Below are 71,002 nucleotides of genomic sequence, written 5' to 3' on the forward strand. Positions count from 1 at the left end.
GTCACATTGTGTTCACACCAGAAGGTATGCAGTTAAAAAAATAAAATAGCCAAAAGCGTTTAGAGGAATTTGAGAATGTCACCCAGTTGGCGGCTTCATTGCTGGACCGTCAGCGTAGTAGATGCAGAACCAGAATACATTACAGACCGGTGGTCAGACTCGGACCACTCTCTACACTTTTGCTGGTAGGCACGATTTTTGTGCTTATTCTATTTGCCAGACACTTTGTCTGCTCCTTACTGTTCAGGACGTCACTCACCGGCCTCCACCATGATCTCTGTCACCTGCATCTTCACTTCATCTCTCAGCTCTTAGGAGAAGGAGGTCTGCTCCCCCTCCGACACCTGAGGAGACATATTGACGGGCACCCAGTGGCTCTCTGGTCCTTGACCCCTTACCTGGCTGCTCTGTCACATAGGACACACGGCTTTAAAGGGAACCAATCATCAGGATTTTCGTGTATAAGCTGCAGCCAGTGCAGCACTGGCACTATCATGCACAGTGTGTACATACCATTGGGGTGCAGCTCGGGTGTTTAGGCAGTGAAATCCAACTTTATAAAGTTTGAAATTTCGTGCACTTTTTGATTGACGTGTGCACCTCTCTGTTAATGTCCGGGCGGGTTATGCAGGAGTTCCCCGCCCCCCCACCAGCCTGTTCCTCCCTCTCTCCTGATGTCCGGGCGGGTTATGGACGTGTTCCCCGCCCCCCCGCGCCGCCTGTTCCTCCCTCCCTCCCTCTGGCTGTATGTAAATATCTAATCTTCAGAAACATGGCGCCGGAGTGGGCCTCTGCGCATAGCGCTTATCTCCGGCGCCATGTTTCTGAAGCCCGCATTACAGCTTGGTGTCTGCAGACTGCAGAACAGCTGATCGGAGGACGCGATCAGCTGTAGCTATGATGACGTGCCGCCTGAGGACACCGGGCCAGGACAGCAGCCTGCCAGCGACATCGGGGGTCAGGTGAGGTAAGTTCACAATGGACTCACATGACCCCGTGACGACAGTGCTGCGAGACCCGGTCACGGTAGTGATATCGCGTCCTCCGATCAGCTGTTCTGCAGTCTGCAGACACCAAGCTGTGTAATGCGGGGGCTTCAGAAACATGGCGCCGGAGATAAGCGCTGTGCGCAGAGGCCCACTCCGGCGCCATGTTTCTGAAGATTAGATATTTACATACAGCCAGAGGGAGGGAGGGAGGAACAGGCAGCGCGGGGGGGGGGCGGGGAACACGTGCATAACCCGCCCGGACATCAGGAGAGAGGGAGGAACAGGCTGGTGGGGGGGCGGGGAACTCCTGCATAACCCGCCCGGACATCAGGAGGGAGGGAGGGACAGGCTGGTGGGGGGGCGGGGAACTCCTGCATAACCCGCCCGGACATTATCTGCAGAGGTGCACACGTCAATCAAAAAGTGCACGAAATTTCAAACTTTATAAAGTTGTATTTCACTGACTAAACACCCGAGCTGCACCCCAATGGTATGTACACACTGTGCATGATAGTGCCAGCACTGCACTGGCTGCACCTTATACACAAAAATCCTGATGATTGGTTCCCTTTAAGGAGGGAGGATTGAAATGATACAGCGTCATTGATTCACCCCTGGATTCAGTAACTTCTGTTTAAAGTCTCAAAAATTCAATGTTGAAAAACGTCTAAAAGCTCTTCAACAATTATTCCTAAAAACCATTGGCATGAGTGTGTGTGCGGACGCCTTTCAGGGTGGGTACACGTTAATAAAGCTCTGCAAAAGTTACTTGCAGATTTGGGTACCAGAGGTAACTGATTGCTATAAAGACTTGGTTCTGGGAGATTTGGATGGTGTACAACCCAAACCAAGAAGTAAGGTTATTGGTATAGCTTCACTGCGAAAAATAAAATTCACACTTTTTTTCCCCCAAAACTGGGGGGGAAAACGGGGGTGCATCTAACAAACCACATATGGTTTACCGGGGCGGCGGTGGTGGGGCAGGGTTGGCGATACGGAGGGCTCGAAGGGGGTGTCACTGCATAGGAGCAGCTCAGGAGGGTCAATGTACGACAGCGGAGGGTCGGAGATACTGTGGGCTCGTGGGGTGTCCCGGCGGCGGGCACTATTGATCTGCCGGCGGGCTCGGAGGACGGGGTGTCGCGTCTCAACAGGGTTAGTGTGCGTCAGCAGAGGGTTGGCGATACTTCGGGACTGTGGGGTGTCCTCTGAGCCAGCAGCATCGTCAACACTTCTGAGCCGAGACACCCCCTTCTCTGAGCCCGCAGCATTGCCTACCCTGCCTATTGTGACCTTTGTGAGCCGCTCCCCCACCGCTGCTCCCCCTGGTGAGAGGGAGCACTAGGATTATAAGATGGACCCTCATTTTAACAGTAAAAATTATTTTTCTTCTATTTCCCTCCTTCAAATTTGGGGTGTGTCTTATAATCCAGTGCGTCTTATAAAACGAAAAATATGGTGCTAAAGTCTGCGAACAAGCAGGGTTAAAAAAATGGACTCAAGCTTTGCGTTTGGCATTGATGTCTCTGCGGCCCACGCCCCGGTTACTTGTCCCCGGCTAAGATATCCTTTGGAAAAGTTTCTAAAACTGGATTGTATCTTCCTCGTTACTCTGAACTGACTTTCGCACATGAGACGGTAACTGATTAACGGTAACTGAGGTCCTGTGCAGGCGCACTTTGATCTGCCCTGCTCGGGGCAGATCAAAGTATTGTAGTGCGCCTGTGCAGGACCTCAGTGGCAGCGCGTGTGTATGACGTGGACGTGTCATGCACACAGGCTTCAGAAGACGGAGGAGCAAGATGGCCGAGAGAGGAGGCGCCGGTCCCGGGGAACAGCGCCGCCCTCCGGGCCAACCAGCACCGTAACGACCGGTTTAGGTATTATAAAGTGTTTTTTTATGTTCTCACAGTGGCCTGCGCTCTTATATACAGCATGTTAGAATGCTGTATATAAGAGCCCACTAGTGGTGGCCGCAGCTTATAGGCCATAAAACTGGTGACAAGTTCCCTTTAAGAACATTGGCTGGAAGGATATTATATTAAGTGTGTAAAAAAGCTACAAATGCTTTAATCGTAGGGGTCACTACTAGTGTGGCTCCCAATAAATGATGTATAGAGCAATAACGCAGCAATTTAATAACACTGAGGTTTATACCTTTGTGGTAGGGACTGGTTATAATGATTGTTTGTAAAAGCTGCGGCGTACACGTCCCTCCACCCCGATGATCGTTTCGCTCCCAGGATTCTTCCAGTGATTCTGCACATCATATTTGTATTTTATTAACTACTTCCTGCTATTTTTATACATTTGGACTTCTATAACCAATTTAAGTGCAGCATTTATTGGTGTGATATGCCTCTATAGTTAAATACAATGATTATATGTTTTTTTTGTATATATAACCAAAAATTTAGATTTTTTTCAAAACATCAGCATAACAATTTAATACGGTGAGCTATTTTTTATGCATATTAACACCTCATTTGTAATTGCTCGCTGTAGGAATTGAAATCTTATACATCTTTTAAATCTCGTCTAGTTGACCCTTATGATTGAACTCTATATAATTGAGCATTAATATGGGCTAAATTATACTAATAATATGTTTGTATAGTTTGCTGCATGCCTCCGTCCCTCATAGGAATGTCTCTGTCTGATGTATCTTTATGATTCTTTTTTTTAATATTATAATAAAAATATTTATTGCATGAACCTCTTGTATCCATTGTTTTATTAGAATAATGGAATTGTTGAATAAATGGTTGTCAAAGTGTCATGCTTCTGTGGCGCCCTGGACAAGCCAGGGGCCACAGGTAACTACACCAACACACCCTACACTCCCGGTCAGGCACACCGAAGTCAGACAAAAACCCTTGTTGCCTCCCTCCAGGGGCTGATGTCCACACCAGGGGGTGGGCCAGGCAGTTGGCCCCACCCACCGAGGAGTTCACAGTCCTGGAGGCGGGAAAAGTAAGGCAGATTAGTGTTGGAAGTGAAAGTGGAAGGAGGGAAGTGGCAGTGGAGAAGCCTGAAGTTGGTCCGGGTGTGTGGCCCGGACGGATCAGCAAGGTTGGCAGACGGTGGTGACCGTCTGCAGGAGTGGCCTATTGGAGCTAACCGTAAGGACCGTGGATGGGCGGTGGCCCGGCGGTACCGGACCGTTACGCAAAGAGAAGCCAGCACCATCCGGCAGGGGCTTACGGACCCCGGCAAGGCTAGGAGTCGCCGTGTATTTTCCAAATTCGTTAGCGAAGGGAACCTCCTGGGTTTCCCAGCAGCCGAGTCCCGTCAGAAGGCAACAGTCCAACCGAGAGAGGGAAACACAATCACCGCCAAGGCTAAAGTTCCCAGGGCCAGAGCCTGCAGGCAAAAGGGGCTCCTTCAGCACCCATCCAAGCTGGAGAGCGGGTTACCGGTGGGAACCCATTGGAACCATACACGTTACACAGGTGCAGGGAAAGGCAGTCACCATCAACCTGCCGGGAGGAGAAACACCGCAGCCGTCTGTGGGACCCGTCCATCCAGCCGTGTGTTTTACCGAGCACTGTGTCCTCATCATTGGCTGAGTGAGTACCACCGTGACCCTGCACCTCACCAGGCCCCGCAACCCGCCTGCCATCCATCCCTACCCCCATCACCAGGGCCCCGGGACAGCCAACCCGCCCCCCTACCCACGGAGGGGAGAACTAAGATCCAGGCTGCTCCCTGTCATCGCTCCCGGGTTCCCCGTCCAGAGCAGCGGTGATGTGACCAATATCACCACAACCGTGGGTGGCGTCAAGGACAATATCCAATCCCTACAATCAAATCCCCTTTTCACTCACGGGCGAGGAACGCCGCTCGAGTCCCCGGGATCCGGCCCACCGCTCGAGCCACCACCGAGCAGCAGCGGCAGCAGCAGCCGGACCCGAGCAGTTGGTGAGCGCAGCGTCCCCTCCTCCGCCCGCAACACTTCTTATGCTGTCTTGGACTATACTGTGGTATTAACTAAATTATTTGTGTTTGTAGGTTGTTTGCTTCACTCCTGGACTCCATTCTTCTTCCTCCTGGTGATCTTGATGTGGTTTAAAGGCATCTAGGTATCCACAGCTTGCATGGGAAGGCCCTTACCAGACGCCTGATACTCATCCAAAATGCAAAACCACCTGGATCCAAGCCTCCACAAAAAGAACACCCCGTCATCGGATCGGGAAGCTACCAGAAGGAAATCTTTACTTGATTCTGGATCTAATTGGTGTGGAGCTGATGGGGTCATTATAACGTCCCACTTCTCTGCCAGCGTGGGCCCCTCACCCCAAGCCGCATTAAGTGACCATCTACTGTCTCCAACATCATGTCCTCCTTCTGTCTGAAATTGAATCTCTCAAAAACAACTCCTTGTGTTTCCTTCCTTTACTAACTTTCCTAAACTACAAACAGAGAAAATACACAGGACTAAGAGTTGCATGTCGACATTGATTAATTTATACCAACACTACTTAGTTTATAATTGACAACAACTCTGACTACATATTTAACTGGACAAGTCGCAAAAGGTTAATGTAGAACAAAAAAAGAAGAAAACGACCAACCGTCCAATTGATGTGAAAACATATAATAATTATTTATTGATCAGTGCAAAGGTGGACATACAGATGAATGAGTTAAAAGAAGCACAACCAGGAAAAACCAGCAATATGGCAATTACACATATAAATCCCCAGACTGATACAGGCACCATAAATACAATGGCAATCAGCAAAAACTGGACATATATGAGTCCAAAAGAGTTGGAAGACACATGGTTAAATTTAATTAAGGAATTATTTCCATAAAAATTATTGCCTATATAATAATTGACCATACCATGTGACTATCTTAATACACCATATGAAATATAACCTCCATGTAACCTAATATCCAATTCTCACAGAGGACATTCTACTGGTGCCTGCACAATCATATAGAGGCCACGTGGAGAGGTGAGCACGGTCCATCACATAACTGCATGGTCGGATACATCAAAAGACGTGAATGGTCTCAAATACAAGCCAATACCATCTAGCACCGCGCTCACACTTACCACGTGTTTGTCAAGGATTGTGACCAGCCGGAATTTCCGCCTACCCGACGGCCGTTTCGGCAACCGCCCTGACGAAGGCGGTTGCCGAAACGGCCGTCGGGTAGGCGGAAATTCCGGCTGGTCACAATCCTTGACAAACACGTGGTAAGTGTGAGCGCGGTGCTAGATGGTATTGGCTTGTATTTGAGACCATTCACGTCTTTTGATGTATCCGACCATGCAGTTATGTGATGGACCGTGCTCACCTCTCCACGTGGCCTCTATATGATTGTGCAGGCACCAGTATAATGTCCTCTGTGAGAATTGGATATTAGGTTACATGGAGGTTATATTTCATATGGTGTATTAAGATAGTCACATGGTATGGTCAATTATTATATAGGCAATAATTTTTATGGAAATAATTCCTTAATTAAATTTAACCATGTGTCTTCCAACTCTTTTGGACTCATATATGTCCAGTTTTTGCTGATTGCCATTGTATTTATGGTGCCTGTATCAGTCTGGGGATTTATATGTGTAATTGCCATATTGCTGGTTTTTCCTGGTTGTGCTTCTTTTAACTCATTCATCTGTATGTCCACCTTTGCACTGATCAATAAATAATTATTATATGTTTTCACATCAATTGGACGGTTGGTCGTTTTCTTCTTTTTTTGTTCTACATTAACTTTCCTAAACCCAATATTGCCATTTCCGTGTGTGGTTCTACCATTATGCCCCAGCAGCACGCTCGCTCAGATCTTTCCTTCACTCCCTACATCCGATCACTCATGTCACCTCCACCTCAACAACATCTCTAGAATTTTACCTTTTCTTCTCTTTGACTCTGCACAAATTCTTAAGGGTGCTTTACACGCTGCGACATCGCTAACGAAATATCGTCGGGGTCCCGGTGTTTGTGATGCACATCCGGCGTCGTTAGCGACATCACAGCATGTGACAACTAGGAGTGACGATCAACGAGCGCAAAAACGTCAAAAATCGTTGACACGTCGCTCCTTTTCATAATATCATTGGTGGTGCATGCCGCTGGTTGTTCGTCGTTCCTGCGGCATCACATATCTCAATGTGTGACACCACAGGAGCGACGAACATCTCCTTACCTGCGTCCACCGGCAAAGAGGAAGGAAGGAGGTGGGCGGGATGTTCTGGCCGCTCATCTCCGCCCCTCCGCTTCTATTGGACGGCCGTTTTGTGACGTCGCTGTGATGCCAAAGGGACCTCCCCCTTGAAGGAGGGATTGTTCGGCAGCAACAGCGACGTCGCAGAACAGGTATGTGCGTGTGACGCTGCCGTAGCGATAATGTTCGCTACGGCAGCGATCACCACATATCGCACCAACCACGGGGGCGGGTGGTTTCGCTAGCAATCGCTAGCGATGTCGCAGCGTGTAATTACTGTCATTATTATTCATTCTCGCCTGGACTATTGAAACGCTGTACTCATCGGTCTTCTCCATAAACTTTCTCCTCTCCAATCCATCCTGAATGCAGCAGCCAGGATCATATTTATGTCCAGCATCTACACTGATGCCTCCATCCTGTGCCAGCTACTGCACTGGTTCCCCATCCATTATAGAATACAATACAAACTTATCATTCTCACCCACAAAATCTCCACAGTTCTGTACTGCCGTACATCTCCTCATTTCTGTTTACCACTCTATCCGTGCTTTCTATTCTGATAATCATCTAATACTCATATCCTCTATAAGACAAAAAACTCACTCTCATCTCCAAGACTTTCCCCAGTTCTCTGGAATGTACAGTACAGACCAAAAGTTTGGACACACCTTCTCATTCAAAGAGTTTTCTTTATTTTCATGACTCTGAAAATTGTAGATTCACATTGAAGGCATCAAAACTATGAATTACCACATGTGGAATGAAATACTTAACAAAAAAGTGTGAAACAACTGAAAATATGTCTTATATTCTAGGTTCTTCACAATAGCCACCTTTTGCTTTGATTATTGTTTTGCACACTCTTGGCATTCTCTTGATGAGCTTCAAGAGGTAGTCACCGGAAATGGTTTTCACTTCACAGGTGTGCCCTGTCAGGTTTAATAAGTGGGATTTCTCACCTTATAAATGGGGTTGGGACCATCAGTTGTGTTCTGCAGACGTCTGGTGGATACACAGCTGATAGTCCTACTGAATAGACTGTTAGAATTTGTATTATGGCAAGAAAAAAGCAGCTAAGTAAAGAAAAACAAGTGGCCATCATTACTTTAATAAATGAAGGTCAGTCAGTCCGAAAAATTGGGAAAACTTTGAAAGTGTACCCAAGTGCAGTGGCAAAAAACATCAAATGCAACAAAGAAACTGGCTCACATGAGGACCGCCCCAGTAAAGGGATACCAAGAGTCACCTCTGCTGCGGAGGATAAGTTTATCCGAGTCACCAGCTTCAGAAATCGCAGGTTAACAGCAGCTCAGATTAGAGACCAGGTCAATGCCACACAGAGTTCTAGCAGCAGACACATCTCTAGAACAACTGTTAAGAGGAGACTTTGTGCAGCAGCCTTCATGGTAAAATAGCTGCTAGGAAACCACTGCTAAGGACAGGCAACAAGCAGAAAAAGAAAAAAAAAATTTTCAGCTTATCAGGATAGAGAGTCCCCGGAAAAAGAAGAGGTGCACGGATCCTCCAGGGTTGCCCAATCTGGAATCAACGATGAATCAATGGAGGGGGGGAGGGAGAGATGGAATCCAGCACCAACAAAAATGTTTTTTTTATAAAAATCAAAAATTTATTGGAACATATAAGTTAAAAATATGAAAACCGCAAAAGGGGGAGGATAAACATAATTACATCCTTACGCGTTTCGGACAGGGGGTAAAAACATGTCCTTATTCATAGGTCTATGAATAAGGACATGTTTTTAATCCCCTGTCCGAAATGTGTAAGGATGTAATTATGTTTATCCCCCCCTTTTGCGGTTTTCATATTTTTAACTTATATGTTCGAATAAATTTTTGATTTTTATAAAAAACATTTTTGTTGGTGCTGGACTCTATCTCTCCCTCCCCCCTATCCCCCAAAATTGATTAAACAAGCAGAAGAGACTTGTTTGGGCTAAAGAACACAAGGAATGGACATTAGACCAGTGGAAATCTGTGCTTTGGTCTGATGAGTCCAAATTTGAGATCTTTGGATCCAACCACTGTGTCTTTGTAGAAAAGGTGAACGGATGGACTCTGCATGCCTGGTTCCCACCGTGAAGCATGGAGGAGGAGGTGTGATGGTGTGGGGGTGCTTTACGGGATTTACAGAACCAGCATGGCTACCACAGCACCTTGCAGCGGCGTGCTATTCCATCCGGTTTGCGTATAGTTGGACCATCATTTATTTTTGAACAGGACAATGACCCCAAACACACCTCCAGGCTGTGTAAGGGCTATTTGACTAAGAAGGAGAGTGATGGGGTGCTACGCCAGATGACCTGGCCTCCACAGTCACCAGACCTGAACCCAATCGAGATGGTTTGAGATGAGCTGGACCGCAGAGTGAAGGCAAAAGGGCCAACAAGTGCTAAGCATCTCTGGGAACTCCTTCAAGACTGTTGGAAGACCATTTCCGGTGACTACCTCTTGAAGCTCATCAAGAGAATGCCAAGAGTGTGCAAAGCAGTAATCAAAGCAAAAGGCGGCTACTTTGAAGAACCTAGAATATAAGACATATTTTCAGTTGTTTCACACTTTTTTGTTAAGTATTTCATTCCACATGTGTTAATTCATAGTTTTGATGCCTTCAATGTGAATCTACAATTTTCAGAGTCATGAAAATAAAGAAAACTCTTTGAATGATGTGTGTCCAAACTTTTGGTCTGTACTGTACATCAACAATCTGGTTAGCTTCCAGTTTCCACATAAGGGAATTTAGATTGGGAGCCCCAACGGGGACAGTGATTTTTGGATATCCATGGGGCGGAGATAAAGCGGGCTTTAAAAGCTGCGACATCGCTAGCGATGTTGCGAGCGATAGCACCCGCCCACGTCGGTGGCGCGTCACGGGGTGATCGCTGCCATAGCAAACAATATCGCTACGGCAGCGTCACGCGCAATTACCTGTTCACCGACGTCGCTGTGGCCGCTGAACAATCTCTCCTTTAAGAAGAAGGTTCGTTTGGCGTCACTGCGGCGTCACTAAGCGGCCACCCTATAGAAGCGGAGGGGTGGAGATGAGCAGCCGGAACATCCCACCCACCTCCTTCATTCCTCATTGCCGGCGGCCGCAGGTACGATGTTGTTCCTCGTTCCTGCGGTGTCACACATTGCGATATGTGCTGCCGCTGGAACGACGAACAACCAGCGTTCCAAACGAGGAACGATTTTTTAAAAATGAACGACGTGTACACGACGAATGATTTGACACCTTTTTGCGATCGTTACTGATCACAAAAAGGTGTCACACACAACGACATCGCTAACGAGGCCGGATGTGCGTCACCAACACCGCGACCCCGACGATATCTCGTTAGCGATATGGTTGTGTGTAAATGGGCTGTATGTAGCGATATAGTTGTGTGTAATACTCTGGATCAAGTATAAGTGAAATGCAGTAGCACTAACACATACAGTGCCATGCGAAAGTATTCGACCCTCTTGAACCTTTCAACCTTTTCCCACATTTCAGGCTTCAAACATAAAGATAAAAAATTTTAATTTTTTGGTGCAGAATCAACAACAAGTGGACACAATTGTGAAGTTAAACGAAATTAATTGCTTTTGTTAAACATTTGTAAAAAATAAATAACTGAAAACTGTGGCGTGCAATATTATTCATCCCCTGTAAGTTAATACTTTGTAGCCCCCCCTTTTGCTGTGATTACAGCTGCAGTCTCTTGGGGTCTGTGTCTATCAGTTTTGCACATGGAGAGGCTGAAATTCTCGCCCATTCTTTGTAAACAGCTGGAGCTGAGTGAGGTTGGAATGAGGCGTTTGTGAACAGCAGTTTTCAGCTCTTTCCACAGGTTCTCGATTGGGTTCAGGTCTGGACTGTGACTTGGCCATTCTAACACCTGGATACGGTTATTTGTGAACCATTCCATTGTAGATTTTGCTTTATGTTTGGGATCATTGTCTTGTTGGAAGACAAATCTCCGTCCCAGTCTCAGGTCTTTTGCAGACTCCAACAGGTTTTCTTCAAGAATGGTCCTGTATTTGGCTCCATCCATCTTCCCATCAATTTTAACCATCTTCCCTGTCCCTGCTGAAGAAAAGCCGGCCCAAACCATGATGCTGCCACCACCATGTTTGACAGTGGGGATGGTGTGTTCAGGGTGATGAGCTGTGTTGCTTTTACGCCAAACATATTGTTTGGCATTGTGCCCAAATAGTTCAATTTTGGTTTCATCTGAGCAGAGCCCCTTCTTCCACATGTTTAGTGTCTCCAGGTGGCTTGTGCCAAACTTTAAACAACACTTTTTTAGATATCTTTGAGAAATGGCTTTCTGCTTGCCACTCTTCCATAAAGGCCAGATTTGTGCAGTGTATGACTGATTGTTGTCCTATGGACAGACTCTTCCACCTCAGCTGTAGATCTCTGCAGTTCATCCAGAGTGATCATGGGCCTCTTGGCTGCATCTCTGATCAGTCTTCTCCTTGTGTGAGATGAAAGTTTGGATGGACGGCCGGGTCTTGGTAGATTTGCAGTGGTATGATACTCCTATTTCAATATGATCGCTTCCACAGGGCTTCTTGGGATGTTTAAAGTTTTTTTAAACCAAATCCAGCTTTAAACTTCTCCACAACAGTATCACGGACCTGTCTGATGTGTTCCTTGGTCTTCATGATGCTCTCTGCGCTTTACACATAACCCTGAGATTATCACAGAGCAGGGGCATTTATACGGAGACTTGATTACACACAGGGGCTTATATTTATCATCATCAGTCATTTAGGACAACATCTGGAGGGAGTTTGCTGCACTGAAAGTAAAGGGGATGAATAATATTGCACGCCCCAATTTTCAGTTATTTATTTTTTACAAAAGTTTAACAAGCAATAAATTTCGTTCTATTCACAATTGAGTCACACTTGTTGATTCTTCAACAAAAATTAAAATGTTTTATCTTTATGTTTGAAGCCTGAAATGTGGGAAAAGATTGAAACGTTCAAGGGGGCCTAATACTTTCGCAAAGCACTGTCGGCCCTAATATGTGCTTATTATATATTTCTTGTTTCAAAAATTGTACAGTATAAGGATTCCTCCAAAATTCTTCTGCAATGCAACTATGGCTAAATACAGAAAATTGCCACATCTGTCCATAAAAAGTCTCCACACTGTAAAAAATCAGCTGCATCTTTTAGTTTGGCCACCAGGAGTCACTGCTTTTTGTGGTTTCTGGTATTTGGATTATTAGATGTTCACCACTAGGGGTCACTGTTTTGATAACCCGCATGGTTACTGCTGGCTGCGTTTCTGTGATTTTACCAGCAGGAGTCACTGTTGTGTGAATGTTTGTGGTTTTTTTACTTCTGCTTTTGCGGACAAGTAATATTTCTCATTAAAACATGGGGTTTTCCAGGTCTGTAAAATACTTGATAAATATCCTGCTGCTAGTAAAAATATAGTACAAAAATAATAAAAAAATATATTTCTGGAAATTATAAAAGTTCACATCACCGCTCTTTTTCACATCACAAAAAAAACAAAAAAACATATTTAGTATCACTGCAATGCGGAATGGTCCGAACTAATAAAATGTCATAATAGTCATCCCATAGGGTGACTGCACAAACAATCAGAAAGATAATTTCCAATGCCATAATTGTTGTTTTATGGTCACTTTTCCATGAAAAAAAATGGAATAAAAAGAGATTATAAAATCGTACAGACCCCAAAATGGTTATGATAAAACTGCAATATTTCAAAGTTTAAGATCTTATAAAACAAGGAGGAAAAATTAAAAGCAATGGGGTCAACTGGGATTTGTCCAAGAATCTACATAACCCTGACCAGGGGGAAGCTTAAGGCTATGTGCGCACTAGAAATGTGAAGTTTCTCAAGAAAATTTCTTGAGAAACTTCTGCCAGTGAAAGATTTCCGGACCTGCGGAAAAAATCCGCACCAAATCCGCATGCGTTTTTGCCGCGGATTTGCCGCGAATTTGCCGCGGATTTACCGCGGATTTACCGCAGGTTTGTCCCTGCAATAAATAATAAAGATAATCGATAGACAGATAATGGATAGAGGGAAAGATGGATAGATGAATAGATAGATAGATAGAGGGATAGATAGATAGATGAATAGATAGATAGAGGGATAGATAGATAGATAGATAGATAGATAGATAGATAGATAGATAGATAGATAGAGGGATAGATAGATAGATAGATAGAGGGATAGATAGATAGATAGATAGATAGATAGATAGATAGAGGGATAGATAGATAGATAGATAGATAGATAGATAGATAGAGGGATAGATAGATAGATGAATAGATAGATAGAGAGATAGATAGATAGATAGATAGATAGATAGATAGAGGGATAGATAGATAGATAGATAGATAGATAGATAGATAGATAGAGGGATAGATAGATAGATAGATAGATAGATAGATAGATAGATAGAGGGATAGATAGATAGATAGATAGATAGATAGATAGATAGATAGATAGATAGATGAGAAAAACCTATATAATGTTCCACCTCCCTGCATTTTCTAAGCTGGCACCCTTTAGTGACTTTCATGTGGCACTTAGGCTACTTTCACACCTCCAGTTTTTGCTATGCGGCACAATCCGGCACTTTGCATGAAAATCGCAACCGGTTTTTTTTGCTGCCGGTTGCGATTTTCCTGCATAGACTTTAATTAGTGCCGCATTGTGCCGCATGGCCTTGCGTTCCGTCCGTTTTTTGCCGCATGCGGCAGATGTAGCCGATGCGGCGGCCGGATGGAACGTTGCCTGGCACGTTTTTTCGTGCGGCAAAAAAAAACCGCATCGCGCCGCATTCGGCCGATGCGGCACATTTTTCAATACATGCCTATGGCGGCCGGATGCGGCGTGATGCGGCAATAACCGCATCCGGCCGCCGCATGCGGTTTTTGCCACTGCGCATGCTCAGTAGCATGCCGCAAGCGGCAAAAACCGGACTGGCCGCAAAGGAAAAACTTATGCAAAGGATGCGGTGTTTTCACCGCATCCGTTGCATAGCTTGCACAGCCGGATTGAGCCGCACAGCTCAAGCCGGATGTGTGAAAGTAGCCTAAAGGGTGCTTAGCCTTGTATTTAGCCATAAAATAAATAAATAATTAAAAAAAAATGACGTGAGGTCCCCCCATTTTTTGTAGCCAGCTAGGGTAAAGCAGACGGCTGCAGCCTGCAGACCACCGCTGGCAGCTTCACCTTGGCTGATAATCCAAAACAGTGGGCACCCCACGCTGTTATTTTAAATTATATAAATAATTTAAAACAAAAAACGTGGGGTCCCCCCCATATTGGATCACCAGCCAAGGTAAAGCGGACAGCTGGGGTCTGATATTCTCAGACTAGGGAGGTCCACTGTTATTGGACACTCCCCAGCCTAAAAATAGCAGGCCACAGCCGCCCCAGAAGTGGCGCATCCATTAGACGTGCCAATCCTGGCGCTTTGCCCCAGCTCATCCCGCGCCCTGGTGCGTTGGCAAACGGGGTAATATATGGGGTTGATGCCAGATGTGTAATGTCACCTGGCATCAAGCCCTGGGGTTGGTGAGGTCAGGCGTCTATCAGATACCCGACATCACCAACCCAGTCAGTAATAATTAAAAAATAGACAACAAAAAAAGTTTTATTTGAAAAAACACTCCCCAAAACATTCCCTCTTTAACCAATTTATTGAAAAGAGCACAATCAATTCCACGTCCGGCGTAATCCAATAAGGGGGGGGGGGCACGGCGATCCATACCATAGTCGCTGTCCCAGTCAATGAAAAACAGAATATTCCCCATTGGCTGGGAGAGCAATGCAGTGACCTGAGCTAACATCAATAGGTCAGCTCAGGTCACTGCAGGGGATGACGAGCGCTGCCATCAGGAGCATAGATGAGATCATTACCTTCTGTGATCATCTCCTGTACTGCTGACGTCAGCGCTGTCACTGACTTATCGCGAGAGCCCGTGACGTCACCGCTAGTGACAGTCTCGGGCCGCTCGCGAGTCGGGCCTAGACAGCAGTGACCGCGGTGACGTCAGGAGGCAGGAGATCGTCACAGCAGGTAATGATCTCACCTCCTGACAGCAGCGATCGTCATCCCCGCGGCTCCCAGCACTGCAGGATGTCCGTGTCTGCCTGCGCTGCAGCGTGACAGGCTGCTGACACTGCGGGCAGACACTGACACCCTGCAGTGCAGGCAGCCGCGAGGCCGGAGCAGGACACACACTGCACAGACACCTGGAGGTCGCACGGAAGTGCTTCTGTGCGGCGTCCAGGGAGTGTGACGTGTGTTTACTCTGCTCCTCTTCCTGGCATAATGACATCGCTTCCTGCAAAACCGCAGGCAGCGATGGGCATTACCGCAGGTAAATCGCGGCTATTCCGGTGGTATACCGCATATCATTGCTACCTGCGGAATACCCCCGGAATACCGCAGGTACCTGCGGAAATTAATGGACATGCACATTTTCTCAAGAAAGTTTCTCGAGAAAATTTTCTCAAGAAATTTTCTTGAGAAAAATCCGCACAGTGCGCACAACTATTGTTTTTTCTCATTGAATTTCATGGGAAATGTCTGCACAAAGATTGCAGACATTTCTCAAGAAATTTCCGGGGCAAATCCGCGGGTAAATCCGCGGGAAAAACAGTCTAGTGCGCACATAGCCTAAGTCTTCTGGGGCCCAATGCTGAATGAGTAGTGTTTATGAAAAGGGGGCTTTCACCATTTTACTGAGCTCTCTCCTGAGAGATGTTATCAGTTCCTCATTCTACGTTTCGCCTCTTCAATGGTTGTGTCATGCCCGGGTTACTGGACAAGGAGCAAGTGGATTCACTGGCCCAAGGTACCGTTCACTAACCTGGAGGAGAGGACCGGAGCGGCCAACGAGTCTTCCCTAATCTCACTGGAGGTGGCAGCAGATACATGTGGCACCCCTGGGGCTCTGGTCGCCACAGGGTACTGCACCCCAATCAGGGTGCAGTATCTATCTCAGGTAAGGAGGGGGTTGATCACCAGTGTTCCACATTCATACATTACACACAGCCTAGTAACCTTCACACAGGGTGGGATGGCTCAGGGTAGGCAGTGGGTGGCCATGCGAATATGGACTTCCCGGTCACTGAAGCAGCCACCTGGGAGGCTGGTTCCACTTGAAGTATAAATAGGCACTACACAGGCACATCATGGCCAGTCAGACCCGTCAGGACCATAGTTCTGGCAACATATCTCTGGAGAACTTGGACTTTGCTGGGCCCGGTGGCTTGGAGCAGGAGCTCAGTCAGGGTACCTAACTGCGGAGGGGACACCCTAGAAATAGGACACTCTCTCCTTCTCTTTTCACAACATCAGTGGTGACCCCTATACCGGATCTGGGATTGACCTGAGCCCATCACGGCAGTGACCAGTGTGACCGGGCTGGCAGCTGTAGTTGTGAGTAAACTACACCCTGAATCCGCAGAGACTGTGTTGGCTCGTCCTTACCGGCACCGCTGCCCAGCGCTTAGGCGCCAACGGCCATTACAATCATCATCCACCGGGGCCAGCTCCGCCTGTGGGGAGCGATACCATCCCGGCTGCCTTAACACCTGCCCCGGAGAGGAACTCGGCAGCGGCGGCTATTCCCTGGCCGCATACCACAGGTGGCGTCACGACAAACTCTTTTCCAAACACCCCGCTTCCCTCCAGTACCATTTAAACTGAATGCCTTGGGGCAACGGAACTTGGCAAGGCCACCCCGTGACAACGCCTCACTCAACCCGAAATGACCCGGCGACAAGTAAGCTTAACCGCCTGCCCCGTGGGGCGCTACATACACATGCTGGTGATTGTCCGCCCGGAGGCTGTCCTGGGGGATCCCAATACCTCAGCAGCTAGTGCCACAGGACAAAGACCAGGAACCGAGACAGATGAGGCAGACGCTGGTGCGGTCCAGGTCCAGCTGGTACTGGTGATCACAGGCAGGCAGGAGATGCTTGGAGGAACTTGAGGTAACCACACGGGCACAAGCGGGATCACGGGCACTACTAGATGGAAGCATAGACAAAGTTACAGACTTATATGGAGGGCAGGATAGCAGGGGGACCTGACAACTAGCACGGGCAGACTGGCTACGGGGACATGTTGAACAGGAACCTTCCTATGGGGGAGGATGCCTTTTATATCCAGTACCTATAAGGCCCTATTTCCGGATCAGGTGGTGTTAGCCCTTTAAGAACAGGGAAGGGAGTACGGTCGCGCCCTACCACGCATGTGTGGACTTCGGGAACGAGATGCCAGGCCAGGAGGCACAGAGGAGGGAGCCAGAGCAGACCATCGGTACTTCTGCTTATGAATCAGCGGGGATGTTGACGAAGGTGCAGGGGAGACCCGGGAGCTGCAGAGCAGGACAGGAGGAATGGGGACTGGATGCGTGAGCAAAGATTGGCAACAGCGCTCCTGGGATGCGAGCGCCGATGGCGTGATAGTTTGATTGGAAACTGAGCGTGCATTTGATCTTAGAGAGTTGCAGTTATAGGCACAAAAAAACAGTAAGTGTCGAGTGACCGGAAGTTTTGGTCGTGCCTGGGAAAATTTTTATTTTCCCCGAAACCATCTGGATGAATATTTTCTAATTGTCCAGCAGTTGCCAGGAATGACCCGAATTTTCAAAGCTACGTAGGTCAAAAGGGGTCAGGGTTTACTTCCAAAAGGTTGTCCACGTAGGAGGATGGAATTAAACATTTTATGTTGCCACCCTGGTTTACGAATGGTGATGTTGGTAACTATCTATGGTGAAAGGACTCGCCACCTGCTTAGTGTCCACCTACGTCTGCCGATAGCCACTGCATAAATATGGCAGAAATCTGGAAGGTCCGTATACAGCAGTCTCACGTGCTCGATGCCTGGCAGGTGCCGCCCATTTGTCTCCTCCGTCACCTGCTGGAAACTGCTGCAACTATCGCTGATCATGGCAGTCTAACGTCTTAGGTGCATCGGTGAAAAGTGACCACAGCATCTAAATTGTTGTAGGAGGTGGTCGTGCCCAGCACTGTGTAGAGTGCGATGTGTTCTGCTTAGTGCTCAATGTGTATGTTGATATGTTATGCTGCTAGCTGGGTGCAGGTTCAAGATACAGTAGAGTGGGACTGCTACCAAATGTGCCACCTAGTGGTTGGGCTGAAATAGCGGTAGGATAGAGGAGATTGGGGTAAAGAGGTAGTGAAAGAAGACAGTTGGGAGGTCTCGAGAGGAGTAGTCTAGAAAAGAGTTTGAGTGTGAGATGTGGCCTCGGTGCTAGACCCAGTCAGGGAACCCTGAAGTATCCTCCAGAGGACCGGAGCCTGCGGCTCACCCCGGCGGGCTTGGAAAGTCATCCAGCTAGGGAGCCAGAATCGGACAAAGGGAAACAGAGTCAGGGGGAAGGAGACACAGACCCCAGAGCTTAAGGATGAGATTCAAGATAGCACAGGGGAACAAGTTGAGAGGTAGTACCTCACACTAAGGGGTACTTTGCACGTTGCGACATCGCTACTGAGATATTGTCGGGGTCAAATCGAAAGTGACGCACATCCGGTGCCAGTAACGATGTTGCAACGTGTAAAGCCTAGATGCGCCGATAAATGATCGCAAAAGCGTCGTAAATCGGTGATCTGTGTAGTGTCGGTCATTTTCATAATGTCGCACCAATAGGAGATACGATGTTGTTCCTCGTTCCTGCGGCAGCACACATCGCTGTGTATGAAGCCGCAGGAGCGAGGAACATCTCCTACCTGCCTCCACCGGCTATGCGGGAGGAAGGAGGTGGGCGGGATGTTTACGTCCCGCTCATCTCCGTCCCTCCGCTTCTATTGTCCGCCTGCCGTGTGACGTCGATGTGACGCCGCACGATCCGCCCCCTTAGGAAGGAGGCGGGTCACCGGCCAGAGACGTCGCAGGGCAGGTAAGTGCGTGTGAAGCTGCCGTAGCGATAAAGTTCGCTACGGCAGCTATCACAAGATATCGCATGTGCGACGGGGGCGGGTACTATCGCGCTCGGCATCGCTAGCATCGGCTAGCGATGTCGCAGTGTGCAAAGTACCCCTAAGAGTAAGGAAACAAAGGAAGGCCATGTCTGTCATATCGGTGTGTAGAATACAGTGAACTTTCTGGTCGGCTAAGTGAGGACTGGTGTTGCATGTGTTACTGTCTGTCTACAAGAATGATCGCCAGTGGGGTGACGGACACCGGCCTGAAGAACCCAGTAAGTGCCGTGCTCCCACCCGAGGTCCCATCCGCACACAATGGCTCCTTAGTGAAGAAGCATGGCGCCCATGCGGCCCAGGACTGGCACCTTCCTTCATGGTTACACCATGGCATAAAACATTGGGCCACCATGACCGGACAACATCTGCCAGGAGTTTGTATGTTCTCACGTGTTTGTGTGGGTTTACTCCGGGTTGTCCGCTTTCTTCCTACACTCCAAGGAGGTAAGATGGGGAATGTAGACTGTGAACCCCAATGGGGACAGTGATGAACACATCCTTAAAGTACTGTGGAATGAATGGCACGGTGGCCAGGCGGAGTGGACAGACGGCGTCCGTTTCCCGCTTCAGCGTCTCTATGGTGATTGGCCTCACGCGTTCACATAGTGGCAACACACATCAATATCATCAACCACATACGTCACCCCTCATATGACCACGTGGACCGCAGCGCCGGAGAATGAAAAACTGCATAAGCACAGGTAACTGTATTTTTTTTATTTGGGCCAAAATGAATAAATGCAGGGATATAGACAAATATATAGGTAGCATTCCTAGAATATCATTTTTTTAACTTTGTATTTGTCATTGAATTTTTAATTAAAAATATGTAAAAAAGAAAAATCACATTTTATTACATTTAACTATTTAAAATGATAATCATAGAGCTGTGCCACCACCAACATGGCCTCCGGAGTTCCCCTCTTTACGACGCATCGCAAAGGAACTGCTGCTACTCACTGAGCATGCGCCAAGCGTCGCTTGGTGATGACGCCATCGATTCGCTCTGCCACGTCTCTCCTGGGCAGCTGCGGAGAGTAAAGGGAAGAAGAAAGCTGGGGAGGCAGCGGCTGCAGGAAGAGGGGTGTCCGCTCCCCCGCAACCCTCCCCCAAGACGTGCACCCTGCATGGGCTCACTATGCGGCAGGCAGCCCCGCGCCACAGACGAGCCCCGACCGATGACTGAGCTGCTGCTGCCCTTACATGTGTGAGTAACTGCCCGCAGCCCTGCTGCAATGTGTCACCGCAGGAGGCTGCGCTCTGCAACCTGTGGCTGGAACTACAACTCCCAGCATGCACGCACAGCCTTCATCTGCCAGGGCATGCTGGGACTTGTAATCTCACTGCAGATGTGCAGCCATGGATTGCAGATAACTTCTGTATACACCTATATATCCACACTGTAGCATCCGCTGGGACTTGTAGTTCTACAGGTTCCATACTCATGTGAGTTATAGTTCCCAACCTGCCTGGCTGCAGACTGTGAGGACATGCTGGGAGTTGTAGTTCTACTGCGGCTGGGCTGCACAAAACATATATATAGGTATATATGTATATATATATAGTATCTGCTGCGGATTATCAGGACATGCTGGGAGTTGTAGTCCTACTGCGGCTGGGCTGCACAAAGCGCATATATATATATATATATATATATATATATATATATATATATATATATATATATATATAGCATCTGCTGCGAGCTGTCAGGGCATGCTGGGAGTTGTAGTCCTACTGTGGCAGGGCTGCACAAAGCATATATATATGGCATCTGCTGCGAGTTGTCAGGGCATGCTGGGAGTTGTAGTCCTACTGCGGCAGGGCTGCACAAAGCATATATATATGGCATCTGCTGCGAGCTGTCAGGGCATGCTGGGAGTTGTAGTCCTACTGTGGCAGGGCTGCACAAAGCATATATATATGACATCTGCTGCGAGCTGTCAGGGCATGCTGGGAGTTGTAGTCCTACTGCGGCAGGGCTGCACAAAGCATATATATATATGGCATCTGCTGCGAGCTGTCAGGGCATGCTGGGAGTTGTAGTCCTACTGCAGCAGGGCTGCACAAAGCATATATATATGACATCTGCTGCGAGCTGTCAGGGCATGCTGGGAGTTGTAGTCCTACTGCGGCAGGGCTGCACAAAGCATATATATATGGCATCTGCTGCGAGCTGTCAGGGCATGCTGGGAGTTGTAGTCCTACTGCGGCAGGGCTGCACAAAGCATATATATATGACATCTGCTGCGAGCTGTCAGGGCATTCTGGGAGTTGTAGTCCTACTGTGGCAGGGTTGCACAAAGCATATATATATATATATATGGCATCTGCTGTGAGCTGTCAGGGCATGCTGGGAGTTGTAGTACTACTGCAACAGGGCTGCACAAAGCATATATATATGACATCTGTTGCGAGCTGTCAGGGCATGCTGGGAGTAAGTAGTCCTACTGCGGCTGGGCTGCACAAAACATATATATGGCATCTGCTGCGAGCTGTCAGGGCATGCTGGGAGTTGTAGTCCTACTGCGACTGGGCTGCACAAAACATATATATGGCATCAGCTGCAAGCTGTCAGGGCATGCTGGGAGTTGTAGTCCTACTGCGGCAGGGCTGCACAAAGCCTTATATATATGGCATCTGCTGCGAGCTGTCAGGGCATGCTGGGAGTTGTAGTCCTACTGCGGCGGGGCTGCACAAAGCATATATATATGGCATCTGCTGCAAGCTGTCAGGGCATGCTGGGATTTGTAGTCCTACTGTGGCTGGGCTGCACAAAGCCTTATATATATGGCATCTGCTGCGAGCTGTCAGGGCATGCTGGGAGTTGTAGTCCTACTGCGGCAGGGCTGCACAAAGCATATATATATGGCATCTGCTGCAAGCTGTCAGGGCATGCTGGGAGTTGTAGTTTCCCAACAGGGTGCATTATAAAAGCATGGGATATTGTTAAAGGTGCAAAATGAACATGCTGTGAGTTGTAGTCCTCCTATGCATGCATATTCCATCATTGTGATATAGCGTCTATTGAAAGCTGTTAGGGAATGCTGGGAGTTGTAGTTTGTCACCATTGGATTGCATCTGAGATGCTGCTGAAGCTAAAAACTGAATATGCTGGGAGTTGTAGTTCCACAACAGTGACAGATTGCAGAATATATATATATATATATATCCGCACTTATATCTGCACATGACACATATAAAATACACTTACTGCGGCCTGTGAGGACATGCTGGGAGTTGTGGTTCGTTCACAGAGCCGCACATTACAGAGCACTTGCGTGTGTGTGTGTGTGTGTGTATATATATATATATATATATCTCATACACACACACACGTCCGCTCTCACATATGATCATGGCTTTTTCCATCATCCGTTCCAGACAATCCTCTGTGAGCTGAGCGGCCGATAGTCCGGGCTGAGGTCGGTGCTGCAGCTCGGCTCACAGAGGACGATCTCTGCTGGATGCTACTGTAACAAAACCTCAGCTGTGAGAGGTATTGGGGCAGCGAAGAGTGTTCACCCCCTGAAAGGCAGCGAGAGCGTTTTCATAAACTGACAGCAATTGGAGATCTTACAAATCGTAAAGGCCTGAAGCGCAGAGGATTCTGAATACTGACTGATCTTCCAGTGCGTGCCAGGAACTACAAGTCTCAGCATGTCCTGAGATTGTGGGGAGAGTATCCACAGCACCCCGTGTCGTATTGGTCCCCTGTACATGGGTCGGCCTTCATGAACCAGGAGGATCAGGATGAGCGCTGCTCTACGCTCCACTCCCAGGTCTGCTCTATTTGTGACCAGATTCAGACTCCTGTCCTGCAGCGCTGGGTATTGCTGGGAGTTGTAGTGCTCACAGCTTTTTTTTTTTTTTTTCCCTTTTCTATTCCCCTCTTTGACACATTCCTTCATTTTTAGATTTTGGTTTCCCTCGTCCCCATCTAGACTAATGACCGGCGCTCTTCGAGGGGATCACACTCTGAGCAGTTTGCAGAATTGTGATTACTGCTCCGGTGGGGACTAGAGTATAGACAGGAGGTCGGTGCGCGTCCAGCTTTCTGCGAATGTGAGGAGCCCACAAATGAAAACTGGAAGTGTCGGGAAGGGGTTAAAAGCCATGAAGTGCTGAGTCCGGTGCCCCTGCTTCAGCCCTTACCTGTATGATGTGGCACGGTGCCCTGTGCCCAGGTAAATAAACCCTGACCCAGCTGCTACGCTCCTGTCACCCTGCGAGTGGGGGAGGGGACAGAAAATGAACACTTTACATTGCTTAAAAGGCAATTCCCTCCAGAATAATGAAATCCTTGCACTTTTCCTGAGTTTCAGTCTTCACTGCGATTCTTGCATTCTGTTCATGAATCAGGAGGTTCTGGATGAACAGGTCTGATACTTCCAAACAGTGATGTACTGGGTTTCCAGGGGCCGATCGCGCTCTGAAAGCTCCTTAATAGCAGACAACAAGACGGATACCTACGATCTGACAACATGTGGTCTGTCAGCAGAAGTTACCCTGCTTGCTGATGGTTTCCCAGAAGCAACGGTTTTCTTTGTGCGGAATAGCGTTATGAATTCAGCTCCTGCTGCACTGAATGGAAGCTGCGTACAACCGTGTGCAATGAGCTCCCCCTAGTGGTGGATTCAAGAATTAAAGTGACATCACATACATCCATGTGACTTCTGTAGTCAATCGCTGGTCATTGAAGCATCCCTGCTGAGGTCTGTGATTGGCTGCAGCAGTCACATGGCTGTACGTGATGTCATCCCTGTTTGGAAGTACACAAGGATCAGCTGGAGCGGCGAGGGGGTCATAGGGGGAAAATAAAAAATAACGCACGTGTTTTGGAGACGGGCCGCGGTCCCCGCTAATTGATGGCCATGACACAACACTCCTCTTATTCACACACAATGGATATTTGCTTTGGGAGTCACTTGTGACCTCGTGTATTTACCGCTCCTCACGACTTAAAGGGGAATTATCCATTTATTAGGGATTATGATCTCAGCGACGGCAGCGTTCACTGCATTAATGATCTGCACCAAGTCTTATGTCATATTAACAGGAAACGGGACACGATCGTACCGGAATATATATGTCTATACTCTATTCACTGCCGGAGCTGCAGATATTAACATCCCTTTAAGAAAAGCAGCCTGAGCTGTTACTTTATTGCTTCTGTACTCGGTGAATGGTTCACATTGATTTATAGCAGAATGCCAGTTCTGTTTTCCAGGTATCGCTCTTACATGGCGCTGGATGTGGCGATCACTACTCAGAGATCAGCACAGAATGTATCACGGCCAGATCTGTGACTTGTCTGTAAACTCGGACCCGATTATCTGGAATTTTAACTGTACTTTTACCTTTATTTCCACCTTTACAGTTCACATTACTGATCCTGAGTTACCTTCTGTATTATACTCCAGAGCTGCACTCACTATTCTGCTGGTGCAGTCACTGTGTACATACATTACATTACTGATCCTCAGTTACCTCCTATATTATACTCCAGAGCTGCACTCACTATTCTGCTGGTGCAGTCACTGTGTACATACATTACTGATCCTGAGTTACCTCCTGTATTATACTCCAGAGCTGCACTCACTATTCTGCTGGTGCAGTCACTGTGTACACATATTACATGATTATATTTGATGGCATAGTTACATATAGTATCCTTTCAGAAGTTCTTCAAAATGTACAAGGGACATTATATGTAACTATTCTATCAAATATCATCATGTAATATGTGTATACAGCGACTGCACCAGCAGAATAGAGAGTGCAGCTCTGGAGTATAATACAGGAGGTAACTCAGGATCAGTAATGTAATGTATGTATACAGCGACTGTACCAGCAGAATAGTGAGTGCAGCTCTGGAGTATAATACAGGAGGTAACTCAGGATCAGTAATGTAATGTATGTACACAGCGACTGCACCAGCAGAATAGTGAGTGCAGCTCTGGAGTATAATACAGGAGGTAACTCAGGATCAGTAATGTATGTACACAGTGACTGCACCAGCAGAATAGTGAGTGCAGCTCTGGAGTATAATACAGGAGGTAACTCAGGATCAGTAATGTATGTACACAGTGACTGCACCAGCAGAATATTGAGTGCAGCTCTGGAGTATAATACAGGAGGTAACTCAGGATCAGTAATGTAATGTATGTACACAGTGACTCCACCAACAGAACAGTGAGTGCTGCTCTGGAGTCTAAGGGTTTGCACTCTGTGACTCTCCAGCTGTATTGACACTACAACACCCAACATTGTGGCATCTACTTCCAACTTATGATAACAGAGAACAGTAGAGAACTTTCCATCAGAGAACTAACAAAAAGAGACATAGATTTAAGAGCCTTTTTTATGTAGACTATTAGGACATCATTGAGGTGGCAACGTTCCAATCACACCACGTTCCAATCACACCACGTTCCAATCACACCACGTTCCAATCACACCACGTTCCAATCACACCACGTTCCAATCACACCACGTTCCAATCACACCACGTTCCAATCACACCACGTTCCAATCACACCACGTTCCAATCACACCACGTTCCAATCACACCACGTTCCAATCACACCACGTTCCAATCACACCACGTTCCAATCCTACCTTCTACCTCTGTTCCAAGCCGGTCACTGGGGTACTCCTTGAACCCACGGGTTTTCATTAACTCTTACCGTTATAGGTAGAGAACTTGCTTGTTACTTCCTCTTCCCCGTAATAGGAACTCCTGCTTACATTGGATGGTCCGGCGCGATGAAGGCCGATAGGCTGAAACGTCGTGTTTTTGGCGGACACTTTATCATGTACAGCACTTTTTTTTTCTGCACCAATAAAGAAAAGGATCAAGATTAAAATCATTTTGTTCTTTCAACCTTTTTGGGGGTATATGTAGTGCGCCGGAGTCACCTTTTTCCTTGTGAGAGATATATATATATATATATATATATATATATATATATATATATATATATATATATATATATATATATATATATATATATATATATATATATATATATATAAATTTATTTTATATTTTTATTATTATATTATATATTTTTTTTTTTTTTCTCCTGAGCACCTCACAAGGTGATGCTAGGTCTTCTCTCATTATTTTTAATTTTGGTACAAGACCTAGAGGTGACGGCAATAAATGCCTGCCTTCCAATTCATCTCACTGTGCAGAGATGTGCTGCTTGATACGAATCTGTAAAATAAAGTAGGAAGTAGCTAACTTCTCCACCTGTGTTGAGAAATACCCATCAATATGGCTATTCGCTAGAGCAAGAGATTCCAGAAAATCAAGACAAGGAATTTATAATTAGGACGTGCAGATCATTGATGACAGAGTAAGAGGATGTAGCTAACTTCTTCACACAAATACACTTAGTACAGTTGGAGGCCTGAGACAAAATGTTATAAAAAAAAAAAAAAAGGAATTTATACTTGGGACATGCAGTGTATTGGTGAAAGAGAATGAAGTAGCCAACTTCTCCTCTCACTTTGATTTCAATAAAAATCCAACAGTGATAAAACAAGTCAATGCGAAAGAAAGTAGCTAACCTCTTCACTTGTGGATAAATCACTAGTTTAAATGCTGAGACATAAATGCAGCAAAATTAAGAAAGCTGCGATCTAGAAAGTAGCTAACGTCACTTGTCTATTACCTAGATTAATATAGCTGTAATGTGTAAAAAGAAATAGTAGCTAAATTCTCTACCCACATCGTACTGTAGATCAGTTTAGCTGGAAACTTGAGGCAGATATGTAGGAATGTTAAGAAACAGAATTTATAACTTATAAATTTATTGGTGACAAAATTGGAAGAGGAAGTAGCTAACTTCTCCTCCAACCAAGGTTTTATTCAAGATATATATAATCAATGGGTGAGGAAGGGAGGAAGTAGCTAACTTCACAACCTGTGCAGAAATATATGGAATTCAGAAATAACTAGATGAAAATTGGAGGTAGTCCTCGTCTAAGAAATGGATGACCCATCCTTGACCTGTCGATCGGTTGGCGTCTGACACCTGATATAGTCTCCAAACTGCTGGTGGAGGTTCCTGGTGTTGGGACCCCACTGATCAGATCTAGGATTAGATTATTAATATCAAAGCCCTGGAAAAAAAACCCCTTTGAATAGAACAGTGAGAGTGGAAGTAGCTAACTTCTTTTCCTACCTACCGTAGATATCACTAGAAATTCCAAGAACTACTACCTGGAACGTTGGGAAATATTTAAGAAAAAGCACAAAATTTATTACAGATGTTTATTGCTTTGGAAATGTACTTTTCTAGTGCGTGACCCGGTGACCGATAACTATACTGGTGTATTTCATCCTGGGAAGCTCGGATTTGCTTGTTTTTAAGATCCTGTCTCGTATTCCATTCGTTTAACCCCTCGTTTTGGGCATTGATTGGCCTTTCTGGTGTTCTTCTGGTAGTCATACCTAAACAATGGTGTGATGAAGGCAGAAAGTTCTGGAGTTGAGCTGAGGACGCCGGAGACGCCTCTTTGGTCTGGTTCCAGCTTGTCTTCCTACTTTTTTCGCACTAGCGTTCCCAGCTATCCTGGAACCTAAAGCGCCAAACACTTTTCCAGGAAACACTGATCCGTTTTGATCTTTTTTTGCCAAGTATGAATTTATTTTTTCCTGTGCTGTCACCTAGTGGTCAAACGGAAAAAAACGTAACCAAAATCGCCTTCCTTTACAGCTTGCTGTGAAATGTAACCGCACCCTTATAATTTGTAGACAGATAACAAGGGATATCCCAGAATTGGAAAAATATGACTGCTTGCATCCAAAAAATGTCATCACACTTATTCGTGGGTCATGCATGGTATTACAGCTCAGCTCTGGACCGCTAATTAAGGTTCATGAATATTCACTGCTTCTCCCACCCACCCTCTGTGCCAGTGTGTGTGATTGGTTGCAGACTGCAATAATCACCCCCACCCTGTGTCCGCATCTTATTGGTTGCAGTCAGTTGCTATGTAGTAGTGTAAAAATAAATAAATAAAAAAAATGACAGGCTCCTGCCTTATTTTGATGGCTAGCGCAGGTAAAGCAACAGTGGCAGGCTGCAGCCCCCCACCTGTGAGCTTTACAGTGACTGGACATCAAAATAGAGGGCGGAAGACATAGGCCCCCCATTTTTGATATCTAGCCACAGTAAAGCAGACAGGTGGTGGCTGGTGTTGTCAGGATGGGAGGCGCCATGGATTTTGGACCCCCCCCAGCCTAAAAATACCAGCCCGCAGCTGCCCAGAATTGTCGCATCCATTCAGTGCAAAAATTGAAGGTTTTACCCAGCTTATCCCTATTGCCCTAGTGCGGTGGCATTCGGTGTAATATAAGGGATTAATGACAGCTGTGATTGGGTAGCTGCCATCAAGCCCTAGATTAGTAATGGGAGGCATCTTATGAGACCACGGTGTTACCTCCAGTGAACTGACTATTGGACTGCGAGACACGGCTGTCACTCTCAAGCCGACAGTCCGGCAGCGGCTTCAAAGTGAAAGTGCTGCCAGTCAGACAATCCAGCAGCATTTTCACTTTCACTTTGAAGCCACTGTTGGATTGCGGGACATCTGAAATGTATACACCACATTCCTGTACCAAATCTGCATCTTCTGTCAAAAAACTGCATCGTGTATAGATGCTTTTTTTTTTTTTCGCAAGACGATGCAGATTTGGTGCATGAAGTTATTTTATTTTTACACTTTACTCGGGCAGACAGACATCCTCTGTGAGGGCAACCAATCAGAGACGCCAGAAGTCTGATTGCAGCCAATCACAGGTGCTGTTACAGACAGTGGGTGGGGAAAGCAGTGAATATGTATGAGATGTAATGAACGGGCCTGGAAGCAGTGTTACAGCCGCGCCGCTGAGACTGGCAAGTATGTGCTGCTTTAACCATCTTGCTTCCTTGGCATGGCTGTGATGGCTCCGGAAATGCTCACAGCCTAACAGCTTGCTGATTGGCTGTTCTGCAACCTTTCAACCAGCTTTATTTGGGTGACAAACCTGAACAGGAACCGAACGTACAGTCAAAGGTCTGTGTTCAGTGTGCTGCGGGTGACATCACTGGGTAAAGGATGGAGCTTGATTGTACAGCTGGTGACATCACTGGGTGAAGGGAGGAGCTTTACAGTACAGCTGGTGACATCACAGGGTGAAGGGAGGAGCTTGACTGTACAGCTGATGACATCACTGGGTGAAGGGAGGAGCTTTACGGTACAGCTGGTGACATCACTGGGTGAAGGGAGGAGCTTTACGGTACAGCTGGTGACATCACTGGGTCAAGGGAGGAGCTTTACAGTACAGCTGGTGACATCACTAGGTGAAGGGAGGAGCTTGACTGTACGGCTGGTGACATCACTAAGTGAAGGGTGGAGCTGGTCAGTACGGCTGGTGACGGCACGGGGTGAAGGGAGGAGCTGGTCAGTACGGCTGGTGACGGCACGGGGTGAAGGGAGGAGCTGGTCGGTACAGCTGGTGACGGCACGGGGTGAAGGGTGGAGCTGGTCGGTACGGCTGTTGACGGCACGGGGTGAAGGGTGGAGCTGGTCAGTACGGCTGTTGACGGCACGGGGTGAAGGGTGGAGCTGGTCAGTACGGCTGGTGACGGCACGGGGTGAAGGGTGGAGCTGGTCAGTACGGCTGGTGACGGCACGGGGTGAAGGGTGGAGCTGGTCAGTACGGCTGGTGACGGCACGGGGTGAAGGGTGGAGCTGGTCAGTACGGCTGGTGACGGCACGGGGTGAAGGGTGGAGCTGGTCGGTATGGCTGGTGACGGCACGGGGTGAAGGATGGAGCTGGTCGGTACGGCTGGTGACGGCACGGGGTGAAGGGTGGAGCTGGTCAGTACGGCTGGTGACGGCACGGGGTGAAGGGTGGAGCTGGTCAGTACGGCTGGTGACGGCACGGGGTGAAGGGTGGAGCTGGTCAGTACGGCTGGTGACTGCACGGGGTGAAGGGTGGAACTGGTCAGTACGGCTGGTGACGGCACGGGGTGAAGGGTGGAGCTGGTCAGTACGGCTGGTGACGGCACGGGGTGAAGGGTGGAGCTGGTCAGTACGGCTGGTGACGGCACGGGGTGAAGGGTGGAGCTGGTCAGTACGGCTGGTGACGGCACGGGGTGAAGGGTGGAGCTGGTCAGTACGGCTGGTGACTGCACGGGGTGAAGGGTGGAACTGGTCAGTACGGCTGGTGACGGCACGGGGTGAAGGGTGGAGCTGGTCAGTACGGCTGGTGACGGCACGGGGTGAAGGGAGGAGCTTGTTGGGACAATGATGACGTCCGGTCTCCTTCCAGTCTGCGGTGACAGTAAAGCGTGGCTACTGCTGGGCAGAAAGGGACAGTTTGGCTCCGTGTAAATGGTGCGTTTTTTCGGCGTTTTTATTTTTTCTTGCAGATTTTCAGAAATCTGATCTGATGCCAGCAAAGTCTATGAGAATTCTGCAGCGCTGTGCACACTTTCAGGATTTTTTTGTTGCAGAGAAAATCTACAGCGTGTCACTTCTTTCTGCGTTTTTTTCCTGCGTTTTCACTATTGAAAGCAATGAAAGAAAAATGCATCAAAAAAAGCGGCAAATCGCAGCAAAAACTCATGATTTTATTTTTTTCCCGCAGTGGTTTTCCTGCCAGATCATGCAGATTATCTTCAACCAAATCTGCAACGTGTGCACATAGCGATAGGAGTTTAAAGTGACATTATGTCATGAATCCATCTCCTTTCCGTTTGCTGTGCAGATGAATGACATCTATTGCTTTCTGCTATCAGCCATTTCGGAGCCAGACTGTAGTGCTGGGATGATCGGTCACGACGTCGCCTCCAGATTACAAATCTTCTAATCTGCTCTCCTTCTCTCTCCCCGCAGAGCTGAATATTCCCGCTCGCTGTGTTGCAGGCCTCGGAGTGGAGCTGACTGTTGGATGTGTACCGGTACCTTGTCATGCCCGGCGGAAGAAGGGGTCCTAGCCGGCAGCAATTGAGCCGTTCCGCTTTGCCCTCACTGCAAACTTTGGTCGGCGGGACTTGTGGCAATGGCACAGGGCTGAGAAACAGGTCAGAGTCTTAAAGAATCTTGTTGCTCAATCGTTTAGGAACTGAAAATGTCGCCTCGGTCTGTGGATCACACATGATCAGGAGATTTAAATTCCGCGCCCCTTGGGTGTGTGAATCAAACCTCCCACGCTCCTATTCTGTATTGCTCCAGACGGCAACACAACGTTGGGTGCACGAGGCAGTGTCAGTATGGAGAAAACGGCAGCAGCAATAGCACAGCGCCACCTGGTGGAAGCAATATTGTGATCTGCAATAATAATAATTGTATTCATTTATATAGCGCTATTAATTCCACAGCGCTTTACATACATTGGAAACGTACAAAGCTGTGTTCCTAAGATTACTAGGTGTAAATAAAAAAATAAGGTAATGTCTATTAAAGGGTTTAACCCTTTAAAAGTCGCCGGTAATCAATCATTAGCTGTAGCCGGTCGTTTTTTTCCTGTTACTGCGCTGTGACTTGTTACCTCCCTCCTGAAACTTCTTCTGAAAATCATATGTGCAATAAATCCGCGGGGAGGAGAGGGGTGTTATACTGGTAAACGCTGCATCCAAAAATGCATATAAAATATGGAATTATTTACCATTTTTGACACTTGTTGCCTGCTTTCTTTCGGACAGCTAACTTGCTCACTCCTGCCCTCTGTGCGCTTTTCTGCTTTTTTTTTTTTTTTCCTGTTGCTCTCGCTTTCTTACTGCTCTCACTTACCTTTTTGTGCGCTTGTTGTGTTTTGGTTTTTTTTTTTTTTACGCTCTTGTCTTCTCTGTCTTGTCCTCATCCCCTCTGTATGCCTTCACTTTTGTCTTGTTCGCTTCTCTGTGCACGCTCTTGTCTTCTCTGTCAGCCTTTCACTTTTTCTGCTCGTTCGCATCCTTGTACACTCTTGCTCTGCATATCATGGCTCTTACTTGCCTTCTTTTGCACGCTTGCTCACTGTCACTTTTTTGTTATCTTGCTCGTCACTCTTTTTTCTGATTGTTTGTGTTCTTGCTCGCCGTTTTCATATTTGCTCATCTCATTCTTGGCTGTTTCTATGTCCGCTCCCCCTGTCTTATTATTTATGCTCACTGTGCTCTTGTGCGCTTATTGTTGCTCACTTGCCTATTCCTTTTTTCTTTGTCGCTCCATTGGGAGACCCAGACAATTGGGGTGTATAGCTTCTGCCTCCGGAGGCCACACAAAGTATTACACTTAAAAGTGTAAAGCCCCTCCCCTTCTGCCTATACACCCCCCGTGCCTCACGGGCTCCTCAGTTTTTATGCTTTGTGCGAAGGAGGCTGACATCCACGCATAGCTCCACATCTTAGTCAGCAGCAGCTGCTGACTATGTCGGATGGAAGAAAAGAGGGCCCATAACAGGGCCCCCAGCATGCTCCCTTCTCACCCCACTCTGGTCGGCGGTGCTGTTAAGGTTGAGGTACCCATTGCGGGTACATAGGCAGGAGCCACATGCTGTTTTCCTTCCCCATCCCTTAATGGGCTCTGGGTGAAGTGGGATCCTAATCGGTCTCCAGGCACTGGGACCGTGCTCCCTCCGCAGCCCCTGGGGAATCTGCTGGACAGGAGCCGGGTATCGTCAGGGACAAGGCCCTGCTACTGTGAGGTACTCTGTGTCCCCCTGGGGGACCGCGCATGGAGCGCTTGTGCCATACACACTGCAGCACTGCTGGGTGTGTTAGTGCGCCGGGGACTACCGCGCCGGCCGCGCTTATTTGCCGGCCGCGCTTATAACTTTAGTCCCCGGCTTTTGCGGCCTAGTATCGCATATTCCCGCCCCCAGGCCTGCCAGTCAGGGGAAGGGCGGGACGCTGCACAGGACATCAGCGCTGAGGGCTGGAGCATACTCTGTATCCTCCTCCCCCCTCACTCAGCTCAGTGGGGCATCAGATTCCCGCACTTTCTAGGGCACGCCCACGGCCCCCTCCTCCCCACAGAACGCCGGCAGCCATTCCTGTCAGCACTTCTGACGCTGGAGAGGAGAGACAACACGGCTCTGGGAGGCCCAGGCAGGGAATCTGGTGATCACACAACCGCTTTAAGCGGTCGGTAAGCAGCACCTGGGTGCTGGCCCCACTGAGTGCCGAAGTGTACATATATATATGCGATACATTTACACTGTACGGTCGCACTGTTGATTTTTGGCTATTTACCCTCCTGGATTGTACTCAGAGGAGACAACAGCATGTCGTCCGCAAAAAGCAAGGGTGCCAAAGCACAGGCTTACTTTGCAACCTGTACCTCATGTGCGGCTATACTACCGGCAGGTTCCACCGATCCTCATTGTGTGCAATGCTCGGCCCCTGTGGCACTTACTCAGCCGGAGCCTCTGCTACTGGTGGCCCAGGTGACAGGGACGGAGTTTGCAGTATTTGCTGACAAACTGTCTGAGAGTATGGATAAATGGTCTGCTAAGATACTAGAAGCCTTACAGTCCAGACCGGTGACTCAGGCCACGGGCACTGTTGAATCATTGACCCCAGGCCCCCCTCAGTTGGAGCAGCAAAGAGCTCCTGGGGTGACCCATAGGTCCCAGGGTGAGGTCTCTGACACGGACCGCAGTCCCAGGCCGCCTAAGCGGGCTCGCTGGGAAATTCCCTCGACTTCATCACAGTGTTCAGGGTCTCAGCAGGAGGACTCTCTGGATGATGAAGCGGAGGTAGCAGATCAGGATTCTAATCCTGAGGCCGCTCTCAACCTAGATACACCTGAAGGTGACGCCATAGTGAATGACCTTATAGCGACCATCAATCAGGTGTTGGATATTTCTCCCCCAGCTCCTCCAATTGAGGAGTTCGCTTCTCAGCAGGAGAAATTCCGTTTCAGGTTTCCCAAGCGTACATTGAGTACGTTTCTGGATCACTCTGACTTCAGAGAGGCAGTCCAGAAACACCGAGCTTGTCCAGATAAGCGTTTTTCCAAGCGCCTTAAGGATACACGTTATCCCTTCCCCCCCTGACGTTGTCAAGGGCTGGGCTCAGTGTCCCAAGGTGGATCCTCCAGTCTCCAGACTGGCGGCTAGATCCATAGTTGCAGTGGAAGATGGTGCTTCACTCAAAGATGCCACTGACAGGCAGATGGAGCTCTGGTTGAAATCCATCTATGAAGCTATCGGCGCGTCTTTTGCTCCAGCATTCGCAGCCGTATGGGCACTCCAAGCTATCTCAGCTTGTCATGCGCAGATTAATGCAGTCACACGTCCGTCTGCTCCGCAAGTGGTGTCCTTAACCTCTCAGGCGTCGGCGTTTGCGTCCTACGCCATTAATGCTGTCCTGGACTCTGCGAGCCGTACGGCGGTAGCATCCGCCAATTCGGTGGCAGTCCGCAGGGCCATGTGGTTACGTGAATGGAAGGCAGACTCCGCTTCCAAAAAGTTCTTAACCGGTTTGCCATTTTCTGGCGACCGTCTGTTTGGTGAGCGATTGGATGAAATCATTAAACAATCCAAGGGAAAGGACTCATCCTTACCCCAGTCCAAACCAAACAGACCTCAACCACGGAAGGTACAATCGAGGTTTCGGTCCTTTCGGTCCGCGGGCAGGTCTCAATTCTCCTCGTCCAAAAGGCCTCAGAAGGATCAGAGGAACTCCGATTCATGGCGGTCTAAGTCACAGGGTACTTGGACTCAGCCCGAGTCCTCCCTTCAGATCAATGTTCTGGAGATAAGGGCAGTGTATCTTGCCCTAAAGGCGTTCCAGCCGTGGCTGGAAGGCAAGCAGATCCGAATTCAGTCGGACAACTCCACAGCGGTGGCATACATCAACCACCAAGGCGGAACACGCAGTCGGCAAGCCTTCCAGGAAGTCCGGCGGATTCTGCTATGGGTGGAAGCCACAGCCTCCACCATATCCGCAGTTCACATCCCGGGCGTAGAAAACTGGGAAGCAGACTTTCTCAGTCGCCAGGGCATGGACGCAGGGGAATGGTCCCTTCACCCGGACGTGTTTCAGGAGATCTGTTGCCGCTGGGGGATGCCGGACGTCGACCTAATGGCGTCCCGGCACAACCACAAGGTCCCGACATTCATGGCACGGTCTCAAGATCACAGAGCTCTGGCGGCAGACGCTTTAGTTCAGGATTGGTCGCAGTTTCAACTCCCTTATGTGTTTCCTCCTCTGGCACTGTTGCCCAGAGTGTTACGCAAGATCAGGTCCGACTGCCGCTGCGCCATCCTCGTCGCTCCAGACTGGCCGAGGAGGTCGTGGTACCCGGATCTGTGGCATCTCACGGTGGGCCAACCGTGGGCACTACCAGACCGACCAGACTTGCTGTCTCAAGGACCGTTTTTCCATCTGAATTCTGCGGCCCTCAACCTGACTGTGTGGCCATTGAGTCCTGGATCCTAGCGTCTTCAGGGTTATCTCAAGAGGTCATTGCCACTATGAGACAGGCTAGGAAACCAACGTCCGCCAAGATCTACCACAGGACGTGGAGGATATTCTTATCTTGGTGCTCTGATCAGGGTTTTTCTCCCTGGCCATTTGCCTTGCCCACTTTTCTTTCCTTCCTTCAATCCGGATTGGAAAAAGGTTTGTCGCTCGGCTCCCTTAAGGGACAAGTCTCAGCGCTCTCTGTGTTCTTTCAGAAGCGCCTAGCCAGACTTCCACAGGTACGCACGTTCCTGCAGGGGGTTTGTCACATAGTCCCTCCTTACAAGCGGCCGTTAGAACCCTGGGATCTGAACAGGGTGCTGATGGCTCTTCAGAAACCACCTTTCGAGCCAATGAGGGATATTCCTCTCTCACGCCTTTCGCAGAAAGTGGCCTTCCTAGTAGCAGTCACATCACTTCGGAGAGTGTCGGAGCTGGCAGCGCTGTCATGCAAAGCCCCTTTCCTGGTGTTTCACCAGGACAAGGTGGTTCTGCGTCCGGTTCCGGAATTTTTCCCTAAGGTGGTATCCCCCTTTCATCTCAATCAGGATATCTCCTTGCCCTCTTTTTGTCCTCATCCAGTTCACCAGTGTGAAAAGGATTTGCACTTGTTAGATCTGGTGAGAGCACTCAGACTCTACATTTCTCGTACGGCGCCCCTGCGCCGCTCGGATGCACTCTTTGTCCTTGTCGCTGGCCAGCGTAAAGGGTCACAGGTTTCCAAATCAACCCTGGCTCGGTGGATCAAGGAACCTATTCTCGAAGCTTACCGATCTTCTGGGCTTCCGGTTCCCTCAGGGCTAAGGGCCCATTCTACCAGGGCCGTGGGTGCGTCCTGGGCTTTGCGGCACCAGGCTACGGCTCAGCAGGTGTGTCAGGCAGCTACCTGGTCGAGCCTGCACACTTTCACGAAACACTATCAGGTGCATACCTATGCTTCGGCAGATGCCAGCCTAGGTAGGCAAGTCCTTCAGGCGGCGGTTGCCCACCTGTAGGAAGGGGCCGTTTTACGGCTCTATTTCGAGGTTTTACTTTACCCACCCAGGGACTGCTTTTGGACGTCCCAATTGTCTGGGTCTCCCAATGGAGCGACAAAGAAGAAGGGAATTTTGTTTACTTACCGTAAATTCCTTTTCTTCTAGCTCCAATTGGGAGACCCAGCACCCGCCCCTGTTCCCTTCGGGCTGTTGTTCTTTGTGTACACATGTTGTTCATGTTCAATGGTTTCAGTTCTCCGAAATTTCTTCGGACTGAATTTACTTTAAACCAATTTATAACTTTCCTCCTTCTTGCTTTTGCACCAAAACTGAGGAGCCCGTGAGGCACGGGGGGTGTATAGGCAGAAGGGGAGGGGCTTTACACTTTTAAGTGTAATACTTTGTGTGGCCTCCGGAGGCAGAAGCTATACACCCCAATTGTCTGGGTCTCCCAATTGGAGCTAGAAGAAAAGGAATTTACGGTAAGTAACAAAATTCCCTTCTTTCCATTTTGTTTTTTTTTTTTTTTACTTATTGCTCTTTGCATTTCTCTTGCAAACGACAGATTTTTTTTTTAAGGAAAATAACTACAATTTTGCAGACGTTTTCTTTATCTGTTTTCATCTGTGTCCAGTTTTTACCATCGGTGTAGCATCTGTAAAATAAATCTATATTTACAAAGTTTTCCTGCCCATCAACAGGAAAAAACTCGCAGCACCCGGAAGACGTCCAAGTGCTGTTTTTTTTCTATCACAGACCCATTCAGTTGACAATTATCTGCCCCCCCCCCCCCAAAAAAAAATTTGAACAATCTAATAACCCGGCTCGCGTGGTCATCGTGCACACTTTAATATTTTCATTGCCCAAAACATTCTTTTTGCACATTCGTTTACTCTTTCTTCCTTCCTGCCTTCCTTTTCTTTTTTTTTTTTTTTTAAGCTATCCCATTTCTTTCTCTTCATTCTTATTCTTTCTTTCTTCCCTTCCTTTTCCCATCTTTCCTTTTTTCCCTTCCATTTTCCCTCGACCCTTTCCTTCTCACCCTCTCCTTTGCTTTTCTCACCCTCCCCTTTGCTTTTCTCGCCCTCCCCTTTGCTTTTCTCGCCCTCTCCTTTGCTTTTCTCACCCTCCCCTTTGCTTTTCTCACCCTCCCCTTTGCTTTTCTCGCCCTCTCCTTTGCTTTTCTCGCCCTCTCCTTTGCTTTTCTCGCCCTCTCCTTTGCTTTTCTCGCCCTCTCCTTTGCTTTTCTCGCCCTCTCCTTTGCTTTTCTCGCCCTCTCCTTTGCTTTTCTCGCCCTCTCCTTTGCTTTTCTCGCCCTCTCCTTTGCTTTTCTCGCCCTCTCCTTTGCTTTTCTCGCCCTCTCCTTTGCTTTTCTCGCCCTCTCCTTTGCTTTTCTCGCCCTCTCCTTTGCTTTTCTCGCCCTCTCCTTTGCTTTTCTCGCCCTCTCCTTTGCTTTTCTCGCCCTCTCCTTTGCTTTTCTCGCCCTCTCCTTTGCTTTTCTCGCCCTCTCCTTTGCTTTTCTCGCCCTCTCCTTTGCTTTTCTCGCCCTCTCCTTTGCTTTTCTCGCCCTCTCCTTTGCTTTTCTCGCCCTCTCCTTTGCTTTTCTCGCCCTCTCCTTTGCTTTTCTCGCCCTCTCCTTTGCTTTTCTCGCCCTCTCCTTTGCTTTTCTCGCCCTCTCCTTTGCTTTTCTCGCCCTCTCCTTTGCTTTTCTCGCCCTCTCCTTTGCTTTTCTCGCCCTCTCCTTTGCTTTTCTCGCCCTCTCCTTTGCTTTTCTCGCCCTCTCCTTTGCTTTTCTCGCCCTCTCCTTTGCTTTTCTCGCCCTCTCCTTTGCTTTTCTCGCCCTCTCCTTTGCTTTTCTCGCCCTCTCCTTTGCTTTTCTCGCCCTCTCCTTTGCTTTTCTCGCCCTCTCCTTTGCTTTTCTCGCCCTCTCCTTTGCTTTTCTCGCCCTCTCCTTTGCTTTTCTCGCCCTCTCCTTTGCTTTTCTCGCCCTCTCCTTTGCTTTTCTCGCCCTCTCCTTTGCTTTTCTCGCCCTCTCCTTTGCTTTTCTCGCCCTCTCCTTTGCTTTTCTCGCCCTCTCCTTTGCTTTTCTCGCCCTCTCCTTTGCTTTTCTCGCCCTCTCCTTTGCTTTTCTCGCCCTCTCCTTTGCTTTTCTCGCCCTCTCCTTTGCTTTTCTCGCCCTCTCCTTTGCTTTTCTCGCCCTCTCCTTTGCTTTTCTCGCCCTCTCCTTTGCTTTTCTCGCCCTCTCCTTTGCTTTTCTCGCCCTCTCCTTTGCTTTTCTCGCCCTCTCCTTTGCTTTTCTCGCCCTCTCTTTTGCTTTTCTCGCCCTCTCTTTTGCTTTTCTCGCCCTCTCTTTTGCTTTTCTCGCCCTCTCTTTTGCTTTTCTCGCCCTCTCTTTTGCTTTTCTCGCCCTCTCCTTTGCTTTTCTCGCCCTCTCCTTTGCTTTTCTCGCCCTCTCCTTTGCTTTTCTCGCCCTCTCCTTTGCTTTTCTCGCCCTCTCCTTTGCTTTTCTCGCCCTCTCCTTTGCTTTTCTCGCCCTCTCCTTTGCTTTTCTCGCCCTCTCCTTTGCTTTTCTCGCCCTCCCCTTTGCTTTTCTCGCCCTCCCCTTTGCTTTTCTCGCCCTCCCCTTTGCTTTTCTCGCCCTCCCCTTTGCTTTTCTCGCCCTCCCCTTTGCTTTTCTCGCCCTCCCCTTTGCTTTTCTCACCCTCCCCTTTGCTTTTCTCACCCTCCCCTTTGCTTTTCTCACCCTCCCCTTTGCTTTTCTCACCCTCCCCTTTGCTTTTCTCACCCTCCCCTTTGCTTTTCTCACCCTCCCCTTTGCTTTTCTCACCCTCCCCTTTGCTTTTCTCACCCTCCCCTTTGCTTTTCTCACCCTCCCCTTTGCTTTTCTCACCCTCCCCTTTGCTTTTCTCACCCTCTCCTTTGCTTTTCTCGCCCTCTCTCCTTTTTGCCTTTTTTTTTTTCTCGCCCTCTCTCCTTTTTGCCTTTTTTTTTTCTCGCCCTCTCTCCTTTTTGCCTTTTTTTTTTTCTCGCCCTCTCTCCTTTTTGCCTTTTTTTTTTTTTCTTGCCCTCTCTCCTTTTTGCCTTTTTTTTTCTCGCCCTCTCTCCTTTTTGCCTTTTTTTTTTTTTCTTGCCCTCTCTCCTTTTTGCCTTTTTTTTTTCTCGCCCTCTCTCCTTTTTGCCTTTTTTTTTTTTTCTTGCCCTCTCTCCTTTTTGCCTTTTTTTTTTCTCGCCCTCTCTCCTTTTTGCCTTTTTTTTTTTTCTCGCCCTCTCTCCTTTTTGCCTTTTTTTTTTCTCACCCCCACACCCTTTGCTTTCTTCCTTTTTCAGGGTCTCTTGTTTTCCATCTTTTGCCGCTCTCTCATTCACTTTTCCCAGTGATTTGTGCTGGATCTGTGACATTTGGTTTGATAAATCCCTGACTTTTCCGCTTCTCTCCCTTGTAGGAATTGCAGTGCCGTCGGCCTCTCCGCCCCTCCGATAACTGCCTTGATCACCCCAGAGCCGGTGCGTCACTGCCGTATTCCTGACCTGCCGCTGGACGGGAGTCTTCTCTTCGAGTTCCTCTTCTTCATCTACCTTCTCGTGTCGCTCTTCATCCAGTACATTAACATATACAAGACGGTTTGGTGGTATCCGTACAATCACCCGGCCTCCTGCACTTCTTTGGTGAGTCGCATATTTTACCAGTTTGCTTAAAGGGCTACTCCGCAGAATGTGCTATACATGTCTGCTATGTACTGGGCCCTGTAACTCCCATCATGCCTAGCACCCAGGCAGGTAATGAATGGAGAGGTGGCCACAATACTGGGTTACACCGGGGGTCTGGAGACCCTGAATCTGGTGGTAGATGCATTTTCAAGACCACTACTTGGTCTCAATGAATGAGCATAATACTAAATTGTGCAAAAGTTTAAGGCAGGTGTGGAAATATGTTACAAAGAAGCTTTCAGAACTCGAAGTGTTAATAGGTTTTATCAATTAACAAATTGCAATGTAAATTAATGAGACATCTGATTCATATCAATACGTGGTGGCCGCCCGTCACCTTCATCACTTCTTTTAGGTGCACTTGTTAGTTGCACAGTCGAGTTTTGTATAATTCTAGTCATGTGTGTGAGTAACTAATTATACCAAACAGGTGATGATGAATACACATGAAAATTATCATTAACTGAAACAGAAACAGCAGCGTAGGAGGCCTAAAACTGGGTGAGGAACAGCCAAACTCTGCTACAAAGGTGAGGTTGTGGAAGACAGTTTCATGTCACAGATCACACAACATTGTAAGACTGAGCGCAGAAACGAGACACGAGGTAGTTATACTGCATCGGCCGGGTCTGTCCCAGGCAAATATTTCACAGCAGACCTCGGTTTAAAGATGAGCTGGTCAAGTTCTTTTGTAGAAGCTCCAAGAATTGGTCCATGTTAAGGACCGTAGACGCAGTGATCGACCAAGGAATCTTCATGCAGCAGATGAGACGCATCATGTTACTTCCCTTCACATCAGTAGATGTCCAGCAGCGCCATCAGCTCAGAACTGGTGGCACCAGATACACCTATTCACTGTTTTGAGAAGTCTGTTCAGAAGTCTTCATAAGAGAATAGTGGTCAAAAACCTCAGACTTTCTACATCGAATAAAAGGCCAAGTGACTCGACTATTCACCAAAATAGAGGAACTGGGTTGAGAAAAATGGCCACAATGGCTCTGACCTGAGGAGTCAGAAGGAAATATTCGTAACTGAAGCCAATTGTTCTCGAAGTGCTACAGTGCGGCACAATGAGGGTCTGCAGGAGGAGTGGGGCACGATGGAGGGTCCTGCAAGTTTAGTTATGGATGTGGTCAGGATTAATGGTGTCCTCAACACTGAGAAGTCCCGGCACATACTTATGAATCACGTAATACCATCTGATCGGGTTCACATTTATTCTGCAGCCAAATAATGACCCTAAACATCCAGCCAATGTCCATTAGTAATGAGACGTCCTGGAGGCGGTGATCCGGCCCCCGCAGAGCCCTGATCTCACATCATCCCGTCTGTCTGGGATCAAGAGACACAAGGCTCCGCACAAGCCTCATACACCGAGGATCAGAGGTCGGGGCTCCAAGATGTTTGGAACAATCTCCTGCCGAGTTCCTGCAAAGGCCGTGTACTCAGAAGACGTGATGGGGCGACGGTGGTCACCAGATATTAATGGGTGTACTCAGAAGACGTGATGGGGGCGACGGCGGTCACCAGATATTAATGCGTGTACTCAGAAGAAGTGATGGGGGCGACGGTGGTCACCAGATATTAATGCCGTGTACTCAGAAGACGTGATGGGGGCGACGGCGGTCACCAGATATTAATGCCGTGTACTCAGAAGACGTGATGGGGGCAACGGTGGTCACCAGATATTAATGCATGTACTCTGAAGACGTGATGGGGGCAACGGCAGTCACCAGATATTAATGCGTGTACTCAGAAGACATGATGGGGGCGACGGCGGTCACCAGATATTAATGCCGTGTACTCAGAAGACGTGATGGGGGCGACGGCGGTCACCAGATATTAATGCGTGTACTCAGAAGACGTGATGGGGGCGACGGCGGTCACCAGATATTAATGCGTGTACTCAGAAGAAGTGATGGGGGCGACGGCGGTCACCAGATATTAATGCGTGTACTCAGAAGACGTGATGGGGGCGACGGCGGTCACCAGATATTAATGCGTGTACTCAGAAGAAGTGATGGGGGCGACGGCGGTCACCAGATATTAATGGGTGTACTCAGAAGACGTGATGGGGGCGACGGCGGTCACCAGATATTAATGCGTGTACTCAGAAGACGTGATGGGGGCGACGGCGGTCACCAGATATTAATGCGTGTACTCAGAAGACGTGATGGGGGCGACGGCGGTCACCAGATATTAATGCGTGTACTCAGAAGAAGTGATGGGGGCGACGGCGGTCACCAGATATTAATGCGTGTACTCAGAAGACGTGATGGGGGCGACGGCAGTCACCAGATATTAATGCGTGTACTCAGAAGACATGATGGGGGCGACGGTGGTCACCAGATATTAATGCGTGTACTCAGAAGACGTGATGGGGGCGACGGTGGTCACCAGATATTAATGCATGTACTCAGAAGACGTGATGGGGGCGACGGCGGTCACCAGATATTAATGCGTGTACTCAGAAGACGTGATGGGGGCGACGGCGGTCACCAGATATTAATGCGTGTACTCAGAAGAAGTGATGGGGGCGACGGCGGTCACCAGATATTAATGCGTGTACTCAGAAGACGTGATGGGGGCGACGGCAGTCACCAGATATTAATGCGTGTACTCAGAAGACATGATGGGGGCGACGGTGGTCACCAGATATTAATGCGTGTACTCAGAAGACGTGATGGGGGCGACGGTGGTCACCAGATATTAATGCATGTACTCAGAAGACATGATGGGGGCGACGGTGGTCACCAGATATTAATGCGTGTACTCAGAAGACGTGATGGGGGCGACGGTGGTCACCAGATATTAATGCATGTACTCAGAAGACGTGATGGGGGCGACGGCGGTCACCAGATATTAATGCGTGTACTCAGAAGACGTGATGGGGGCGACGGCGGTCACCAGATATTGATGGAATCGAAATTTCTCTCTTGTGTATCGGATAAACATAATCTATTAACACTTCTATTTGTGAAAGCTTCTTACTCTGCAGCATTTCCCCAGAGCTGCCAATATCCACTCCTCCACACGGAGGCCCTCTATACAGTGTGAGCCTCCACACGGAGGCCCTCTATACAGTGTGAGCCTCCACACGGAGGCCCTCTATACAGTGTGAGCCTCCACACGGAGGCCCTCTATACAGTGTGAGCCTCCACACGGAGGCCCTCTATGCAGTGTGAGCCTCCACACGGAGGCCCTCTATGCAGTGTGAGCCTCCACACGGAGGCCCTATATGCAGTGTGAGCCTCCACACGGAGGCCCTATATGCAGTGTGAGCCTCCACACGGAGGCCCTATATGCAGTGTGAGCCTCCACACGGAGGCCCTATATGCAGTGTGAGCCTCCACACGGAGGCCCTATATGCAGTGTGAGCCTCCACACGGAGGCCCTATATGCAGTGTGAGCCTCCACACGGAGGCCCTATATGCAGTGTGAGCCTCCACACGGAGGCCCTATATGCAATGTGAGCCTCCACACGGAGGCCCTATATGCAGTGTGAGCCTCCACACGGAGGCCCTATATGCAGTGTGAGCCTCCACACGGAGGCCCTATATGCAGTGTGAGCCTCCACACGGAGGCCCTATATGCAGTGTGAGCCTCCACACGGAGGCCCTATATGCAATGTGAGCCTCCACACGGAGGCCCTATATGCAGTGTGGACCATCACACGGCCTCCTATATACAGACAAACATTCCACAGATATATATAAAAAAGAATAACCTGTCTCCCCTTCCCCCGGCGCTCTGCTCTGGAATCCGGTGCACAGACTCTCCGCACAGCAGGCGGGATGTAGTGACATCATGGCATCTGCTGTCTATCACACAACCTGATTGGTGGAAGAAGGAGCCAGCGGCCCCATGCTCCACCATTGTATTCACCACTATCTTCATCCTCACGATGCCGATGATATCAGGACACGGTCGGCAGAGGGCACGGTGCAGGGTACCGTGCAGCCCGCGGTCCTCTGTTTTCAGCCCCTCTGCAGTCTCTGTCCAAGGGCCCAACCGGGACAGCCAGAGGGGCGGACAAAGCCTCAACTGAGGAAAAATGTCATTGTCCTCGTGTGCCGCCGATTCGCCAGTGAGTGGAGCGTTCGGGGTCCAGATGGATGACGCTGACGTCTTGTTTTGCAGAATTTCCACCTCATTGACTATCACCTGGCAGCTTTTATCACAGTGATGTTAGCCCGGCGCCTGGTCTGGGCCCTCATTTCACAGGTATGTCACCCCAGGGGCGTCACCCAGCCGTCCCAGGGCGGGTGCTATTGAGGTGGTCTCCAGCATGACGTTTTAATTGGACAGTCTGTATGGGGGAGGGATGTAATGGCTGACCTCTTGTAATCTCTCCAATAGGCCTCTCAGGTAGGATCAGCGTCCATGGTCCAGTACAGCGCTCTGATCACCGCCCGCCTGGTCCTGCTCACGCTGTGCGGGTGGGTTTTCTGCTGGACCCTGGTCAATCTGTTCCGCAACCATTCGGTTCTAAACCTTCTCTTCCTGGGCTACCCGTAAGTATCATCTCTACTTGCTGTATAAGGCTTTGTGCTCACTATAAAAGTGATTTTTCTCAAGAAAATTTCTTGAGAAACTTCTGGGAGTTGAAGATTTCCGCACCTGCGGTAAAAAAAACGCACCAAAACCGCGGGAAAAACGCATGCGGTTTTTCCGCAGGTTGGTCCCTGCATTTTTTTTTTATGCTGAACTGCAATAAATAATATAGATAATACATAGATAATCGATAGACAGATAATGGATAGAGGGAAAGATGGATAGATGAATAGATAGATGAGAAAGACCTATATAATGTCCCACCTCCCTGCATATTCTAAGCTGGCACCCTTTAGTGACTTTCATGGGGCACTAAAGGATGCCTAGCCTTGTATTTAGCCAAAAAATAAATAAATAATTTAAAAAAACGCAAGGTCCCCCCATCTTTTGTAGCCAGCTAGGGTAAAGCAGACACTGCAGCCTGCAGACCACAGCTGGCAGCTTCACCTTGGCTGGTAATCCAAAACAGAGGGCACCCCACGCTGTTATTTTACATTAAATAAATAATTTAAAACAAAAAAAAGTGGGGTCCCCCCCAAATTGGATCACCAGCCAAGGTAAAGCGGACAGCTGGGGTCTGATATTCTCAGACTAGGGAGGTCCACTGTTATTGGACACTCCCCAGCCTAAAAATAGCAGGCCACAGCCACCCCAGAAGTGGCGCATCCATTAGACGTGGCAATCCTGGCGCTTTGCCCCAACTCATCCCGTTGCCCTGGTGCGGTGGCAAACGGGGTAATATATGGGGTTGATGCCAGATGTGTAATGTCACCTGGCATCAGGCCCTGGGGTTAGTGATGTCAAGCGTCTATCAGATACCAGACATCACCAACCCAGTCAGTAAGAAATAAAAAATAGACAACAAAAAAAGTTTTATTTGATAAAACACTCCACACATTTCCTCTTTCACCAGTTTATTGACAAGAACAATCAAATCCTGGTCCGGCGTAATCCAATAAGGGGGTCCCACGGCAATCCATACCATAGTCACTGTCCCAGTCAATGAAGAACAGAATGTTCCCCTTTGGCTGGGAGAGCAATGCAGTGACCTGAGCTAACATCAATAGGTCAGCCCAGGTCACTGCAGGGGATGCCGAGCGCTGCTGTCAGGAGGTTAGATGAGATCATTACCTGCTGTGATGATCTCCTGCAGTCCTACCATCAGCGCTGTCACTGACTTCTATGCCTGCCGCGTTCTCAGCGAGAGCCCATGACGTCACCGCTAGTGACAGTCTCGGCCCGCGGGCATAGACGGCAGAGACAGCGGTGACGTGAGGAGGCAGGAGATCGTCACAGCAGGTAATGATCTCATCTCACCTCCTGACAGCAGCGCCCGTCATCCCCGCGGCTGCACGCACTGCTGTGTGTCAGTGCCTGCGCTGCAGCGTGACAAGCTGCTGACACTGCAGGGCGGGCAGCCGCGGGGCTGCAGCGGGACACAGACTGCACGGGCACCTGGAGGTCACACGGAAGCGCTTCTGTGCGGCGTCCAGGGAGTGTGACGTCTGTGTTTACTCTGCTCCGCTTCTTCTTCCTGGCATAATGACATCACTCCCTGCAAAACCGCAGGCAGTGATGAGCATTACCGCAGGTAAATCGCGGCTATAGCGGGGGTATACCGCACATCATTTGCTACCTGCGGTATACCCCTGGTATTTCGCGATTACATTACAGTGAATGGAGTGAAATACCGGGGGTATACCGCAGGTGCCTGCGGAAAAGAAGTGACATGCACATTTTCTCAAGAAATTTTCTCAAGAAAATCTTCATAAAGAATTTTCTTGAGAAAAAAAACAGCGTGCGCACAGCTATTTTTTTTTCCCCCATAGGTTTTGCTGGGAAATGTCTGCAGAAAGATTTCAAACATTTCTCAAGAAATTTCTGCAGCAAAACCGCGGGTAAATCCGCAGGTAAAAACGGCTAGTGCGCACAGAGCCTTATGAGGTTTCTTCACTCCCCCAAAAAATGGTGCAAGGGTATCGCAAAGTATTAAGCACTCACTACATACAGATTTATACAGCCACCACTAGAGGGAGCTCACCACATACAGATTTATACAGCCACCACTAGAGGGAGCTCACTACATACAGATTTATACAGCCACCACTAGAGGGAGCTCACTACATACAGATTTATACAGCCACCACTAGAGGGAGCTCACTACATACAGATTTATACAGCCACCACTAGAGGGAGCTCACTACCTACAGATTTATACAGCCACCACTAGAGGGAGCTCACTACATACAGATTTATACAGCCACCACTAGAGGGAGCTCACTACATATAGCTTTATACAGCCACCACTAGAGGGAGCTCACTACATACAGATTTATACAGCCACCACTAGGGGGAGATCACTACATACAGATTTATACAGCCACCACTAGAGGGAGCTCACTACATACAGATATATACAGCCACCACTAGAGGGAGCTCACTACATACAGATTTATACAGCCACCACTAGGGGGAGATCACTACATACAGATTTATGCAGCCACCACTACAGGAGTTCACTACATACAGATTTATTCAGCCACCACTAGAGGGAGCTCACTACATACAGATTTATTCAGCCACCACTAGAGGGAGCTCACTACATACAGATTTATACAGTCTCCACTAGAGGGAGCTCACGACATACAGATTTATACAGCCACCACTAGAGGGAGCTCACTACATACAGATTTATACAGTCTTCACTAGAGGGAGCTCACGACATACAGATTTATACAGCCACCACTAGAGGGAGCTCACTACATACAGATTTATACAGCCACCACTAGAGGGAGCTCACGACATACAGATTTATACAGCCACCACTAGAGGGAGCTCACTGCATACAGATTTATACAGCCACCACTAGAGGGAGCTCACTACATACAGATTTATACAGCCACCACTAGAGGGAGCTCACTACATACAGATTTATACAGCCATCACTAGAGGAAGCTCACTACATACAGATTTATACAGCCACCACTAGGGGGAGCTCATTACATAGATTTATACAGCCACCACTAGAGGGAGCTCACTACATACAGATTTATACAGCCACCACTAGAGAGAGCTCACTACATACAGATCTATACAACCACCACTAGAGGGAGCTCACTACATACAGATTTATACAGTCACCACTAGAGGCAGCTCACTACATACAGATTTATACAGCCACCACTAGAGAGAGCTCACTACATACAGATCTATACAACCACCACTAGAGGCAGCTCACTACATACAGATTTATACAGCCACCACTAGAGGCAGCTCACTACATACAGATTTATACAGTCACCACTAGAGGGAGCTCACTACATACAGATTTTTTACAGCCACCACTAGAGGGAGCTCACTACATACAGATTTATACTGTCACCACTAGAGGGAGCTCACTACATACAGATTTATACAGCCACCACTAGAGGCAGCTCACTACATACAGATTTATACAGTCACCACTAGAGGGAGCTCACTACATACAGGTTTATACAGCCACCACTATAGGGAGCTCACTACATACAGATTTATACAGCCACCACTAGAGGGAGCTCACTACATACAGATTTATACAGCCACCACTAGAGGCAGCTCACTACATACAGATTTATACAGTCACCACTAGAGGCAGCTCACTACATACAGATTTATACAGTCACCACTAGAGGGAGCTCACTACATACAGATTTATACAGTCACCACTAGAGTGAGCTCACTACATACAGATTTATACAGCCACCACTTGAGGGAGCTCACTACATACAGATTTATACAGCCACCACTAGAAGGAGCTCACTACATACAGATTTATACAGCCACCACTAGAGGGAGCTCACTACATACAGATTTATACAGCCACCACTAGAAGGAGCTCACTACATACAGATTTATACAGCCACCACTAGAGGGAGCCAAGTGCATACAGATTGATATAGATACAACTAAATCATGGAGGTTGTACAAAATAGGGTGTACTCATTTTTGCATCAAATAATTTGAGTAAAGCTGAAGATTTTGTAATGAAAATTCTATTATTAACCTTTCATGTTATATGTTGATTTAAAATCTTCCTTTTCATAGGGGGTGTACTCTTTTATGCTGGCCTTCTCACTTGTCCTCGTAGATCTGATCTTATTCGTTGCTCCCCGGCAGGTTCGGTGTTTATGTTCCCCTCTGCTGCTTTCACCAAGACAACCGGTCCCAGCCTTTGCCCACAGACTGCGGATACCTCGTGCAGGACTCGTTGGTGGAGGACGGTGCTAATGGCGTGGCCACCCTCGTCAGACCCAAAGACTTCCTCTCCCTCCTCCGCGAGTCTTTGAGGGAGCAGTTTAATTCGCCCCCTTCCATCCCCTCGCACAGCTGTCCGCTGTCTCCGGACCTCATACGTAACGAGGTGGAGTGCTTAAAAGCCGACTTCAACCGCAGGATCAAGGAAGTCCTCTTCAACTCGTTATTCAGTGCCTACTACGTGGCGTTTCTGCCGCTGTGCTTCGTAAAAGTAAGTTCCTGCGATGTACAATCGGCGTTCCCGCCTCCTATTTCTCCAAACACCGCACGTCTGAGCCGTTTGTAGCGGAGGTGGAGTTCCCCTTTAAGCCGCTGTCTTGTGTTGCAGAGCACTCAGTATTACGACATGCGCTGGTCGTGTGAGCACCTCATCATGGTGTGGATCAATGCCTTCGTCATGTTGACCACGCAGCTGCTGCCGCCCAGATATTGCGACTTGCTGCACAGGTCGGCGTCGCATCTCGGCCGGTGGCAGAAATTAGAGCCTGGGTCGTACAGCAACGCACCGCAACATATGTGAGTGGAGCGCCGCACCGCGGGTATCGTACCGCTATCATACCTGTGTCTAATGTGTCCTCTCTTCGTTCACAGCTGGTCAGACAGCACAGTATGGCCGCAGGGCGTCCTCGTACGGCACAGTCGGAGTTTATACAAAGCTGTGGGGCCATATAATGTAGCAGTGCCTTCAGATATCTCTCACGCCAGATTTTATGTAAGTAAATCTAGTCTGGACATCCTGATTATTGTCTATTTGGGTCTTTCCATTTCCTAAAATGCCTTCATTCCCTGTGCTTCACATAGCAATAAAAATAATCAAATTCTGTCTGTCTGCAGCCACCACTAGGGGGAGCTCCCTGTATACAGAGATACATGATAAGATCCTGTCTGCAGCCACCACTAGGGGGGAGCTCCCTGTATATAGAGATACATGGTAAGATCCTGTCTGCAGCCACCACTAGGGGGAGCTCCCTGTATACAGAAATACATGATAAGATCCTGTCTGCAGCCACCACTAGGGGGAGCTCCCTGTATACAGAGATACATGATAAGCTCCTGTCTGCAGCCACCACTAGGGGGAGCTCCCTGTATACAGAGACACATGATAAGCTCCTGTCTGCAGCCACCACTAGGGGGATCTCCCTGTATACAGAGATACATGATAAGATCCTGTCTGCAGTCACCACTAGGGGGAGCTCCCTGTATACAGAGATACATGATAAGCTCCTGTCTGCAGCCACCACTAGGGGGATCTCCCTGTATACAGAGATACATGATAAGATCCTGTCTGCAGCCACCACTAGAGGGAGCTCCCTGTATACAGAGATACATAAGATTCTGTCTGCAGTCACCACTAGGGGGAGCTCCCTGTATACAGAGATACATGATAAGGTCCTGTCTGCAGCCACCACTAGGGGGAGCTCCCTGTATACAGAGATACATGATAAGATCCTGTCTGCAGCCACCACTAGGGGGAAGCTCCCTGTATACAGAGATACATAAGATCCTGTCTACAGCCACCACTAGGGGGAGCTCCCTGTATACAGAGATACATGATAAGATCCTGTCTGCAGCCACCACTAGGGGGAGCTCCCTGTACACAGAGATACATAAGGCTGTCGTATTTTCGATGGAGTGAATGTCGCATCTGGTGTCCTCTTTCTCTGTGACTCCCTGTCTCTCTTGTTTCTGTCTCTTTCGCTCACTCTCCCTGTCGCTCTGTGTCTTTCACTCTTGCCCCCTTTTGCTGTCTGGCCCCCCTCTTTCCCTTTTTGCTGTCTCGACCCCTCCCCCTGTGTCTTTTAGATTGTCGTATGTTTGGGTAATGTAGTGAATGTCGTGTCAGGTGTCTCTTTCGCTCTTTCTTTTGCTTTTTTCTTTCTTTCTTTTTTCTCTCTCATGTCTTTCCCTGTCTCTTTCCCTTTCCCTGTCTCTTTCCCTTTCCCTGTCTCTTTCCCTGTCCCTGTCTCTTTCCCTGTCCCTGTCTCTTTCCCTGTCCCTGTCTCTTTCCCTGTCCCTGTCTCTTTCCCTGTCCCTGTCTCTTTCCCTGTCCCTGTCTCTTTCCCTGTCCCTGTCTCATATTTTCGGGTGGTGTAGTGAAGGTCGTCACTCCCTCAGTCGCTCCCCTATTTTCGGGTGGTGTAGTGAAGGTCCTCTCTGATGGTGTCTCTCGCTCTTTTCTTGGCAGTTCCTGTTCCACCGGCCGTTACGACTACTGAACGTCCTGGTGGTGCTGGAGGGCAGCCTGGTGATGTATCAGCTGTACTCTCTGCTCCGCGCTGAGAAGTGGAACCACACCCTGTCCATGGCGCTCATCCTCTTCTGCAACTATTATGTCTTGTTTAAACTCCTACGGGACAGAATAGTATTGGGAAAAGCGTATTCTCACCCCCTGAACAGCTACGGACTCAAACCCCACTGACGCCGGCGCTGCCGCATGTCCACGCCATAGTGGACAGACAGACTAGGGAGGAGATGAGCAAGGAAAAAAATCTAAAAATATTTTCATACACTTCTATTTTTTTCTGCCAATGTTTATAAATATTTAAGATATTTTATATTTTGTATACAAACTTTTTTTTTTTCTTTTTTTTTTTTTTTTTTGTGTTCACTTTGTTGGGAAACGCTGTCACCGGGAAAACCAAAAAAAAATAAATGCAGGAATTCTCTACCGACGTGCATGTCCCAAAGAGAGCGGTTACTGCTCCCGTGTATTATGTAAGAAGGTGCGTCCACCCCGCGGGTGTTATTAGCGCCCCCCGGAGGCCCTCCCAGTGTTCAGCAGATTTCAGTGCCACTTGCCTGTGTTATCGCAGAGCTTAATAGTATTGAAAAGGAAATAATAATAAAAAAAACATTCATTTTCATAATTGTGTTGGTCTTCTCTGGGGGGGAGGGGGATTGATAAAAGGGTCAGCGGACCCCCCCACCACTAGGAAGAGCTCCCTGTATACAGAGATACATAAGATTCTGTCTGCAGCCACCACTAGGGGGAGCTCCCTGTATACAGAGATACATGATAAGATCCTGTCTGCAGCCACCACTAGAGGGAGCTCCCTGTATACAGAGATACATGATAAGATCCTGTCTGCAGCCACCACTAGGGGGAGCTCCCTGTATACAGAGATACATGATAAGATCCTGTCTGCAGCCACCACTAGGGGGAGCTCCCTGCATACAGAGATACATAAGATCCTGTCTGCAGCCACCACTAGAGGGAGCTCCCTGTATACAGAGATACATGAAAAGATCCTGTCTGCAGCCACCACTAGGGGGAGCTCCCTGTATACAGAGATACAGGATAAGATCCTGTCTGCAGCCACCACTAGGGGGAGCTCCCTGTATACAGAGATACATGATGAGATTATGTCTGCAGCCACCACTAGGGGGAGCTCCCTGTATACAGAGATACAGGATAAGATCCTGTCTGCAGCCACCACTAGAGGGAGCTCCCTGTATACAGAGATACATGATAAGATCCTGTCTGCAGCCACCACTAGGGGGAGCTCCCTGTATACAGAGATACATGATAAGATCCTGTCTGCAGCCACCACTAGGGGGAGCTCCCTGTATACAGAGATACATGATAAGATCCTGTCTGCAGCCACCACTAGGAGGAGCTCCCTGTATACAGAGATACATGATAAGATCCTGTCTGCAGCCACCACTAGGGGGAGCTCCCTGTATACAGAGATACAGGATAAGATCCTGTCTGCAGCCATCACTAGGGGGAGCTCCCTGTATACAGAGATACATGATGAGATTATGTCTGCAGCAATAAGTTATTATCCATTGTGCCCTGGATAAGGGAATAAACCGTTCAAGAGGGCACCAGCACATGCTACACCCTTGGCACTTTGAGGATTCCTTTTGTGCGCGTTCCTATCATAGGTGGTGATGTGCGAACCCGGACTTTAAAATTCGGGATCCGTACCGGATACCTAGTATCCGTGCAAAGACCCCAAACAGGGTTCTCAGGGAACTCCGGCCACCAGGGTAATTTTATAAAAGAAAAATGGGAGGAGGTGCGTTCTACTTACCGAGCTCCCGTGCGTCTGTATCAATCACTTCCGGGGCCGCTCATTATCACTCATGCATATTCACTGCTTCCCCCACCCACCGGCAGTCCCGGCGTCTCTGATAGGTTGCTGCGTCCCCACCCTGTGTGACAGCATGTCTGATTGCTTGGAATCACACGCTGTCTGCACATTTATAGTGGTTTAACAATAAATTAAATTTGCATAGGGTCCCCCCATATTATGATACCCAGCAAAGATGAAGCATACGGCTACAGGCTGCAGCCCCCAGCTGTGCGTTTATCTAGGCTGTGTATCAAAAAGAGGGACTCCATGTAGATTATTTAAATAATGAAAAAAAATAATTTAAAAAGCCTGTGTGCGGTCCCCCCAATTTTGATACCCAGCTATGATAAAGTCGACAGCTGAGGGCTGGTATTCTCAAGCTGGGGAGACCCATGGTTATTGAGCCCCCCCCCCCCCCCAACTTAAAAATAGCAGCTGCCCAGGATTATCCATTAGATGCGACAATCCAAGCTCGTCCCGATTTGACCTGGTGCGGTGGCAATAAGGGTAATATAAGTAGTTAATGACAGCTCACAGCTTCCACTAAACCCTAGATTATGGGAGGGGTCTGAGACACCCTCATTACTAATCTGTAAGTGAAAAGAAATAAACACAAACACTAAAAAAAAAATCCTTCATTTCAAATAAAATACAACAAAAACTCCTTCTTTCTCCAATTTATTAACCCCAAACACCTAGTTCTAACGTAATCCACACGAGGTCCCACTACAATTTTGGCTCTGCCACACACTGAATTCACAGCGCACAGGCACAGAACATGTCCGCACGCTGCGGCTTCAGGCAGAGACTGACTGAACAGCAGCTGTGATGTATATATACAGTCCTAGACGGAGGTTATCACAGTACCCCACCAGCGACTGCAGGTAAACTGACCTCAGGTGACCTCATTGAACTCCGTGAACTCACCTCAGGTGAACTGAGTTCACAGACCTGCATCTCCTGGCACATTTTTTTTTTTTTTTTTTAACCATGAGATGCAGATTTGGTGCTGAAATTTATACACCATATTCCTGCACCCAATCTGCATCTTCAGGCAAAAAAAAACACATCAAAACATGATGCGGTGTTGATGCAATTTTTTTTTTTGCCAGGGGATGCAGAATTGGTCCAGAAACATGGTGTATAAATTTCTGCACCAAATCTGCATCTCCTGGCACAAAAAAATGCACAAAAACAGTTCTGACAGTTTTCTGCCAGTAGATGCAAATTTGGTCGAAAAATCTAGTGCAGACATTTCAGCACCAAATTTGCAACTCCTGTCAGAAAACCGCACCAAAACGGCGTTCTAATCACTTTTGTGCGTATTTTTAGCAAGAGATGCAGATTTAGTGCTGAAATTTGTCATATTCCTGCACCAAATCTGAATCTCCTGGCAAAAAAAAAAATGCATCAAAAGTGCGTCATTTTTTGATGCGGTATTTTTAGGCCAGCAGATGCAGATTTGCTGCAAGAACATGGTACATAAATTTCAGCACCAAATCTGTATCTCTTTGCAAAAAAAATAAACGGGGTTTTCTGCCACGAGATACAGGTCTGTGAAATAAGTTCACCTGAGTTGAGGTTGCGGAGTTCAATGTCACCTGAGGTCAGCTTACCTAAGGTCACAGGTGGGGGACCGTGGGAACCTCCAGCTGTGACCGCAGATAAACTGAGTGATGTCACCACTGACAGCTGCGGCTCAGTCAGTCTTTGCCTGAAGCCATAGCATGCGGACAGAATGTTGCATCACATGAAAGCCTTATGTGTCTAATATATGATTTCAAAATTTTGTGTTTGTTGCTTATGGCAACAGTGTTCTACGCACGCGGGAAATCAAAATGGCGGAGTCTAATGCGGTATTCACAGCAACTGAGAGCAGAGGAGGGATAAAATTCTTGTTTCTGCAAGGAAAGTCCACGAAGGATATTCATGGTGATATGTCGCAGGCATTGGGGGATCAATGCCCTTCATATTCCACAGGTAAGAAATGAGTTGCTAAATTTAAAACTGGCCACTTCAGCACCAATGATGAGGAACGTCCTGGACGCCCGAGAGTGGTTGTTGTTCCGGAGATCGTCGATGCTGTGCACAACCTCATACTGGAGAATCCACGAATTTCAGCTAAAGCAATAGCAGACACTATGGGGATTTTCCGTGACCATGTTTGTGTCATTATCCATGAACATTTGGACATGAAGAAGTGATCTGCAAAGTGGGTCCCCAAATGTCTGACAACAGATCAGAGGAGCGTGTGAGTGACAACTTCCCAGTCCATTTGTCAGCGTTTCCGGACTGATAAGAACTTCCTGGATTGACCGGTCACTATGGATGAGACCTGGATTTATTTGTATGACCCTGAAAACAAGGAGCAGTCAAAAGAGTGGAGGCGCAGTGGTTCTCGTCCAAAGAAGCTCGGGGTGCAAAAATCAGCCACTAAGGTGATGGCGTCTGTGTTCTGGGATAAGGAGGGCGTGCTGCTAGTGAACTACCTTCAAAAGGGTTCCACCATCAATGCAAGGCATTACATTGAACTTTTGGACCAATTGAAGGCAGCTCTGAAGGCCAAAAGGCGCGGCAAGCTGTCCAAAGGAATCTTGTTCCGGCAAGACAACGCCTCCGGTCACACTGCACAAGTCACCACGGCAAAACTAGCAGAGCCGGGCTTCCAGCTGGTGACCATCCGCCTTATTCACCAGATCTAGCTCCCTCCAACTATCATCTGTTTCTAAACCTGAAGAAACCCCTCAAGGTACCACATTTCACACCATTTCTGATGCCATGGCTGTTATGGATGTCTGGCTTGAGGCACAACCGAAATCCTTCTATTTGCTAGGCTTATAGAACTCGGAATACCAATGTAAGAAGTGTGATATCATCAGTGGAGAGTATGGGGAATAAATGGAAGGTTTCATCATCCTATCTCGTTTCTTTCTGGGTAAAGCCAAAGACTTATCAGCAGACCCTCGTATTTATTTGGTGTTTAATGAGTGCGACAATACTGGGCAGCTGCAGGCTGCTTTGTTTAGATTGGTTGGGGGCCCAATAACTATGGGTAATGGTTGGGCATCAAAATTGGAGGGGGTGACTGCACTCCTGTTTTTTTAAAATGACTTTGAAACACAGTTAAGGTAAGCACACGGCTGGGGGCTGCAGCCTGTAGCTGTCGGCTTTATCTGTGCTGGGTATCATAATAAAGGGGGGGGACCCTACGCCAATTTTTTTATGTCTCTATTTTGACACCACTATAGGTATATACACTGCATGTGATTCCATTTTAAAGCACAATTTTTGGGTCCCCATAGACTTATTTGGGGATCAACATCCAGGTAGATACTTGGGACTAATTCCGGTCCCAAATCAGGTTTGTTCTTTTTTTTAAATCTGGTTGGAGCCCCTCGATCCCGAATATCTGCAGGTTCGCTCATCCCTACTCCGTCTACGGTTGATGTGTCCTCAAAACCTAGAAAGTGAGAAGTCCAAGGTGACGGGAAGAGGAAGGCACGTGTAAGCCATGAGGATTGATTACATTCATTATTTTATTTTTCAAAACTGATTTTATTTTTTGTACCTTTCTTTGAGCAAAAAAAATCTCACATCTACCATTAAAATGTTATAAAATGTGCAGAAATGTTCCGCACGTGCAGGGCATAAAGCAAACAAAAGATGAAAAACACCGAAACTAGAAAAAAATTAAGTCGCACAACAACAATGACTGAGGGACCGGACGATATTGTTGGGATTATTCTCCGAGTCCTATTCAGTTGACGCCTGGAATCCTGGCACCGGCATTACCAAAGATGAGCACTAGGTGGCGCTGCTGCAAAGGAATAAATGGGAATAGATGAGAAGCAGAATTTAACCCCTCGTGCTATCATTTTTTTTTTTTTTTTACAGCCCTGGTGCCAGGTACTGGAAGCCGTCATCACACATTTATGGCGTATTCTATTGCAATGTTCCCCTCCCCCATACACGAGAAAAAAAAAATAAAGCGTAGATCTGAGGTTTTGCGTTCTCCGGGAGAATATCAATTAGCAGCTCTTTAATTACAGGTTTCCATCACTGAGCGCCGCCACCTCTGAGAACGCAGGCGCCAGTGATTGCACCGCTAGCGGGAATGGGAGGAATCGTGCAGTCTCCTCACTGGCCACTAGGTGGTGGGAAGAACACAAGTGATGGATCGTTACTTTCCTATAGTCAGAGGTGTCACCTCGGGATTGTGACCGCAGATAAACTGATGATGAAACCGCAGCAGCAAAAAACATGTGGAATCTTCCTGCAAAACAGACATCAGACGACGGAGACTCCTAATTATCCGTATGTGGAGACTCTTTCCCCTCCCCCACCTTCCACCCTTATCCCCCCCCTCTCACCCCCGTACAAAAAGCAGCCGACTCGGGTCCCAATACGTCACCCATTACAGCAGAGAACCTTTACAAATAGATTCAAAATCTGCTTTTGTGCACGCAGCTCCAATGCAGAGTGATGCATCGCCATGGTTACAGACTACAAACATCCTGTGTAGTCAGGTCCTGCCTCACTCTCCTCACGTCTTTACTAAAGATATATGGGAGGAAGGGCCCAGGACTACGGAATCCGACTACACTGGGTCCGATTGTGGTCTGTAACCATGGAGACGCATCGCTCTGCATCGGAGCCAAATACACATTTTTATTTTAATAGGTGAAAGCCAAGATTTTGTATAAAAGACCTATGAGAAGGACGCGCAGAGCAGTGCAATGGCTCCGCTAGAGGACGGCAGAACGTGCAGAGCAGCGCAATGGCTCCACTAGAGGGCGGCAGAACGTGCAGAGCAGTGCAATGGCTCCACTAGAGGGCGGCAGAACGAGCAGAGCAGCGCAATGGCTCCACTAGAGGGCGGCAGAACGTGCAGAGCAGCGCAATGGCTCCACTAGAGGGCGGCAGAACACGCAGATCAGTGCAGTGGCTCCGCTAGAGGGCGGCAGAACGCGCAGAGCAGTGCAATGGCTCCACTAGAGGGCGGCAGAACACGCAGATCAGTGCAGTGGCTCCGCTAGAGGGCGGCAGAACGCGCAGAGCAGCGCAATGGCTCCGCTAGAGGGCGGCAGAACGCGCAGAGCAGCGCAATGGCTCCACTAGAGGGCGGCAGAACACGCAGAGCAGTGCAATGGCTCCGCTAGAGGGCGGCAGAACACGCAGAGCAGTGCAACGGCTCCACTAGAGGGCGTCAGAACGCGCAGAGCAGTGCAATGGCTCCACTAGAGGGCGGCAGAACGCGCAGAGCAGTGCAATGGCTCCACTAGAGGGCGGCAGAACGCGCAGAGCAGCGCAATGGCTCCACTAGAGGGCGGCAGAACACGCAGAGCAATGGCTCCACTAGAGGGCGGCAGAACGTGCAGAGCAGTGCAATGGCTCCACTAGAGGGCGGCAGAACGTGCAGAGTAGTGCAACGGCTCCACTAGAGGGCGGCAGAACGCGCAGAGCAGTGCAATGGCTCCGCTAGAGGGCGGCAGAACGCGCAGAGCCGTGCAATGGCTCCACTAGAGGGCGGCAGAACGCGCAGAGCAGTGCAATGGCTCCACTAGAGGGCGGCAGAACGCGCAGAGCAGTGCAATGGCTCCGCTAGAGGACGGCAGAACGTGCAGAGCAGTGCAATGGCTCCACTAGAGGGCGGCAGAACGCGCAGAGCAGTGCAATGGCTCCACTAGAGGGCGGCAGAACGCGCAGAGCAGCGCAATGGCTCCGCTAGAGGGCGGCAGAACACGCAGAGCAGTGCAATGGCTCCACTAGAGGGCGGCAGAACGTGCAGAGCAGCGCAATGGCTCCGCTAGAGGGCGGCAGAACACGCAGAGCAGTGCAATGGCTCCACTAGAGGGCGTCAGAACATGCAGAGCAGTGCAATGGCTCCACTAGAGGGCGGCAGAACGTGCAGAGCAGCGCAATGGCTCCGCTAGAGGGCGTCAGAACACGCAGAGCAGTGCAATGGCTCCGCTAGAGGGCGGCAGAACGTGCAGAGCAGCGCAATGGCTCCGCTAGAGGGCGGCAGAACGTGCAGAGCAGCGCAATGGCTCCTCTAGAGGGCGGCAGAACGTGCAGAGCAGCGCAATGGCTCCACTAGAGGGCGTCAGAACACGCAGAGCAGTGCAATGGCTCCACTAGAGGGCGGCAGAACACGCAGAACAGAGCAATGGCTCCACTAGAGGGCGGCAGAACACGCAGAGCAGTGCAATGGCTCCACTAGAGGGCGGCAGAACGCGCAGAGCAATGGCTCCACTAGAGGGCGGCAGAACGTGCAGAGCAGCGCAATGGCTCCACTAGAGGGCGGCAGAACACGCAGAGCAGTGCAATGGCTCCACTAGAGGGCGGCAGAACACGCAGAGCAGTGCAATGGCTCCACTAGAGGGCGGCAGAACACGCAGAGCAGTGCAATGGCTCCACTAGAGGGCGGCAGAACACGCAGAGCAGTGCAATGGCTCCACTAGAGGGCGGCAGAACACGCAGAGCAGTGCAATGGCTCCACTAGAGGGCGGCAGAACGTGCAGAGCAGTGCAATGGCTCCACTAGAGGGCGGCAGAACACGCAGAGCAGTGCAATGGCTCCGCTAGATTGCGGCAGAACGTGCAGAGCAGTGCAATGGCTCCGCTAGAGAGCGGCAGAACGTGCAGAGCAGTGCAATGGCTCCGCTAGATTGCGGCAGAACGTGCAGAGCAGTGCAATGGCTCCACTAGAGGGCGGCAAAGCAGTGCAATGGCTCCGCTAGAGGGCGGCAGAACGTGCAGAGCAGTGCAATGGCTCCGCTAGATTGCGGCAGAACGTGCAGAGCAGTGCAATGGCTCCACTAGAGGGCGGCAAAGCAGTGCAATGGCTCCACTAGAGGGCGGCAAAGCAGTGCAATGGCTCCACTAGAGGGCGGCAGAGCAGTGCAATGGCTCCACTAGAGGGCGGCAGAACACGCAGAGCAGCGCAATGGCTCCACTAGAGGGCGGCAGAACGCGCAGAGCAGCGCAATGGCTCCACTAGAGGGCGGCAGAGCAGTGCAATGGCTCCACTAGAGGGCGGCAGAACGTGCAGAGCAGCGCAATGGCTCCACTAGAGGGCGGCAGAACGCGCAGAGCAGCGCAATGGCTCCACTAGAGGGCGGCAGAACGCGCAGAGCAGCGCAACGGCTCCACTAGAGGGCGGCAGAACACGCAGAGCAGTGCAATGGCTCCACTAGAGGGCGGCAGAACGCGCAGAGCAGCGCAATGGCTCCACTAGAGGGCGGCAGAACGCGCAGAGCAGTGCAATGGCTCCACTAGAGGGCGGCAGAACGCGCAGAGCAGTGCAATGGCTCCACTAGAGGGCGGCAGAACGAGCAGAGCAGCGCAATGGCTCCACTAGAGGGCGGCAGAACGTGCAGAGCAGCGCAATGGCTCCACTAGAGGGCGGCAGAACACGCAGATCAGTGCAGTGGCTCCGCTAGAGGGCGGCAGAACGCGCAGAGCAGTGCAATGGCTCCACTAGAGGGCGGCAGAACACGCAGATCAGTGCAGTGGCTCCGCTAGAGGGCGGCAGAACGCGCAGAGCAGCGCAATGGCTCCGCTAGAGGGCGGCAGAACGCGCAGAGCAGCGCAATGGCTCCACTAGAGGGCGGCAGAACACGCAGAGCAGTGCAATGGCTCCGCTAGAGGGCGGCAGAACACGCAGAGCAGTGCAACGGCTCCACTAGAGGGCGTCAGAACGCGCAGAGCAGTGCAATGGCTCCACTAGAGGGCGGCAGAACGCGCAGAGCAGTGCAATGGCTCCACTAGAGGGCGGCAGAACGCGCAGAGCAGCGCAATGGCTCCACTAGAGGGCGGCAGAACACGCAGAGCAATGGCTCCACTAGAGGGCGGCAGAACGTGCAGAGCAGTGCAATGGCTCCACTAGAGGGCGGCAGAACGTGCAGAGTAGTGCAACGGCTCCACTAGAGGGCGGCAGAACGCGCAGAGCAGTGCAATGGCTCCGCTAGAGGGCGGCAGAACGCGCAGAGCCGTGCAATGGCTCCACTAGAGGGCGGCAGAACGCGCAGAGCAGTGCAATGGCTCCACTAGAGGGCGGCAGAACGCGCAGAGCAGTGCAATGGCTCCGCTAGAGGACGGCAGAACGTGCAGAGCAGTGCAATGGCTCCACTAGAGGGCGGCAGAACGCGCAGAGCAGTGCAATGGCTCCACTAGAGGGCGGCAGAACGCGCAGAGCAGCGCAATGGCTCCGCTAGAGGGCGGCAGAACACGCAGAGCAGTGCAATGGCTCCACTAGAGGGCGGCAGAACGTGCAGAGCAGCGCAATGGCTCCGCTAGAGGGCGGCAGAACACGCAGAGCAGTGCAATGGCTCCACTAGAGGGCGTCAGAACATGCAGAGCAGTGCAATGGCTCCACTAGAGGGCGGCAGAACGTGCAGAGCAGCGCAATGGCTCCACTAGAGGGCGGCAGAACGCGCAGAGCAGCGCAATGGCTCCGCTAGAGGGCGTCAGAACACGCAGAGCAGTGCAATGGCTCCGCTAGAGGGCGGCAGAACGTGCAGAGCAGCGCAATGGCTCCGCTAGAGGGCGGCAGAACGTGCAGAGCAGCGCAATGGCTCCTCTAGAGGGCGGCAGAACGTGCAGAGCAGCGCAATGGCTCCACTAGAGGGCGTCAGAACACGCAGAGCAGTGCAATGGCTCCACTAGAGGGCGGCAGAACACGCAGAGCAGCGCAATGGCTCCGCTAGAGGGCGGCAGAACACGCAGAACAGAGCAATGGCTCCACTAGAGGGCGGCAGAACACGCAGAGCAGTGCAATGGCTCCACTAGAGGGCGGCAGAACACGCAGAGCAGCGCAATGGCTCCACTAGAGGGCGGCAGAACACGCAGAGCAGTGCAATGGCTCCACTAGAGGGCGGCAGAACACGCAGAGCAGTGCAATGGCTCCACTAGAGGGCGGCAGAACACGCAGAGCAGTGCAATGGCTCCACTAGAGGGCGGCAGAACGTGCAGAGCAGTGCAATGGCTCCACTAGAGGGCGGCAGAACACGCAGAGCAGTGCAATGGCTCCGCTAGATTGCGGCAGAACGTGCAGAGCAGTGCAATGGCTCCGCTAGAGAGCGGCAGAACGTGCAGAGCAGTGCAATGGCTCCGCTAGATTGCGGCAGAACGTGCAGAGCAGTGCAATGGCTCCACTAGAGGGCGGCAAAGCAGTGCAATGGCTCCGCTAGAGGGCGGCAGAACGTGCAGAGCAGTGCAATGGCTCCGCTAGATTGCGGCAGAACGTGCAGAGCAGTGCAATGGCTCCACTAGAGGGCGGCAAAGCAGTGCAATGGCTCCGCTAGAGGGCGGCAGAACGTGCAGAGCAGTGCAATGGCTCCGCTAGATTGCGGCAGAACGTGCAGAGCAGTGCAATGGCTCCACTAGAGGGCGGCAAAGCAGTGCAATGGCTCCACTAGAGGGCGGCAGAGCAGTGCAATGGCTCCACTAGAGGGCGGCAGAACACGCAGAGCAGCGCAATGGCTCCACTAGAGGGCGGCAGAACGCGCAGAGCAGCGCAATGGCTCCACTAGAGGGCGGCAGAGCAGTGCAATGGCTCCACTAGAGGGCGGCAGAACGTGCAGAGCAGCGCAATGGCTCCACTAGAGGGCGGCAGAACGCGCAGAGCAGCGCAATGGCTCCACTAGAGGGCGGCAGAACGCGCAGAGCAGCGCAACGGCTCCACTAGAGGGCGGCAGAACACGCAGAGCAGTGCAATGGCTCCACTAGAGGGCGGCAGAACGCGCAGAGCAGCGCAATGGCTCCACTAGAGGGCGGCAGAACGCGCAGAGCAGCGCAATGGCTCCACTAGAGGGCGGCAGAACGCGCAGAGCAGTGCAATGGCTCCACTAGGCCCTCTAGTGGAGCCATTGCACTGCTCTGCGCGTTCTGCCGCCCTCCACTAGAGGGCGGCAGAACGCGCAGAGCAGCGCAATGGCTCCACTAGAGGGCGGCAGAACGCGCAGAGCAGCGCAACGGCTCCACTAGAGGGCGGCAGAACACGCAGAGCAGTGCAATGGCTCCACTAGAGGGCGGCAGAACACGCAGAGCAGTGCAACGGCTCCACTAGAGGGCGGCAGAACGTGCAGAGCAGTGCAATGGCTCCGCACCAAGGGCGTCAGAGCACGCAGAGTAATCCCGTGGCTCCGCTAGATACCGTAGGTGTGCAGAGCAGTCCAGTGGCTCCATACAAAGGGCATCAGGGCACACAGCAGTCCCGTGGCTCCGCAAGAAAAGAATGATGACACGCAGAGCATCGCAGTTATAATAGAAAGGAGTCAAGAGACGCAGAGCATCGCAGCCAATGATAGAAAGGAGTCAGGACACGCAGAGCATCGCAGCTACGATAGAAAGGAGTCAGGAGACGCAGAGCATCGCAGCTATGATAGAAAGGAGTCAGGACACGCAGAGCATCGCAGCTATGATAGAAAGGAGTCAGGAGACGCAGAGCATCGCAGCTACGATAGAAAGGAGTCAGGAGACGCAGAGCATCGCAGCTACGATAGAAAGGAGTCAGGAGACGCAGAGCATCGCAGCCATGATAGAAAGGAGTCAGGAGACGCAGAGCATCACAGCCATGATAGAAACGAGTCAGGACACGCAGAGCATCGCAGCTTCACCGTGTGCAGAATTATTAGGCAAGTTGTATTTTAGAGGATTTCTTTTTATTATTGATCAACAACTATGTTCTCAATCAGCCCAAAAGACTCATAAATATCAAAGCTTAATATTTTTGGCAGTTGGAGGGGTTTTTAGATTTGGCCTCTTAGGAGGATCTGTTTGTGCAGGTGACTATTACTGTGCAGAATTATTAGGCAACTTAATAAAAAAACAAATCTATTCCCATCCCACTTGTTTATTGTCACCAGGTAAACCAATATAACTGCACAAAATTTAGAAATAAACCTTTCTGACATGGAAAAACAAAACCCAAAAAATGAGTGCTCAATATCGCCCCCTTTCTTTCTGATGACCCTCAGCAGCCACCATCCATAGATTCTGTCATTGCTCAACATTGCGTGCAGCAGCCACCACAGCCTCCAGACACTGCTCTCAGAGGTGCACTGTTTTCCCTCCCTGTAGATCTCACATTTTATGAGGGATCACAGGTTCTCTATGGGGTTCAGATCAGGGGAACAAGGGGGCCATGTCATTATTTTTTCATCTGTTAGACCTTTACTGGCCAGCCACGCTGTGGAGTACTTGGATGCATGTGATGGAGCATTGTCCTGCATGAAAATCATGTTTTCCTTGAGCGATAGCGACTTCTTCCTGTACCACTGCTTGAAGAAGTTGTCTTCCAGAAACTGGCAGTAGGTCTGGGAGTTGAGCTCCATCCTCAACCCGAAAAGGTCCCACAAGTTGATCTTTGATGATCCCAGCCCATACCAGTGCCCACCTCCACCTTGCTGGCGTCTGAGTCGGAGTGGAGCTCTCTGCCCTTTACTGATCCAGCCTCTGGCCCATCCATCTGCCCATCAAGAGTTACTCTCATTTCATCAGTCCATAAAACCTGTGAAAAATCAGTCTTCAGATATTTCTTGGCCCAGTCTTGACGTTTTATCTTATGTGTCTTGGTCAGAGGTGGTGGTTTTCAGCCTTCCTTACCTTGGCCATGTCCCTGAGTATGGCACACCTTGTGCTTTCTGATACTCCAGTAACGTTGCAGCTCTGAAATGTGGCCAAACTGGTGGCAAATGGCATCTTGGCAGCTTCACGCTTGATTTTCCTCAATTCATGGGCAGTTATTTTTTGCCTTTTTTTGCCCAGCACGCTTCTTGCGACCCTGATGGCTATTTACCATGAAACACTTGATTTGATCACTGAACAAAGTTTGGCAATTTCAAGACTTCTGCGTCCCTCTGCAAGACCTCTCACAATATGGACTTTTCAGAGCCCGTCAAATCTCTCTTCTGACCCATTTTGCCAAAGGAAAGGAAGTTGCCTAATAATTAAGCACACCTTATATAGGGTGTTGATGTCATTACACCGCACCCCTCCTCATTACAGAGATGCACATCACCGGATTTACTTAATTGGTAGTTGGCTCTCAGCCTATACAGCTTGGAGTAGGACAACATGAATAACAAGTATCATGGGATCAAAATACTCATTTGCCTAATAATTCTGCACACAGCTATGACAGAAAGGAGTCCGGAGACGCAGAGCATCGCAGCTTGCCTCTGGGGTTGCGCAGCAGTATCCCAGGTACCCATGCTGACCCCTGACCACTCCAAAAATTGCCTACAATGGACACTTGAGCATCAGAAGTGAAGGCTGGGGGTACGGAGGCGGCAGCAGAGGATTCATTTCTTCTTTCCATTGGGGGAGCAGAGGACTGGACGTTTGGTTCATACTGTGCGGAGTGAGAGCTTCCAGGCCAGGAGACCACGGAGGAGTGCCGGCATCTGAGAGATAAGGGGGTCACATCCCGAATCCCTGGCATTCCTCACATGCTTCCTCCTCATTACACCAAACACCTGGGGAGGTTTATTTATTTTACAAGGCACCAAACTAATCCTTTATTCCTTCAGCAGGAGCGATACAAGGTCATATTATATACAGCTACACTGAAATAATCACCTCCTGAGCCAAGAATTTTCTAATACATCTTTATATGAGTAAGCTAAACCTCACTGTGATAAAACTGTCTGCAGCCACCACTAGGGGGAGCTCCCTGTATACAGAGATACATGATAAGATCCTGTCTGCAGCCACCACTAGGGGGAGCTCCCTGTATACAGAGATACATGATAATATCCTGTCTGCAGCCACCACTAGGAGGAGCTCCCTGTATACAGAGATACATGATAAGATCCTGTCTGCAGCCACCACTAGGGGGAGCTCCCTGTATACAGAGATACATGATAAGATCCTATCTGCAGCTACCACTAGGGGGAGCTCCCTGTATACAGAGATACATAAGATCCTGTCTGCAGCCACTACTAGGGGGAGCTCCCTGTATACAGAGATACATGATAAGATCCTGTCTGCAGCCACCACTAGGGGGAGCTCCCTGTATACAGAGATACATGGTAAGATCCTGTCTGCAGCCACCACTAGGGGGAGCTCCCTGTATACAGAGATACATGGTAAGATCCTGTCTGCAGCCACCACTAGGGGAAGCTCCCTGTATACAGAGATACATGGTAAGATCCTGTCTGCAGCCACCACTAGGGGAAGCTCCCTGTATACAGAGATACATGGTAAGATCCTGTCTGCAGCCACCACTAGGGGGAGCTCCCTGTATACAGAGATACATGATAAGATCCTGTCTGCAGCCACCACTAGGGGGAGCTCCCTGTATACAGAGATACATGATAAGATCCTGTCTGCACTCACCACTAGGGGGAGCTCCCTGTATACAGAGATACATGATAAGATCCTGTCTGCAGCCACCACTAGGGAGTGCTCCCTGTATACAGAGATACATGATAAGATCCTGTCTGCAGCCACCACTAGGGGGAGCTCCCTGTATACAGGGATACATGATAAGATTCTGTCTGCAGCCACCACTAGGGGGAGCTCCCTGTATACAGAAATACATGATAAGATCCTGTCTGCAGCCACCACTAGGGGGAGCTCCCTGTATACAGAGATACATGATAAGATTCTGTCTGCAGCCACCACTAGGGGGAGCTCCCTGTATACAGAGATACATGATAAGATTCTGTCTGCAGCCACCACTAGGGGGAGCTCCCTGTATACAGAGATACATGATAAGATCCTGTCTGCAGACACCACTAGGGGGAGCTCCCTGTATACAGAGATAGGATCTTATCATGTATCTCTGTATACAGGGAGCTCCCCCTAGTGGTGGCTGCAGACAGGATCTTATCATGTATCTCTGTATACAGGGAGCTCCCCCTAGTGGTGTCTGCAGACAGGATCTTATCATGTGTCTGCAGACACCACTAGGGGGAGCTCCCTGTATACAGAGATACATGATAAGATCCTGTCTGCAGCCACCACTAGGGGGAGCTCCCTGTATACAGGGATACATGATAAGATTCTGTCTGCAGCCACCACTAGGGGGAGCTCCCTGTATACAGAAATACATGATAAGATCCTGTATGCAGCCACCACTAGGGGGTGCTTCCTGTATGCTGGTAATACATTGAAAGCCATGATTACACAGTATATACTGCAATCCAAATTATGCAAATGCTATTTTCTCAGATTTTCAGAAATGGTCAATTAAAATGGGTCAGTATAATTATTATTAATAATAATAATGTTTTATTTCTATAGCGCCAACATATTCCGAGGCGCTTTACAATTCAATGTTCAAATAAACCATCAACTATTGCGTACAAGTCACACTCTATTGAACAAACCTTCCAATGATAAAAAAAAAATAAAATCTTATTTTAGTTTTTTCAAAACTAAACAAAACCTCAAAATTCATTGTTTCAAATTATTCTGCAGTTTCCTAACATTCTATAGGCTGTAAAGAACTGAAAATGGTAATTTGTTGACTTTGCAGCATTAAATCGGTCACATTTATTTAAAACAGAAGCTTTTCTAATAAAAAAAAATAAAATAAATAAATAATAACCTTAATAGGTCACCTTTGCAATTCTTACATGTATTGAACTTGTGAGTTTTTGGATCATTTCTGCTTGAATTTCTTTGTAGGGAGTCAGAATATCCTACCAGAGCTGCTGACTCTATGAGACCTGCTTCCCACCATCAGATTGTTTTCTCGATGATACTCCAAAGGTTCTCAATGGGGTTGAGGTCAGGGAAGCCGCACCATAAGTTTCTCTCCTTTTATGCCCATAGCATCCAATGACTCTGAGGTTTTCTTGGCAGCATGAGATGGTGCATTGTCAGCATGAAGATGATTTGGCTATGGCTGGCACGGTGGTTCTTTTTGCACCATGGAAGAAAGTGGCAGTTCAGAAACTTTATATACTGTACTTTGCTGATGTCATTTTCACATCTTCCGAAACCATAAAAGGGGCCTATTCATGCTCTCCCAATGACTCTGCCTCCTCCTTGCTAACGTTGCAGCCTTGTTGAGACATAGTGGCCATCCACCAACCATCCAGAGTTGCACCACACTCAGTATAGAAGACAATATTAGTCTTCATGTATTTCTGGTACCACAGTGTGATACCAATGTGATATGACTGAAGAATGAGTGTGATTAGATAGGGATCATAATCAAAAGATATAGTGATCCCAGATATTATTTGATCCATCAATAATTCAGTATCAGAGAGAGATGTCCTCTGGCTGACCCTATTTCACTATGACCAAAGAATACGTGTCAGACAGATCTTAAGCAAACCACAATAATGAGGAAGTAACGTTTACAGTTCCACAGTCAGGAAACTTGTGGTTTGTGGATAACAGGTACAAGGAAGCTAGCATGTAAAATTCACAGTTCCTTGCAATATCTCCAGGAAACTGTGGTCGGCCAGTTGTCAACTGGCTAAATGTGCAGGAAGCTACTGGTGCCCACAGCAGCTTGTGGTCAAGTTACATGAACATGACTCAGCTGTCACATGCTGGTCACCAATTAACCACTCAGAAAACACGACGTACAAAGTTTTCCTATAAAAATACACCGGACTCGCTTAATGATTAGGGACATTTCCAGGACGCTCAAGTGGACGCACTGTTCCTGTGATGTAATTGCCATGTTGTTTCCTTATCACTAATCGAGTCCCTCTGATGAGAAAGGATTGCTACAACATAAACTGTAATGTTGATGCATATTTCTGTTATTGTATAAGATTCTATGATTAGAAAGTAGTTCCAATGCCTATGTACCATTGATTATTCATGTGCTATTAAAATAAATAGTATCTTGCTATAAAGAATCTTAGTATTCGTGCCTGATTAGGATATCAGTGAGCGCTTTGTAAATACGGGCTTTTAGCCCCCTTTTTAGTAGAATTTAGCAAGACACACAGCAACTGTCTCTGCTTGTGAGTGCTGTATACGGGCGTCTGAACAGTAGGTTTCTGTACAACTGCATCCTCAGAGGATCCTATACTACACCTTTAGGTTTGAGGGACTCCCGAGGCTCCAGCAGCTTCACATATCAGTTTGCTGCTTTGTAATTGGATTTTAGCAGCTGCTCTCTTCATTTAAGGATTTTGTCTGGCAGAAACCTTCCTTATTATGCTTTTATCTGCACAAACCCATCTGTACTTTGTATCAACCACAAGAGTCTCCACAGTACGATGTTCACGCTCACGTTTTCATGACATATCTAATGTTTTCATACTTTTTCCTGCCATTGCATTATTTGACGCTTTTTGGCAGCAGAGATATCTGTTAGTTTCCCATATAACTTGGGACTTGTGTCTGCATAATAATGTAAAACGTCCTCCTTGGGCTTACTCTTAACCAGTTTTCCTTTAATTGGGGGCATCTGGCAACTAATTATTGGAGGTGACAGATTGATTTCAATGAGACAAGACCATCCAGGAGGTTATGGGGTGAAAACAAAAAAAAAAAAAAATAATAATGTCTTTATGACAGATCCAATTTACATAATTTGGAATGTGGTGCACGGTGAGCGCTCCCTAGTGGTGGCAGCAGGCAGGACTGTAGCATTTTATTTTCCTTGGCCTGCCTGACAATAGCCGAGCACCACTGTTAGTGACCATGTATCAGCGGCCGGTCTCACCAGTGCTATTCAGCAGCTTGCCAGTTCCTCCAACGTTGCAAATACAAAGTATCATTGGAGCGCACAGATCGGATCAACAGCGCAGCCCCCCCTGACATGTCAATCAGGAGGGCAGCTCTGTCCGGGAAGCATGAAACCAGGAGGCGGCAGGGGGAACTACTGAGGATTGAGACAGCACCTTCAAGGGTTAAGCGCTGTGACCCGCCAACGTTCTCCTTTGTGGCCGTTCTCCTTTGTGGCCGCTGCTGGAGCTGCCTATAAATACAGATTTCCATCTCACTACAAGGACAAAGCTGGAACTGTCACTCAGGGGCGGAGCCACTCGTATTTGGGCTGTTGCTCAGTGAGATAAAGGGAAACGACTAATTATAATTGTCTGGAGGCGTCCATTATAAAATGTACTTGTTTTAAAGAGCAACTTTATAAAAGGACTCTGGGAGCAGAGAATGACTGTTCAAACCAACCACAGGCGCTCGGTGCACGATGGTGGCTAATCATTTACCGTAATTACACCACCTGATCCCCTCTTATCCCTGATGAGTGAGCACTACCATGTTCGGTACTCGTAACTAGTGATGAGCGGGCACTACGATGCTCAGGTGCTCAGTACTGGTAACTAGTGATGAGCGGGCACTACCATGCTCGGGTGCTCAGTACTGGTAACTAGTGATGAGCGGGCACTACCATGCTCGGGTGCTCAGTACTGGTAACTAGTGATGAGCGGGCACTACCATGCTCGGGTGCTCAGTACTGGTAACTAGTGATGAGCGGGCACTACCATGCTCGGGTGCTCAGTACTGGTAACTAGTGATGAGCGGGCACTACCATGCTCAGGTGCTCAGTACTGGTAACTAGTGATGAGCGGGCACTAGCATGCTCGGGTGCTCAGTGTCGCAGGCGGGGGGGTGCGCTGCTCGACCGCGCTTGCGGCTCGGGTCCGGCTGCTGCTGCTCGGTGGCTCGAGCGGTGCTCCTCGCCCGTGAGTGAAAGGGGTGGTCTGTTGGGGTTTGGGATGTCAGTTTGTGACGCCACCCACGGTGTGTGGTGAGGTTGGGGACACCACCGCTGCTTTGTACGGGGATCCCGGGAGC

The 71,002-nt window shown here is 48.9% G+C and overlaps 1 protein-coding gene across 1 annotated transcript; it reads left to right on the forward strand.

The window, feature by feature from the left end:
* The first annotated feature begins 20,196 nt into the window (after positions 1 to 20,196).
* Positions 20,197 to 52,021, forward strand: TMEM39A (transmembrane protein 39A). The gene is made up of 9 exons (XM_075332837.1): positions 20,197 to 20,409; positions 31,101 to 31,288; positions 40,077 to 40,299; positions 44,482 to 44,565; positions 44,701 to 44,855; positions 49,051 to 49,399; positions 49,517 to 49,704; positions 49,780 to 49,900; positions 51,374 to 52,021. The coding sequence occupies exons 2-9, from the start codon at positions 31,176 to 31,178 to the stop codon at positions 51,605 to 51,607; spliced, it is 1,467 nt and encodes a 488-aa protein (XP_075188952.1). The 5' UTR covers positions 20,197 to 20,409; positions 31,101 to 31,175; the 3' UTR covers positions 51,608 to 52,021.
* The last annotated feature ends 18,981 nt before the right edge of the window (positions 52,022 to 71,002 follow it).

Source organism: Anomaloglossus baeobatrachus, chromosome 2, assembly GCF_048569485.1.
Source record: "Anomaloglossus baeobatrachus isolate aAnoBae1 chromosome 2, aAnoBae1.hap1, whole genome shotgun sequence".
Lineage (NCBI taxonomy): Eukaryota > Metazoa > Chordata > Amphibia > Anura > Aromobatidae > Anomaloglossus > Anomaloglossus baeobatrachus.

Coding starts and splice junctions, on each gene's coding strand:
- TMEM39A (XM_075332837.1), top strand. CDS start 31,176: ATGCCCGGCGGAAGAAGGGGTCCTAGCCGGCAGCAATTGAGCCGTTCC. Junction 44,566..44,700: donor TCTGGGCCCTCATTTCACAG/GTATGTCACCCC, acceptor TCTCTCCAATAG/GCCTCTCAGGTAGGATCAGC. Junction 49,705..49,779: donor AGCAACGCACCGCAACATAT/GTGAGTGGAGCG, acceptor CTTCGTTCACAG/CTGGTCAGACAGCACAGTAT.